Source organism: Dendrobates tinctorius, unplaced genomic scaffold, assembly GCF_039654945.1.
Source record: "Dendrobates tinctorius isolate UK_male_01 unplaced genomic scaffold, ASM3965494v1 ptg000357l, whole genome shotgun sequence".
Lineage (NCBI taxonomy): Eukaryota > Metazoa > Chordata > Amphibia > Anura > Dendrobatidae > Dendrobates > Dendrobates tinctorius.
In genome coordinates this window covers 1077086-1148251 of record NW_027362023.1, presented here as the reverse complement: position 1 = coordinate 1148251, position 71166 = coordinate 1077086, and the positions used below count along the sequence as shown (strand labels likewise).

At 55.7% G+C, this 71166-nt stretch overlaps 1 protein-coding gene across 1 annotated transcript; it reads left to right on the top strand.

The window, feature by feature from the left end:
* The first annotated feature begins 23949 nt into the window (after positions 1 to 23949).
* GNAI2 (G protein subunit alpha i2) lies at positions 23950 to 58604 on the top strand. The gene is made up of 9 exons (XM_073562557.1): positions 23950 to 24280; positions 48772 to 48814; positions 49864 to 50005; positions 50964 to 51124; positions 53704 to 53832; positions 55182 to 55311; positions 55791 to 55944; positions 56768 to 56965; positions 57117 to 58604. The coding sequence occupies exons 1-8, from the start codon at positions 24163 to 24165 to the stop codon at positions 56956 to 56958; spliced, it is 1068 nt and encodes a 355-aa protein (XP_073418658.1). The 5' UTR covers positions 23950 to 24162; the 3' UTR covers positions 56959 to 56965; positions 57117 to 58604.
* The last annotated feature ends 12562 nt before the right edge of the window (positions 58605 to 71166 follow it).

Genomic DNA, 71166 nt, shown 5'->3' with positions numbered 1-71166 from the left:
GAAGTCGTGGCTGGAGTCTCTCGTGCTGGAACAAGCCGGGAGAAAGAGTCGCAGAGCCAGCAAGGAAGCGGCCTCCCGGCACGGCAGAGGACTCCGACAACCCATGCTGGAGTGTCAGCGGAGGACGAGGAGGAGTGCGGTCTGTTGAGGGAGATCAGAGAGCTGGAGTCTCCTGTGGACCTGACCAGATTCTCCTTCGGGGAGGACGAGCCAGCGGAGGAGACCAAAAAGAGGAGGAAGAAAAAAAAGATGACACAGGAGGTGGTGAGTTACAAATATGTACCAATGTCTGATGTTACACCTACAACCTCCTGTGTAAACCCCACCAAACCTAAAAGCACGGGCTCTGCAGTGGGTCTGGGGCATAGGCAAGGTGGGGAGAGGAGGAGGACGTCCGGCAATGCTGCCGTCTGTGCGGGGAACAGTGCAGGGGGTGAGGCTGTGGAGGTACTCACGGCGCCGGACATAGGGGACCCCGTGGAGTTTCCCTCCCTGCCTGCTGCGGCTAAGCCGGTTATCACCGGAGCCGAGGAGAGTGGGGGGGATGTCCACGCCGTTGCGAAAGGGGGACGGTGTGGGCAGACTCCATCCCTGCTCACTGCAGCTGCGCCGGCCGACGCTGGGGCTGTGGGGGGCAGGGCCGAGGAGCATGGTGCGGCGAAAGGGGGGCGCACTGTTGTGACAGGGGCGCAGTGCGCCTCAACAGAGGAGAGGAGGCGCGCAGCTGAGACAGAGCCACGGGAAAAAAGAAATACACAGCAAAAGCAGGGAACATCATCAGCAAGGAACACTGTGCGCTCTGCTGTGACGGGGGGACAGCATGCCCCAAAATGTGATACCAGCACCCCGAAGTCTGTGGCTACAGGGCAGGCAGCCCAGGACAATAAGGGGCACAGTGCTCCAAAAGAACTGCACAATGTCAGCACTGAGCTAATGAAAACGGGTGTGGTGCTGCACCGCTCCCCCGACCCAGCAGGTGTGAGTGCAGAGACTGCAGACACAAGGGAGGAGGGAATGGAGGTGACTGTGGAAGGTGCAGAGAACAGTGGTAATGGGGTGAATGATGGGAGTTGTGGTGCCGCAAACGTTGGGAGTATTGGTGGAGTGAATGATGGGAGTACTGCTGGAGTGAATGGTGGGAATAGTGGTGGAGTGAATGGTGGGAGTTGTGGTGCCGCAAATGATGGGAGTATTGGTGGAGTGAATGAGGAGAGCAGCACTGGTGTTGGTGGAGGGGAAGTAGGTAGTGGTCCCACTGCCCCCCCAGCGGTGGCAAGGGCTTCAGCCCCTAGCTATTCGGGGGCTGTCACTGCTGGGGGTAGTAGTGCGCCCTTGTCTGGTGGCCCCGAGGACGGTGACTTGCAGCAGCGCTTCCTGGACGCCCTGAAGAAAGGGGAGAGTTCCATCAATGTAGAGGGGAGGGAGGTTGATCTGTCTTTCTGGATAGAGAGACACGGTCTTTCCGCCTTCCGAGATAGAGGGGCAGAGACTGTCTGGTCTCTGCCGACACCGGGGCAGAGGAGTAACCGTAGGAACGTGGCCCGTCTCCAGTGGGTAAGCAAGGATGCCTGTCCTGATCGGTCAAAGGTTGCTGAGCTCCTGCTGGGGATGGGCTTCGCGGCATATGACATCTTTGCCTTGATCCATCCCTATGGGACCTCCTACTTCGATGTCAGCTTCGTGAGACCGGAGGGCCTTGAGCTTTTTTGGTCTCGCCATGAGCTGGCTCGGGGTCGCCCCGAATGGCAAGGTTTCGTCCCTGTCGCAATATCCCGCCAGAACTCGGTCAGGAAGGTGACCGTTTTGACCAGTAACGAGTCACTTTCCTGCATGGACATCTCCACCTGGATTGGTCGATATGGCGACATCGTCGGCATTCCTGAGAAGACCCGCGACGACCATGGTATCTGGTCAGGGGCCTGGACCTTCATGGTGAAATTGAAGGTTTCAGGAAACACTGTTACCCATATACCTTCCTCTACATTTTTAGGGAGGGACAGGATCCTGATTTTCTACCAGGGGCAGCCTAAGGTCTGTCACAGGTGCGGCAGCCCCACACACTTCAGTGCGCAGTGTACCACCCAGAAGTGCGCACTGTGTGGGGACCTTGGCCATCTCGCTGCTACCTGTGGCAGGATTAGGTGTAACTTGTGTGGTGACCTCGGTCATCCATTCAGTCGCTGTCCGCGTTCCTTTGCCAATGCAGTCCTGAAAGCGGCGAGTGCGGGACAGGCGAAAGCCGGGACTAATCTTGCCGGTGAAAGGACCAGTAGGGGCGGAGGAGGCAGGGAACCGGTGAGGAGCAAGCTGCCGCCATCCAACATCAGGCGGCAGGAGCAACGCCATGGGAACAGGGGGCAGGGAGTAATGACCCTAAACCCTGACCCAGGTACTTCACTTGCAGCTGAGGATCCTAAAGACAGCGAATTGAGTGAGGAAGTCAGGAGACTTGAAAGGGAGGAGCAGGCAGACGCCATGTCCTCCCAGGAACCCTCATCCGGTGACAGTCTGGATGAGGGAGAGGGGGAATGGTCACAACAAAGGAAAAAGGGTAACCGGAAAACAACCAAGGGTAGGAGTGGGTCCGGGTCTCGAGCCTCCGCTCTGGAGTGCGACCCCTCTGATTCTCTGGCCCTGATCCAGGTGCCATTGGAAGGTCCAGCCGCCCCCCCTCTGGTGGATCTCTCCAACCGGTTCGGGGCCCTCCAGGACTCCCCTGCAGAGGGGGAGGACAGGGGCCCGGAGCCGGAGGTAGCGGACAGGGATGTTGGGGCTCAGGGGGTCGCTGAGTCTTCTTCTCAGGGAGCAATTAAAGGGCCCTCTGTGGGGGGACTACCTCGGGACCACCAGACAAGGGCCAGAGTGTATGTAAGGAGAGAATGGATGAGTCTGTGTGTCTTAAGCGCACTAAAAGCTCATCATTGTCTGAGGAAGAGGGTGAAGCTGTTGGGGGTGGGAAGAAAAAGGCTATCTAATCCAATCAATCATGATGGCGGCACCCACACCGTTGACGCTGGCAACCATTAATGTTGCCAGCATAAAGTCAGAAGCGGCAAGGTACACGGCCTTTCATTTTCTCGGCCAACTTGATGCCGACATTTTGTTTTTGCAGGAGACCAGGTTGACTGACCTATCAACCATGCATAAAGCAAGGAGGGAGTGGAGGCATGGGCCCTCCTACTGGTCTCTTGCGGCCGAGCCGTATAGCGGTGTGGCGGTCCTTTTTAAGACAGCAGCGGTTGAATGCAGACGATTAATTGAATTAGAAATGGGGAGATGCTTGATCCTAGATGTCTCCATGGGGGGACAGGAGCTTCGGCTCATTAACATCTACGGTCCCCAATCCAAGTGGGACCGCAAATGTCTCTTCTTGAAGATCAAACCTTTCTTATTTTCAAGTCGGCAGGTGGTCTTTGGAGGGGATTTCAACAACGTCACGAGACCCTGTGATAGAGGAGGTTCTGGGGACCGGCTGACTTATGATTGCGTCACGCTAAACAGGATAGTAAGTGAGGCACGCCTAGTGGATGTCCACATCCGGCACAACACAGGCAGCACGGGATTCACCTTTTTTAGAGGTAGTCAGTGCAGGTCTAGGATAGATAGGTTTTATTTGAAGGAGGAAGCCGTCTCCTCGCCGTTGTCGGTTGTGGAGGTGGAGTTCTCCGACCACTGTTTGATTATGTTTTCTCTGAATGTTACAGAGACTCCTAGGATGGGAAGAGGTTATTGGAAGCTGAATTCATCACTCCTTGAGGAAGAAGCTGTAAGACGGTCTTTTGAGGATTTTCTTCAGAGCCAGGTACCACTGCTGGGCCTAAGTAACACTAAGTCAGAGTGGTGGGAGATGTTCAAACATCGGGTGGCGAAATTCTTCCGGCAACTCTCGAACCTCAGAAGCCTGAACAGGGATCGCCTGTATCAGAGCCTGAGGAGGAGACTCGAGCATCTTGTCTCGACTGGAGGTAGCCGCGAGGAGATCTCCGGTGTGAAGTCCTTGCTGAAGAGGTGTCAGTACGATAGGCACGCATCTTTGGTTTTTGAGAGGGACTACGGGAAGTACTACTCGCCCGACCCTTACAGAAGCTGCAAGATGTCAGTGAATAGTAAGATAGTGACGGGGCTGATGGACAGTACGGGATCCTTGAAAAGGTCCAGATCAGGGATCTTGGAGGTCGTCAGTTCATACTACTCACACCTCTTGGGAAGGAGGGAACTGGATCGTGACAGGATGTCGGCTTTCCTGGCTGAAGCTGTTCCGGAGCCAGGGGCTGACCTCTCGCTGGACGTTTTGGCAGAAGCGATCAAAGAAGAGGAAGTGAGACTGGCGATCGATGGGCTCAGGCCCAAAAAATCACCAGGTCCGGATGGCTTAACATCCGAGTTCTTTAGGACCTTTAGGGACTCCTTGGTTCCCCTCTTGACTCAGGTGTTTAATGAGTGTCTCTCCTCGGGCACCCTGCCGAGATCATTAAGGAGGTCAGCTTTGATCATTTTGTCAAAGGGTAAGGATCCGTCACGCATTGAGAATTGGCGTCCCATAGCACTTCTCAATGTGGACAGGAAGGTTTTGGCTAAGATACTTTTCAACAGGCTGGTGAAGTTTGCGCCGCAGCTGCTTTCAGAGGCTCAGAACTGTTGCGTTCCTGGCCGTAGCACTTTCAGTGCTGTTCTGGGTGTCCGAGAGGCCGTGGAGCAAGGCAGGGCGGGCCTTTGGAAGGGGTTCCTGCTGACCCTGGATCAGGCAAAGGCTTTTGACCGGGTTGACCACGAGTACCTCTGGTCCACTCTTTTGAGGTACGGTCTGCCTGGGGGGTTTGTGGACTGGCTTAAGACCTTATACGCTGGGGCTGAGACTTTCCCTCTGGTAAATGGGTGGATTGGACAACCTTTCGGGGTAGGATCTGGTGTCCGTCAGGGCTGCCCTCTTAGCCCATTGCTGTACGCGTTTGCGATCGATCCCTTCCTCAGAAGGATCGAGTGTGGACCGTTGGCGGGGGTGGGGATGGGCGGGGTGGCGCCAGAGGCTATCCTGAGGGTAGTGGCCTATGCGGACGATGTCACCGTTTTTGTTTCTTCGCAAGAGGAGGCGATGGTGGTGATGTCAGAAGTGGAGAGCTACTCGGAGGCTTCCGGGTCCAAGGTCAACCAGGACAAGTGTGAGAGTCTCTGGCTGGGAGGCGGGGATCCCGGGTTTGATCTTCCGGACACCCTCCCCGAACCCCAAGAACACGCCAAAGTCCTAGGCATCGAATTTGGTCAGGGTGATTACCCCACGAAAAACTGGGAAGGCAGAATCAAAGGTGTCGCTCAAAAAGTGGACCAATGGAAGGGTTGGTCTTTGACCCTGAGGGAAAGGGTTGGCCTGTGCAAAGCTTTCCTGCTCCCCTTACTAATCTACCTGGGCAGCGTCTGTGTCTTGCCAGAGCCTCTCTGGACTCGGGTCTACAGTCTGTTCTTTCAGATGTTATGGGGGAATAGACTGAACCTAGTCAAGCGGGAGGTCACTTACCGCACGAGGAGACTAGGGGGGTTGAATATGGTGAACCCCGTGGTGTTCCTAGTGAACACCTTTTTGAAGGTCAACGTGGCAAACCTCTGGAAAGAGAGGGCTCCTCCGTGGGTATTCTCCTGCAAGGGATGGTTTCAGCCTTTCTTCCAGGAATGGGAGACAGGGGGAAGATTGAAGGATCTTCGCACACCGCATGGGCATCTCCCGGCTTATGTTACCCCGGTTCTGAAGATGATGCGCCGGTGGGGTCTGGGAATGTGGGAGGTGAGGTCCCTCCCGAGGAAACTCCTCGACATGCGGGTCTTGCTTTCGCATTTTCAGAGTCCATTGGTCCTCAAGGACTGCCCAAGTCGGGATCTAGAGGTTGGGTTGAGTTTGTTAAATTCTAATAGGATCCCCAAGAAGTACTGGGACTTGACTTGGCGCTGCTTCCAAGGTAAGTTGTATGTGAGGGACAATCTGAAGTACAGGAGCTCCGAGGACAGGAATTGCCCCCGTGAGGCTTGTGCTAACATGCTGGAAAGCATGGAGCACTTCCTGCTTCATTGTCCCTTTAATACAGAGGTGTACAACAGGGTGGGAGCTTCCATTGGTTGGCCGCGGCTGGCTACTCTGTCCTATGCCGAGTGGGCCTATGGAGCGTTCGGAGACCTCGGGAGAAGGGACAGAGTCACTTTATTTATAGTCAGCGCAGTGGTCAGGTACTTCACGTGGAACGCACGAGTTTTAGTTTCGACGCAGAGTAAAATCCTCCGTGTAGACGAAGTTTATAGCAGCATCCTAGGTGCCCTGGTGAAGGTCCATTCTCTGGAGTATGAAAGACTGGGTGCCCGGAGGGCGGCCCATCTCTGGAGGGGTTTCTCCTTCGGGGTGCCTTAGTCCGTTAGTACTCCTATATCCTGGTGGTGGGCTGATGCCTTTTCACTCTAGAGTTTTGTTTTGAATTTCAGTCTCCTGATTAGAAGGTTTGCAAGCATCGAACTTGAGCCTTAAGTGGTGAGTACGTAGGTTATGTTCTGTAACGTTGGTTTATGTATATATTGTATATAGCGTAATGTATGTATTGTATATATTGTATATAATAGAGGGTCTTAGTTAGGTTGGGTGGGGGGATTGGGGGGATGGGGGTTTTCAACAGCGGTGATAAGAGACTGATCTGGCCTGGTCCAGGCCCCGCCTGGGGAAAAACTTTGGGGCCTGATCCTAGCTCGGAGAAATCCTGAACTTTGTGGCCAGAGCTGGATCAGGGGTGGTGGGATAGATAGAGTAGATGTGTGTTTTATATATAGTGTTAAAAAAAAAAAAAAAAAAAGGAAAAAAATAAAAAAAAATAAATAAAAGGAAAAATATATAAATATTGTTAATTTTCTATACTATGTTTGTAATTAGGTTTGTCGTAAGTGTGAATGTGGCGGTGTAAGGGGGAGGCTGTGAGGTAAGGCAGTGGGACCAGAGGGTATTAGGTGTGTCTTGTACAATATTCGGACTGGTGTCATATGTTTATATTGTATATAGTGTATATAGTATTGTATATAGGACGGTGTAAATGTAGTTCATGGGGTGTATATAATAGTGTGAATGGAGCTGGGTCGGGGGTTTTACATGATTTTATTTATTTATTATTTTAAGGGGGTGCTGGTGTAATTATTGTAATTTTGTTCCTTTTTTGTTTTTTTTAGTTTTTAATTTCTTGTTTCTTTAATTTAATTTTCTTTTCCCGTTTTGTAGGTCGAGAATTTCCCTTATTGTTTCCATTTCTTGTTTATTTCTTTGTGTTTGTGTCTGATTTTGTCATATTGTTTCTGATTGGAGTTTTTGTTCTATGTTTGTTCTGTTGTGTTCTATTTTGTAACGTCGTGAAGGATTTTATAATAATAAAAAAGACCTACAATCTATTACTCCCCGTTATCAGCCATTACTGGGGAGGAGACTGTAGGACAGGAGACTACAATCTATTACTCCCTGTTATCAGCCATTACTGGGGAGGAGACTGTAGGACAGGAGACTACAATCTATTACTCCCCGTTATCAGCCATTACTGGGGAGAGGAGACTGTAGGACAGGAGACTACAATCTATTACTCCCTGTTATCAGCCATTACGGGGGGAGGAGACTGTAGGACAGGAGACTACAATCAGTCACACCCTGCTGAGAGCAGCACCTGTCTTGTGAGCTCCAGGACTTCCAGGAGGAGGCCCAGAGTCTGCCTCTCTTCTCCCCAGGGAGAGGCAGGCTTCCTGGGAGCCAGGCATGGCTTCCCAGGCTTCTGTTCCCCGGTCTGTGCCGGCGGGGGACAGAGAGCAGCAGCAACCGGCCCAGGAGGGCGTGAGGAGATCTGGTCGGATGAGAAAGACCGTACCCACCTACTCCAACCCCGAGACGGCTCATCGTCCGCCCAGAGAGGGAGACAGAGGCACCCCAGGCCCCAGGAAGAAGAGCCCAGCAACATCATGGGGCGAGATGACCTCCAGCGAGTCCACGAGCTCCTTCTCCTCCCGAGTGGTCGCCATGTTGCAAGAGTACGAGGACGCCGGCAAAGCACTGACCGGGCTGAAGGAGCAGCTGCGGGAGGCACGGATCCTGAACACCCGTGCCTCTAACAAGGAATGACCCGCGACCTCCCAGAGGTTTAAAGCCCTCAGAGATGAGGTGGTCCGGTTAGTGCTCCTCCGGGAGGGGATTGAGAAAAGCGCAGGTCCCTTCCTGGAGAGGTTTAAGAACCAGCGGCGGTTCTCTGAAATGAAGGGGTTAAATACCTCGGGAGAACTGCCAGCCGGCGTCCTAAGCGAGGAGGAGGAGGACGATGAAGTCGTGGCTGGAGTCTCTCGTGCTGGAACAAGCCGGGAGAAAGAGTCGCAGAGCCAGCAGGGAAGAGGCCTCCCGGCACGGCAGAGGACTCCGACAACCCATGCTGGAGTGTCAGCGGAGGAAGAGGAGGAGTGCGGTCTGTTGAGGGAGATCAGAGAGCTGGAGTCTCCTGTGGACCTGACCAGATTCTCCTTCGGGGAGGACGAGCCAGCGGAGGAGACCAAAAAGAGGAGGAAGAAAAAAAAGATGACACAGGAGGTGGTGAGTTACAAATATGTACCAATGTCTGATGTTACACCTACCACCTCCTGTGTAAACCCCACCAAACCTAAAAGCACGGGCTCTGCAGTGGGTCCGGGGCATAGGCAAGGTGGGGAGAGGAGGAGGACGTCCGGCAATGCTGCCGTCTGTGCGGGGAACAGTGCAGGGGGGTGAGGCTGTGGAGGTACTCACGGCGCCGGACATAGGGGACCCCGTGGAGTTTCCCTCCCTGCCTGCTGCGGCTAAGCCAGTTATCACCGGGGCCGAGGAGAGCGGGGGGGATGTCCACGCCGTTGCGAAAGGGGGACGGTGTGGGCAGACTACATCCCTGCTCACTGCAGCTGAGCCGGCCGACGCCGGGGCTGTGGGGGGCAGGGCCGAGGAGCATGCGGCGAAAGGGGGGCGCACTGTTTTGACAGGGGCGCAGTGCGCCTCAACAGAGGAGAGGAGGCGCGCAGCTGAGACAGAGCCACAGGAAAAAAAAAATGCACAGCAAAAGCAGGGAACATCATCAGCAAGGAACACTGTGCGCTCTGCTGTGACAGGGGGACAGCATGCCCCTAAGCGTGATACCAGCACCCCGAAGTCTGTGGCTACAGGGCAGGCAGCCCAGAACAATAAGGGGCACAGTGCTCCAAAAGAACTGCACAATGTCAGCACTGAGCTAATGAAAACGGGTGTGGTGCTGCACCGCTCCCCCGACCCAGCAGGTGTGAGTGCAGAGACTGCAGACACAAGGGAGGAGGGAATGGAGGTGACTGTGGAAGGTGCAGAGAACAGGGGTAATGGGGTGAATGATGGGAGTAGTAGTGGAGTGAATAATGGGAGTTGTGGTGCCGCAAACGTTGGGAGTACTGCTGGAGTGAATGGTGGGAATAGTGGTGGAGTGAATGATAGGAGATGTGGTGCCGCAAATGATGGGAGTACTGCTGGAGTGAATGGTGGGAATAGTGGTGGAGTGAATGATGGGAGTTGTGGTGCCGCAAATGATGGGAGTATTGGTGGAGTGAATGAGGAGAGCAGCACTGGTGTTGGTGGAGGGGAAGTAGGTAGTGGTCCCACTGCCCCCCCAGCGGTGGCGAGGGCTTCAGCCCCTAGCTATTCGGGGGCTGTCACTGCTGGGGGTAGTAGTGCGCCCTTGTCTGGTGGCCCCGAGGACGGTGACTTGCAGCAGCGCTTCCTGGACGCCCTGAAGAAAGGGGAGAGTTCCATCAATGTAGAGGGGAGGGAGGTTGATCTGTCTTTCTGGATAGAGAGACACGGTCTTTCCGCCTTCCGAGATAGAGGGGCAGAGACTGTCTGGTCTCTGCCGACACCGGGGCAGAGGAGTAACCGTAGGAACGTGGCCCGTCTCCAGTGGGTAAGCAAGGATGCCTGTCCTGATCGGTCAAAGGTTGCTGAGCTCCTGCTGGGGATGGGCTTCGCGGCATACGACATCTTTGCCTTGATCCATCCCTATGGGACCTCCTACTTCGATGTCAGCTTCGTGAGACCGGAGGGCCTTGAGCTTTTTTGGTCTCGCCATGAGCTGGCTCGGGGTCGCCCCGAATGGCAAGGTTTCGTCCCTGTCGCAATATCCCGCCAGAACTCGGTCAGGAAGGTGACCGTTTTGACCAGTAACGAGTCACTTTCCTGCATGGACATCTCCACCTGGATTGGTCGATATGGCGACATCGTCGGCATTCCTGAGAAGACCCGCGACGACCATGGTATCTGGTCAGGGGCCTGGACCTTCATGGTGAAATTGAAGGTTTCAGGAAACACTGTTACCCATATACCTTCCTCTACATTTTTGGGGAGGGACAGGATCCTGATTTTCTACCAGGGGCAGCCTAAGGTCTGTCACAGGTGCGGCAGCCCCACACACTTCAGTGCGCAGTGTACCACCCAGAAGTGCGCACTGTGTGGGGACCTTGGCCATCTCGCTGCTACCTGTGGCAGGATTAGGTGTAACTTGTGTGGTGACCTCGGTCATCCATTCAGTCGCTGTCCGCGTTCCTTTGCCAATGCAGTCCTGAAAGCGGCGAGTGCGGGAAAGGCGAAAGCCGGGACTAATCTTGCCGGTGAAAGGACCAGTAGGGGCGGAGGAGGCAGGGAACCGGTGAGGAGCAAGCTGCCGCCATCCAACATCAGGCGGCAGGAGCAACGCCATGGGAACAGGGGGCAGGGAGTAATGACCCTAAACCCTGACCCAGGTACTTCACTTGCAGCTGAGGATCCTAAAGACAGCGAATTGAGTGAGGAAGTCAGGAGACTTGAAAGGGAGGAGCAGGCGGACGCCATGTCCTCCCAGGAACCCTCATCCAGTGACAATCTGGATGAGGGAGAGGGGGAATGGTCACAACAAAGGAAAAAGGGTAACCGGAAAACAACCAAGGGTAGGAGTGGGTCCGGGTCTCAAGCCTCCGCTCTGGAGTGCGACCCCTCTGATTCTCTGGCCCTGATCCAGGTGCCATTGGAAGGTCCAGCCGCCCCCCCTCTGGTGGATCTCTCCAACCGGTTCGGGGCCCTCCAGGACTCCCCTGCAGAGGGGGGAGGACAGGAGCCCGGAGCCGGAGGTAGCGGACAAGGATGCTGGGGCTCAGGGGGTCGCTGAGTCTTCTTCTCAGGGAGCAATTAAAGGGCTCTCTGGGGGGGGACTACCTCGGGACCACCAGACAAGGGCCAGAGTGTATGTAAGGAGAGAATGGATGAGTCTGTGTGTCTTAAGCGCACTAAAAGCTCATCATTGTCTGAGGAAGAGGGTGAAGCTGTTGGGGGTGGGAAGAAAAAGGCTATCTAATCCAATCAATCATGATGGCGGCACCCACACCCTTGACGCTGGCAACCATTAATGTTGCCAGCATAAAGTCAGAAGCGGCAAGGTATGTTTTCTCTGAACGTTACAGAGACTCCTAGGATGGGAAGAGGTTATTGGAAGCTGAATTCATCACTCCTTGAGGAAGAAGCTGTAAGACGGTCTTTTGAGGATTTTCTTCAGAGCCAGGTACCGCTGCTGGGCCTAAGTAACACTAAGTCAGAGTGGTGGGAGATGTTCAAACATCGGGTGGCGAAATTCTTCCGGCAACTCTCGAACCTCAGAAGCCTGAACAGGGATCGCGTGTATTAGAGCCTGAGGATGAGACTCGAGCATCTTGTCTCGACTGGAGGTAGCCGCAAGGAGATCTCCGGTGTGAAGTCCTTGCTGAAGAGGTGTCAGTACGATAGGCACGCATCTTTGGTTTTTGAGAGGGACTACGGGAAGTACTACTCGCCCGACCCTTACAGAAGCTGCAAGATGTCAGTGAATAGTAAGATAGTGACGGGGCTGATGGACAGTACGGGATCCTTGAAGAGGTCCAGATCAGGGATCTTGGAGGTCGTCAGTTCATACTACTCACACCTCTTGGGAAGGAGGGAACTGGATCGTGACAGGATGTCGGCTTTCCTGGCTGAAGCTGTTCCGGAGCCAGGGGCTGACCTCTCGCTGGACGTTTTGGCAGAAGCGATCAAAGAAGAGGAAGTGAGACTGGCGATCGATGGGCTCAGGCCCAAAAAATCACCAGGTCCGGATGGCTTAACATCCGAGTTCTTTAGGACCTTTAGGGACTCCTTGGTCCCCCTCTTGACTCAGGTGTTTAATGAGTGTCTCTCCTGGGGCACCCTGCCAAGATCATTAAGGAGGTCAGCTTTGATCATTTTGTCAAAGGGTAAGGATCCGTCACGCATTGAGAATTGGCGTCCCATAGCACTTCTCAATGTGGACAGGAAGGTTTTGGCTAAGATACTTTTCAACAGGCTGGTGAAGTTTGTGCCGCGGCTCCTTTCAGAGGCTCAGAACTGTTGCGTTCCTGGCCGTAGCACTTTCAGTGCTGTTCTGGGTGTCCGAGAGGCCGTGGAGCAAGGCAGGGCGGGCCTTTGGAAGGGGTTCCTGCTGACCCTGGTTCAGGCAAAGGCTTTTGACCGGGTTGACCACGAGTACCTCTGGTCCACTCTTTTGAGGTACGGTCTGCCTGGGGGGTTTGTGGACTGGCTTAAGACCTTATACGCTGGGGCTGAGACTTTCCCTCTGGTAAATGGGTGGATTGGACAACCTTTCGGGGTAGGATCTGGTGTCCGTCAGGGCTGCCCTCTTAGCCCATTGCTGTACACGTTTGCGATCGATCCCTTCCTCAGAAGGATCGAGTGTGGACCGTTGGCGGGGGTGAGGATGGGCGGGGTGGAGCCAGAGGCTATCCTGAGGGTAATGGCCTACGCGGACGATGTCACAGTTTTTGTTTCTTCGCGAGAGGAGGCGATGGTGGTGATGTCAGAAGTGGAGAGCTACTCGGAGGCTTCCGGGTCCAAGGTCAACCAGGACAAGTGTGAGAGTCTCTGGCTGGGAGGCGGGGATCCCGGGTTTGATCTTCCGGACACCCTCCCCGAACCCCAAGAACACGCCAAAGTCCTAGGCATCGAATTTGGTCAGGGTGATTACCCCACGAAAAACTGGGAAGGCAGAATCAAAGGTGTCGCTCAAAAAGTGTACCAATGGAAGGGTTGGTCTTTGACCCTGAGGGAAAGGGTTGACCTGTGCAAAGCTTTCCTGCTCCCCTTACTAATCTACCTGGGCAGCGTTTGTGTCTTGCCAGAGCCTCTCTGGACTCGGGTCTACAGTCTGTTCTTTCAGATGTTATGGGGGAATAGACTGAACCTAGTCAAGCGGGAGGTCACTTACCGCACGAGGAGACTAGGGGGGTTGAATATGGTGAACCCCGTGGTGTTCCTTGTGAACACCTTTTTGAAGGTCAACGTGGCAAACCTCTGGAAAGAGAGGGCTCCTCCGTGGGTATTCTCCTGCAAGGGATGGTTTCAGCCTTTCTTCCAGGAATGGGAGACAGGGGGAAGATTGAAGGATCTTCGCACACCGCATGGGCATCTCCCGGCTTATGTTACCCCGGTTCTGAAGATGATGCGCCGGTGGGGTCTGGGAATGTGGGAGGTGAGGTCCCTCCCGAGGAAACACCTCGACATGCGGGTCTTGCTTTCGCATTTTCAGAGTCCATTGGTCCTCAAGGACTGCCCAAGTCGGGATCTAGAGGTTGGGTTGAGTTTGTTAAATTCTAATAGGATCCCCAAGAAGTACTGGGACTTGACTTGGCGCTGCTTCCAAGGTAAGTTGTATGTGAGGGACAATCTGAAGTACAGGAGCTCCGAGGACAGGAATTGCCCCCGTGAGGCTTGTGCCAACATGCTGGAAAGCATGGAGCACTTCCTGCTTCATTGTCCCTTTAATACAGAGGTGTACAACAGGGTGGGAGCTTCCATTGGTTGGCCGCGGCTGGCTACTCTGTCCTATGCCGAGTGGGCCTATGGAGCGTTCGGAGACCTCAGGAGAAGGGACAGAGTCACTTTATTTATAGTCAGCGCAGTGGTCAGGTACTTCACGTGGAACGCACGAGTTTTAGTTTCGACGCAGAGTAAAATCCTCCGTGTAGACGAAGTTTATAGCAGCATCCTAGGTGCCCTGGTGAAGGTCCGTTCTCTGGAGTATGAAAGACTGGGTGCCCGGAGGGTGGCCCATCTCTGGAGGGGTTTCTCCTTCGGGGTGCCTTAGTCCGTTAGTACTCCTATATCCTGGTGGTGGGCTGATGCCTTTTCACTCTAGAGTTTTGTTTTGAATTTCAGTCTCCTGAATAGAAGGTTTGCAAGCATCGAACTTGAGCCTTAAGTGGTGAGTACGTAGGTTATGTTCTGTAACGTTAGTTTATGTATATATTGTATATAGCGTAATGTATGTATTGTATATATTGTGTATAATAGAGGGTCTTAGTTAGGTTGGGTGGGGGGATTGGGGGGATGTGGGGTTTTCAACAGCGGTGATAAGAGACTGATCTGGCCTGGTCCAGGCCCCGCCTGGGGAAAAATTTTGGGCCTGATCCTAGCTCGGAGAAATCCTGAACTTTGTGGCCAGAGCTGGATCAGGGGTGGTGGGATAGATAGAGTAGATGTGTGTTTTATATATAGTGTTAAAAAAAAAAAAAAAAATCCCAAAAAAAGGAAAAAATAAAAAAAAAAATAAATAAAAGGAAAAAATATATAAATATTGTTAATTTTCTATACTATGTTTGTAATCAGGTTTGTCGTAAGTGTGAATGTGGCGGTGTAAGGGGGAGGCTGTGAGGTAAGGCAGTGGGACCAGAGGGTATTAGGTGTGTCTTGTACAATATTCGGACTGGTGTCATATGTTTATATTGTATATAGTGTATATAGTATTGTATATAGGACGGTGTAAATGTAGTTCAGGGTTGTATATAATAGTGTGAATGGAGCTGGGTCGGGGGTTTTACATGATTTTATTTATTTATTATTTTAAGGGGGTGCTGGTGTAATTATTGTAATTTTGTTCCTTTTTCGTTTTTTTTTTTTTTTAGTTTTTAATTTCTTGTTTCTTTAATTTAATTTTCTTTTCCCGTTTTGTAGGTCGATAATTTCCCTTATTGTTTCCATTTCTGGTTTATTTCTTTGTGTTTGTGTCTGATTTTGTCATATTGTTTCTGATTGGAGTTTTTGTTCTATGTTTGTTCTGTTGTGTTTTATTTGTAACGTCGTGAAGGATTTTATAATAATAAAAAAGACCTACAATCTATTACTCCCCGTTATCAGCCATTACTGGGGGAGGAGACTGTAGGACAGGAGACTACAATCTATTACTCCCCGTTATCAGTCATTACTGGGGGAGGAGACTGTAGGACAGGAGACTACAATCTATTACTCCCCGTTATCAGTCATTACTGGGGGAGGAGACTGTAGGACAGGAGACTACAATCTATTACTTCCCGTTATCAGCCATTACTGGGGAGGAGACTGTAGGGCAGGAGACTACAATCTATTACTCCCCGTTATCAGTCATTACTGGGGGAGGAGACTGTAGGACAGGAGACTACAATCTATTACTCCCCGTTATCAGTCATTACTGGGGGAGGAGACTGTAGGACAGGAGACTACAATCTATTACTTCCCGTTATCAGCCATTACTGGGGAGGAGACTGTAGGGCAGGAGACTACAATCTATTACTCCCCGTTATCAGCCATTACTGGGGGAGGAGACTGTAGGACAGGAGACTACAATCTATTACTCCCCGTTATCAGTCATTACTGGGGGAGGAGACTGTAGGACAGGAGACTACAATCTATTACTTCCCGTTATCAGCCATTACTGGGGAGGAGACTGTAGGGCAGGAGACTACAATCTATTACTCCCCGTTATCAGTCATTACTGGGGGAGGAGACTGTAGGACAGGAGACTACAATCTATTACTCCCCGTTATCAGTCATTACTGGGGGAGGAGACTGTAGGACAGGAGACTACAATCTATTACTCCCCGTTATCAGCCATTACTGGGGGAGGAGACTGTAGGACAGGAGACTACAATCTATTACTCCCCGTTATCAGCCATTACTGGGGGAGGAGACTGTAGGACAGGAGACTACAATCTATTACTTCCCGTTATCAGCCATTACTGGGGGAGGAGACTGTAGGACAGGAGACTACAATCTATTACTCACTGTTATCAGCCATTACTGGGGGAGGAGACTGTAGGACAGGAGACTACAATCTATTACTCACTGTTATCAGCCATTACTGGGGAGGAGACTGTAGGACAGGAGACTACAATCTATTACTCACTGTTATCAGCCATTACTGGGGGAGGAGACTGTAGGACAGGAGACTACAATCTATTACTCACTGTTATCAGCCATTACTGGAGGAGGAGACTGTAGGACAGGAGACTACAATCTATTACTTCCCGTTATCAGCCATTACTGGAGGAGGAGACTGTAGGACAAGAGACTACAATCTATTACTCCCCGTTATCAGCCATTACTGGAGGAGGAGACTGTAGGACAGGAGACTACAATCTATTACTCCCTGTTATCAGCCATTACTGGGGGAGGAGACTGTAGGACAGGAGACTACAATCTATTACTCACTGTTATCAGCCATTACTGGGGGAGGAGACTGTAGGACAGGAGACTACAATCTATTACTCACTGTTATCAGCCATTACTGGGGAGGAGACTGTAGGACAGGAGACTACAATCTATTACTCCCTGTTATCAGCCATTACTGGGGGAGGAGACTGTAGGACAGGAGACTACAATCTATTACTCACTGTATGGGCCACGTGTTATTTTGTGTCCGGCATCTTCACCGTCAGTCGGACTCTTGGTGAACGCTCTGGTTGCCGGTTCGTCGGAGTGCCTCCTCCAGCTTCCATCATCCATGTGGAGCGCGATCTATGGTTTGGGGTCCTCGTGTTTAGTTTACAGTGAGCCGCCGTTACTGCAGGGAGTTCTCCATCTTTGGGTCGGTTCTGGATGCTTCTTGTTTCTGGGTTTCCCCAGTTTCCAGGACATAATAAGGAGTTCCTGCGTCTTCTAATACGTGGCTGTGTCATCCGTGGGGGCGATTCTGCCGTCCTCCTGTAAAGTGACGCTGAGGATATTTATTTGGGGCTGAGGTTCAACCTGTAAAATGCAGCAGAAATAATAAAAATATCGCTTCAAAGGCGAGGGCGGCGGCGGCCGGGTAACGAGACCGTAAGTCATTGATGTCAGGGATTAGCATTGGAGGCGGCGGGGAAGTCTCAGATCACACGGCGGCGTCTGAACTGCTGTCTGGTGTGAGGATTGTCCTGTGGATCGTGGGAGATATTGGCCATTTTCTGCCCAGTACAGAAGGGTTATCCCACCTGTTGGGGAAATGTTTAGGGGCTTTGACATAGAATTTAGGCACCAGTGGCCCCGCAGCCAACATCAGGGTGTCCGCCACCAGTGGGCCCATGCACCCAAGGACGATGCCCGTCAGAGCGTACGTTCACGCTGTCAAGCACATATATCTGAATCTAATTTTATGAGGGGGATTTAGACATGAGCGCCGACATTACCCAACCGGGAGACCTGTGGCCGGTCCATTTATTGCATTCTGTGATCGGACCTAGATCCACGGACATCTGCATGAGCCCTTCGTCTTATCAGTGGCACATTAGTGGGGTCTTCTGAACTCGCAGGACAGAGGAGCATTGCACCCCCTCTCCCTCTAGATTCATGTACTAGGCCTCTCGGCTAAGATCACGTGCAATATCTGCTCTCGATCGGGAACATTTGTTTGGGCGGCCGGTGTAGAGCGCATGTGCTGGATACAGACAGAGGTGCAAGTTGTGACTTGTCGCTCCCAGTAAGTTACTCGGACCCTCTATGGGTGGCCATGGGTCAGCTCTCTGAATGCTCCGGTTACAGCCGTGTCTATGTTACACCTGGTCCATGTCCTGGTGCTGCGCCCAGGTCTGCCGCTGTTACATCTGGCCCCCGTCCTGGTGCTGCGTCCAGGCCTGCCGCTGCTCTTCAATTTTTTTTTGCAATTGACTGAATTAAAAATCTGTCCCGGGTCCGATGAGAGTCGTGGTCTCCTCTGTAACAGGAGTAAACGGGAACAGCGTCTACAGCGCACACGGCACCAAAGTGTCCGCCCTTCAGCTGTTTGTGCCTGGAAAAACGCTGTAAAATTTGCTTAATACAAGAAGCAGAAGAAATATTCACAAGTTTTGTCATAATTTCTGAAGGATTTTTAAAACTTTTGTTTTTTAAACCAATTTTACAGCCAGAAAAATCCACAAAAATCCCTGAAGTTTTTCTGTTTGTAAAAACTTTCCATATTTGACCAACACATGACAAAGAGGAAAAGTAACGCGCACTAACGCCTGAAATCTTGTGTAAGGCGTCGTCTCCTTCATCACAAGTGGAAACGAATGAAGAGACAATGTGAACCGTGCGGCTTATGGACGGAACGCGGAGACCAAGAGGGGCCGAATCCTGCACAATGAGGGGCACACTGCGGAGCCCCCCAGACGCAAAGACCTGAAGACCATGAAGTCGCTCAAAACTCAAAGGTCCTACATCATCGTACAAGAAGAAGCCTTTTCCCTGCACCGACACATCCACGCGGGAGGCGGCGTCTTCACCGGACGGACTCATCGTGGAAGAGTCTCCATAAATAAGCGGGCGCCATAAAAACATATAAAGCTGAGATCACCGAGTGCACATCAATGAAGACATGATCAGAAAAAAGGAAGTGTGTGCACAGACTGCGGGATCACCAAAACAGATCAGATCTTATTAGGGACCAACAAACAATTAAAAACGTCCAAACTGATGGACGGCAAGAATGGATCCACAATATAAAGCGCAATACTCACAGTCCTAATAGCCAGATATCATGACCATATATACAGCAACGATGCACTGCGTAATCATTAATACACCCAGATCAGGACAGGGACAGTCCAAAATGGAGGCACAGAGGCCCGATCAATGAGGACCATGAATGTGCTGAGGAATGGAAAGAGCAGCAATGTGAATGAGGAGAAAACAGCAGAGAAGGGTCGGAATAGTCAGCAAACGCCGGACAATAGTCTCTCCCCAAATGCAAGGAAACCAGCGGAATAGGAGGCACAGAGCCACGAGTATCCACGCCTGATGTGTCCTCCTCAAGGTAAGGCCGCTCTGGGGAACGTGCTCACCTATAAAGGGAATAACCAAAATAATGATCAGTTCATTCACAGCGGCGATCAGTGATGAGCAGGGAACATTCAGTCCGGTGATCGGCGTCCGATCGGTAATGTCCGGGGACAGTACATGGCTCACACAAGGAGCGCTCTGCCCAGGGGAACGTCGCTGCCGCGGAGGTGCACAACGATCAGTCCAATTGCCGGTCAATGGGAACAATCCGCGGCTTTTTTTTTTAAGCTTCTTGGGTCGCAAAAATGATGTGTGGCCTGTAGAGCCGCATCCGTGTGACCGTAACCTGGAGCGGAGTTCGAGGAAGAGAAGGGAAAAATGTCACAAGCAGAAGCGAGACAAACGAGAGAACATTGTACTCCGGCAGCACCGCCACCAGACTGCTGCAGAAGGGGCACAAGAACTGTCACTGGCCACGCCGCCTCTAGCACAAGAGTGAGGAAAGTGCCACCAATGCTGAGGAGCGCCCCCGAGGGTCACACACCACTGCGGGCAACGTGACAAGAGCGCCTCCCCGAGGCTGTGCTGATCATGTGACCCCAGCAGCCACTCCCCACAGGACTGTCCTAGTCACATGACCGCCCACAGTGATTACCACCGCCCGAGCTGGTCTTATGTAACCACCGGCAACGCTCCGGTAACGCCACACTCAACCGTCATTGCTCCGTAAACACTCTGTACCGCCATGCTCTTTCTTCCACCGCTGCTCCGGTAAAATATGGTGACGCTCGATACTGACCAGCTTTCCTTCCGCTGCAGTGACGCTCGGTACCGCCCGTTCCTCCTCCCTCCGGTGACACTTCTGTGCCGACCCGCTCTTCCTTTCTCAGTCGCTCCAGTAACTCACGGCACCGCCCGCTCCTCCTCCTACTCACCCCGTTCTGGGCAACACTTGGTAATGCCCGCTCCTCCTCCCCCTGTTCCAGTGACCCTCAGTATCACCCGCTCCTCCTCCCCTCGTTCCGGTGACCCTCGATATCGCTCCTTCTCCCCCTGTTCCAGTGACCCTCAGTATCACCCACTCCTCCTCCCCCTGTTCCGGTGACCCTCGGTATCGCCCGTTCCTCCTCCCCCTGTTCCGGTGACCCTCGGTATCGCCCGCTCCTCCTCCCCCTGTTCCGGTGACCTTCAGTATCTCCTGCTCCTCCTCCTGTTCCCGTGATCCTCGGTATCACCCGCTACTCATCCACCTGTTCCGGTGACCCTCGGTATCGCCCGCTCCTCCTCCCCGTTTCGGTGACCCTCAGTATTGCCCGCTCCTCCTTCCCCTGTTCCGGTGACCCTCGGTATTGTCCGCTCCTCCTTCCGCTGTTGCGGTGACTCTCGGTATCGCACGCTCCTCCTTTCCCTGTTGCGGTGACCCTCGGTATCGCCCGCTCCTCCTTCCCGTTCCGGTGACCCTCGGTATCGCCCGCTCCTCCTCCCTTGTTCCGGTGACCCTCGGTATCGCTCCTCCTCCTCTTCCGATGACCCTCGGTATCGCCCGCTCCTCCTCCCCCTGTACCGGTGACCCTCGGTATCGCCCGCTCCTCCTTCCCCTGTTCCGGTGACCCTCGGTATCGCCCGCTCCTCCTCTCCCTGTACCGGTGACCCTCGGTATTGCCCGCTCCTCCTTCCCCTGTTCCGGTGACCCTCGGTATCGTCCCTCCTCCCCCTGTACCGGTGACCCTCGGTATCGCCCGCTCCTCCTTCCCCTGTTCCGGTGACCCTCGGTATCGCCTGCTCCTCCTCCCCGTTCCGGTGACCCTCGGTATCTCTCCTCCTCCCCGTTCCGGTGACCCTCGGTATCGCTCGTCCTCCCGTTCCGGTGACCCTCGGTATCGCCCGCTCCTCCTCCCCATGTTCCGGTGACCCTCGGTATCGCCCGCTCCTCCTCCCCCTGTTCCGGTGACCCTCGGTATCGCTCCTCCTCCCCCTGTTCCGGTGACCCTCGGTATCGCCCGTTCCTCCTCCCCCTGTTCCGGTGACCCTCGGTATCGCCCGCTCCTCCTTCCCCTGTTCCGGTGACTCTCGGTATCGCCCGCTCCTCCTCCCCCTGTTCCGGTGACTCTCGGTATCGCTCATCCTCCCCCTGTTCCGGTGACTCTCGGTATCGCTCCTCCTCCCCCTGTTCCGGTGACTCTCGGTATCGCTCCTCCTCCCTCTGTTCCGGTGACTCTCGGTATCGCTCCTCCTCCCCCTGTTCCGGTGACTCTCGGTATCGCTCCTCCTCCCTCTGTTCCGGTGACTCTCGGTATCGCTCCTCCTCCCCCTGTTCCGGTGACTCTCGGTATCGCTCCTCCTCCCCCTGTTCCGGTGACTCTCGGTATCGCTCCTCCTCCCTCTGTTCCGGTGACTCTCGGTATCGCTCCTCCTCCCTCTGTTCCGGTGACTCTCGGTATCGCTCCTCCTCCCTCTGTTCCGGTGACTCTCGGTATCGCTCCTCCTCCCTCTGTTCCGGTGACTCTCGGTATCGCTCCTCCTCCCTCTGTTCCGGTGACTCTCGGTATCGCTCCTCCTCCCTCTGTTCCGGTGACTCTCGGTATCGCTCCTCCGCCCTCTGTTCCGGTGACTCTCGGTATCGCTCCTCCTCCCCCTGTTCCGGTGACTCTCGGTATCGCTCCTCCTCCCTCTGTTCCGGTGACTCTCGGTATCGCTCCTCCTCCCTCTGTTCCGGTGACTCTCGGTATCGCTCCTCCTCCCTCTGTTCCGGTGACTCTCGGTATCGCTCCTCCTCCCTCTGTTCCGGTGACTCTCGGTATCGCTCCTCCTCCCTCTGTTCCGGTGACTCTCGGTATCGCTCCTCCTCCCTCTGTTCCGGTGACTCTCGGTATCGCTCCTCCTCCCTCTGTTCCGGTGACTCTCGGTATCGCTCCTCCTCCCCCTGTTCCGGTGACTCTCGGTATCGCTCCTCCTCCCTCTGTTCCGGTGACTCTCGGTATCGCTCCTCCTCCCCCTGTTCCGGTGACTCTCGGTATCGCTCCTCCTCCCCCTGTTCCGGTGACTCTCGGTATCGCTCCTCCTCCCCCTGTTCCGGTGACTCTCGGTATCGCTCCTCCTCCCTCTGTTCCGGTGACTCTCGGTATCGCTCCTCCTCCCTCTGTTCCGGTGACTCTCGGTATCGCTCCTCCTCCCTCTGTTCCGGTGACTCTCGGTATCGCTCCTCCTCCCTCTGTTCCGGTGACTCTCGGTATCGCTCCTCCTCCCTCTGTTCCGGTGACTCTCGGTATCGCTCCTCCTCCCCCTGTTCCGGTGACTCTCGGTATCGCTCCTCCTCCCCCTGTTCCGGTGACTCTCGGTATCGCTCCTCCTCCCCCTGTTCCGGTGACTCTCGGTATCGCTCCTCCTCCCCCTGTTCCGGTGACTCTCGGTATCGCTCCTCCTCCCTCTGTTCCGGTGACTCTCGGTATCGCTCCTCCTCCCTCTGTTCCGGTGACTCTCGGTATCGCTCCTCCTCCCTCTGTTCCGGTGACTCTCGGTATCGCTCCTCCTCCCTCTGTTCCGGTGACTCTCGGTATCGCTCCTCCTCCCTCTGTTCCGGTGACTCTCGGTATCGCTCCTCCTCCCTCTGTTCCGGTGACTCTCGGTATCGCTCCTCCTCCCTCTGTTCCGGTGACTCTCGGTATCGCTCCTCCTCCCTCTGTTCCGGTGACTCTCGGTATCGCTCCTCCTCCCTCTGTTCCGGTGACTCTCGGTATCGCTCCTCCTCCCTCTGTTCCGGTGACTCTCGGTATCGCTCCTCCTCCCTCTGTTCCGGTGACTCTCGGTATCGCTCCTCCTCCCTCTGTTCCGGTGACTCTCGGTATCGCTCCTCCTCCCTCTGTTCCGGTGACTCTCGATATCGCTCCTCCTCCCCCTGTTCCGGTGACTCTCGGTATCGCTCCTCCTCCCTCTGTTCCGGTGACTCTCGGTATCGCTCCTCCTCCCCCTGTTCCGGTGACTCTCGGTATCGCTCCTCCTCCCTCTGTTCCGGTGACTCTCGGTATCGCTCCTCCTCCCTCTGTTCCGGTGACTCTCGGTATCGCTCCTCCTCCCCCTGTTCCGGTGACTCTCGGTATCGCTCCTCCTCCCCCTGTTCCGGTGACTCTCGGTATCGCTCCTCCTCCCCCTGTTCCGGTGACTCTCGGTATCGCTCCTCCTCCCCCTGTTCCGGTGACTCTCGGTATCGCTCCTCCTCCCCCTGTTCCGGTGACTCTCGGTATCGCTCCTCCTCCCTCTGTTCCGGTGACTCTCGGTATCGCTCCTCCTCCCTCTGTTCCGGTGACTCTCGGTATCGCTCCTCCTCCCTCTGTTCCGGTGACTCTCGGTATCGCTCCTCCTCCCCCTGTTCCGGTGACTCTCGGTATCGCTCCTCCTCCCCCTGTTCCGGTGACTCTCGGTATCGCTCCTCCTCCCTCTGTTCCGGTGACTCTCGGTATCGCTCCTCCTCCCCCTGTTCCGGTGACTCTCGGTATCGCTCCTCCTCCCTCTGTTCCGGTGACTCTCGGTATCGCTCCTCCTCCCTCTGTTCCGGTGACTCTCGGTATCGCTCCTCCTCCCTCTGTTCCGGTGACTCTCGGTATCGCTCCTCCTCCCCCTGTTCCGGTGACTCTCGGTATCGCTCCTCCTCCCTCTGTTCCGGTGACTCTCGGTATCGCTCCTCCTCCCCCTGTTCCGGTGACTCTCGGTATCGCTCCTCCTCCCCCTGTTCCGGTGACTCTCGGTATCGCTCCTCCTCCCTCTGTTCTGGTGACTCTCGGTATCGCTCCTCCTCCCGCCGCCGCTCCGGTCCTTCCCTCACATAACGGCTCTGCTGTGGGCGGAGCTTCGCACGGGGTGTGGTTGGGGGCGGGGCTCTCGGGCGTGGTGTGGGCGGAGCTCCAGGCGGGCGCGCTCTCCCGCTGGGCGTCCCCCACTTGTGTGTCTGGCTCGGGTGTCGGGCGGTCGCGGATTCTTGTCTCTCTGTCGCAGGGGATATCGCGGCTATCGCGGGGGTGGAGGCGCACGGGAGTCGCGGCGGGGCCCGGGGCTCTCGGTCTAACGCTCTCTCGGGACGGTTGGCGTTGTCGCGACATATCGCCGCCATGGGCTGCACGGTGAGCGCCGAGGACAAAGCGGCGGCCGAGAGATCCAAGAACATCGACAAAAACCTGCGGGAGGACGGAGAGAAGGCGGCGCGGGAGGTAAAGCTGCTGCTGCTGGGTGAGTGCGGTCTATACGGGGGTCTCTATATACAGGGTGTGTGTATACGGGGTCTCTATATACAGGGTGTGTGTGTATACGGGGGTCTCTATATACAGGGTGTGTGTATACGGGGGTCTCTATATACAGGGTGTGTGTATACGGGGTCTCTATATACAGGGTGTGTGTATACGGGGGTCTCTATATACAGGGTGTGTGTGTATACGGGGGTCTCTATATACAGGGTGTGTGTGTATACGGGGGTCTCTATATACAGGGTGTGTGTGTATACGGGGGTCTCTATATACAGGGTGTGTGTATACGGGGGTCTCTATATACAGGGTGTGTGTATACGGGGGTCTCTATATACAGGGTGTGTGTATACGGGGTCTCTATATACAGGGTGTGTGTATACGGGGTCTCTATATACAGGGTGTGTGTATACGGGGTCTCTATATACAGGGTGTGTGTATACGGGGGTCTCTATATACAGGGTGTGTGTGTATACGGAGGTATCTAGATACAGGGTGTGTGTGTGTATACGGGGGTCTCTATATACAGGGTGTGTGTATATACGGAGGTATCTAGATACAGGGTGTGTGTGTATACGGGGGTCTCTATATACAGGGTGTGTGTATACGGGGTCTCTATATACAGGGTGTGTGTATACGGGGGTCTCTATATACAGGGTGTGTGTATACGGGGTCTCTATATACAGGGTGTGTGTATACGGGGGTCTCTATATACAGGGTGTGTGTGTATACGGGGGTCTCTATATACAGGGTGTGTGTGTGTATACGGGGGTCTCTATATACAGGGTGTGTGTATATACGGAGGTATCTAGATACAGGGTGTGTGTGTATACGGGGGTCTCTATATACAGGGTGTGTGTATACGGGGTCTCTATATACAGGGTGTGTGTATACGGGGGTCTCTATATACAGGGTGTGTGTATACGGGGTCTCTATATACAGGGTGTGTGTATACGGGGGTCTCTATATACAGGGTGTGTGTGTATACGGGGGTCTCTATATACAGGGTGTGTGTGTATACGGGGGTCTCTAGATACAGGGTGTGTGTGTATACGGGGGTCTCTATATACAGGGTGTGTATACGGGGGTCTCTATATACAGGGTGTGTGTATACGGGGGTCTCTATATACAGGGTGTGTGTGTATACGGGGGTCTCTATATACAGGGTGTGTGTGTATACGGGGGTCTCTAGATACAGGGTGTGTGTATACGGGGGTCTCTAGATACAGGGTGTGTGTATACGGGGTCTCTATATACAGGGTGTGTGTATACGGGGTCTCTATATACAGGGTGTGTGTATACGGGGGTCTCTATATACAGGGTGTGTGTGTATACGGGGGTCTCTAGATACAGGGTGTGTGTATACGGGGGTCTCTATATACAGGGTGTGTGTGTGTATACGGGGTCTCTATATACAGGGTGTGTGTATATACGGAGGTATCTAGATACAGGGTGTGTGTGTATACGGGGGTCTCTATATACAGGGTGTGTGTGTGTATACGGGGTCTCTATATACAGGGTGTGTGTGTATACGGGGTCTCTATATACAGGGTGTGTGTATACGGGGTCTCTATATACAGGGTGTGTGTGTATACGGAGGTATCTAGATACAGGGTGTGTGTATACGGGGGTCTCTATATACAGGGTGTGTGTATATTCCCCCCTGTACACATGTGCCCTTATTTATACATCTGACTCATTTATCTGCTCCCCACTTTACCTCCATAACATTTTTATCATCTATGTGCCATACGCCCCCTCTGCGTCCCCTGGACCGCCCGGCCGTCTGCCCCCCTCTGCGTCCCCTGGACCGCCCGGCCGTCTGCCCCCCTCTGCGTCCCCTGGACCGCCTGGCCGTCTGCCCCCCTCTGCGTCCCCCTGGACCTCCCGGCCGTCTGCCCCCCTCTGCGTCCCCCTGGACCTCCCGGCCGTCTGCCCCCCTCTGCGTCCCCCTGGACCTCCCGGCCGTCTGCCCCCCTCTGCGTCCCCCTGGACCTCCCGGCCGTCTGCCCCCCTCTGCGTCCCCTGGACCGCCCGGCCGTCTGCCCCCCTCTGCGTCCCCTGGACCGCCCGGCCGTCTGCCCCCCTCTGCGTCCCCTGGACCGCCCGGCCGTCTGCCCCCCTCTGCGTCCCCTGGACCGCCCGGCCGTCTGCCCCCCTCTGCGTCCCCCTGGACCGCCCGGCCGTCTGCCCCCCTCTGCGTCCCCTGGACCGCCCGGCCGTCTGCCCCCCTCTGCGTCCCCTGGACCGCCCGGCCGTCTGCCCCCCTCTGCGTCCCCTGGACCGCCCGGCCGTCTGCGTCCCCTGGACCGCCCGGCCGTCTGCCCCCCTCTGCGTCCCCTGGACCGCCCGGCCGTCTGCCCCCCCATGCCTTATGTATGTTTGTCCATTTCTCATATCTGACTGTGGTGGGCTGCTGGTGACCGCCGTGGTCTCCTCCGTGACTGTGGGGCTGGCGGTGATCGCCGTGGTCTCCTCCGTGACTGTGGGGCTGGCGGTGATCGCCGTGGTCTCCTCCGTGACTGTGGGGCTGGCGGTGATCGCCGTGGTCTCCTCCGTGACTGTGGGGCTGGCGGTGATCGCCGTGGTCTCTTCCGTGACTGTGGGGCTGGCGGTGATCGCCGTGGTCTCCTCCGTGACTGTGGGGCTGGCGGTGATCGCCGTGGTCTCCTCCGTGACTGTGGGGCTGGCGGTGATCGCTGTGGTGTCCTCCGTGACTGTGGGGCTGCTGGTGATCGCCGTGGTCTCCTCCGTGTCTGTGGGGCTGGCGGTGATCGCCGTGGTCTCTTCCGTGACTGTGGGGCTGGCGGTGATCGCCGTGGTCTCCTCCGTGACTGTGGGGCTGGCGGTGATCGCCGTGGTCTCTTCCGTGACTGTGGGGCTGGCGGTGATCGCCGTGGTCTCTTCCGTGACTGTGGGGCTGCTGGTGATCGCCGTGGTGTCCTCCGTGACTGTGGGGCTGGCGGTGATCGCCGTGGTCTCCTCCGTGACTGTGGGGCTGGCGGTGATCGCCGTGGTCTCCTCCGTGACTGTGGGGCTGGCGGTGATCGCTGTGGTCTCCTCCGTGACTGTGGGGCTGGCGGTGATCGCCGTGGTCTCCTCCGTGACTGTGGGGCTGGCGGTGATCGCCGTGGTCTCCTCCGTGACTGTGGGGCTGGCGGTGATCGCCGTGGTCTCCTCCGTGACTGTGGGGCTGGCGGTGATCGCCGTGGTCTCCTCCGTGACTGTGGGGCTGGCGGTGATCGCCGTGGTCTCCTCCGTGACTGTGGGGCTGACGGTGATCGCCGTGGTCTCCTCTGTGACTGTGGGGCTGGCGGTGATCGCCGTGGTGTCCTCCGTGACTGTGGGGCTGCTGGTGATCGCCGTGGTGTCCTCCGTGACTGTGGGGCTGCTGGTGATCGCCGTGGTGTCCTCCGTGACTGTGGGGCTGGCGGTGATCGCCGTGGTCTCCTCCGTGACTGTGGGGCTGGCGGTGATCGCCGTGGTCTCCTCCGTGACTGTGGGGCTGGCGGTGATCGCCGTGGTCTCCTCCGTGACTGTGGGGCTGGCGGTGATCGCCGTGGTCTCCTCCGTGACTGTGGGGCTGGCGGTGATCGCCGTGGTCTCCTCCGTGACTGTGGGGCTGGCGGTGATCGCAGTGGTCTCCTCCGTGACTGTGGGGCTGGCGGTGATCGCAGTGGTCTCCTCCGTGACTGTGGGGCTGGCGGTGATCGCCGTGGTCTCCTCCGTGACTGTGGGGCTGGCGGTGATCGCCGTGGTCTCCTCCGTGACTGTGGGGCTGGCGGTGATCGCCGTGGTCTCCTCCGTGACTGTGGGGCTGGCGGTGATCGCCGTGGTCTCCTCCGTGACTGTGGGGCTGGCGGTGATCGCCGTGGTCTCCTCCGTGACTGTGGGGCTGGCGGTGATCGCCGTGGTCTCCTCCGTGACTGTGGGGCTGGCGGTGATCGCCGTGGTCTCCTCCGTGACTGTGGGGCTGGCGGTGATCGCCGTGGTCTCCTCCGTGACTGTGGGGCTGGCGGTGATCGCCGTGGTCTCCTCCGTGACTGTGGGGCTGGCGGTGATCGCCGTGGTCTCCTCCGTGACTGTGGGGCTGGCGGTGATCGCCGTGGTCTCCTCCGTGACTGTGGGGCTGGCGGTGATTGCCGTGGTCTCCTCCGTGACTGTGGGGCTGGCGGTGATCGCCGTGGTCTCCTCCGTGACTGTGGGGCTGGCGGTGATCGCCGTGGTCTCCTCCGTGACTGTGGGGCTGGCGGTGATCGCCGTGGTCTCCTCCGTGACTGTGGGGCTGGCGGTGATCGCCGTGGTCTCCTCCGTGACTGTGGGGCTGGCGGTGATCGCCGTGGTCTCCTCCGTGACTGTGGGGCTGGCGGTGATCGCCGTGGTCTCCTCCGTGACTGTGGGGCTGGCGGTGATCGCAGTGGTCTCCTCCGTGACTGTGGGGCTGGCGGTGATCGCCGTGGTCTCCTCCGTGACTGTGGGGCTGGCGGTGATCGCCGTGGTCTCCTCCGTGACTGTGGGGCTGGCGGTGATCGCCGTGGTCTCCTCCGTGACTGTGGGGCTGGCGGTGATCGCCGTGGTCTCCTCCGTGACTGTGGGGCTGGCGGTGATCGCCGTGGTCTCCTCCGTGACTGTGGGGCTGGCGGTGATCGCCGTGGTCTCCTCCGTGACTGTGGGGCTGGCGGTGATCGCCGTGGTCTCCTCCGTGACTGTGGGGCTGGCGGTGATCGCCGTGGTCTCCTCCGTGACTGTGGGGCTGGCGGTGATCGCCGTGGTCTCCTCCGTGACTGTGGGGCTGGCGGTGATCGCCGTGGTCTCCTCCGTGACTGTGGGGCTGGCGGTGATCGCAGTGGTCTCCTCCGTGACTGTGGGGCTGGCGGTGATCGCCGTGGTCTCCTCCGTGACTGTGGGGCTGGCGGTGATCGCCGTGGTCTCCTCCGTGACTGTGGGGCTGGCGGTGATCGCCGTGGTCTCCTCCGTGACTGTGGGGCTGGCGGTGATCGCCGTGGTCTCCTCCGTGACTGTGGGGCTGGCGGTGATCGCCGTGGTCTCCTCCGTGACTGTGGGGCTGGCGGTGATCGCAGTGGTCTCCTCCGTGACTGTGGGGCTGCTGGTGATCGCCGTGGTCTCCTCCGTGACTGTGGGGCTGGCGGTGATCGCCGTGGTCTCCTCCGTGACTGTGGGGCTGGCGGTGATCGCCGTGGTCTCCTCCGTGACTGTGGGGCTGGCGGTGATCGCAGTGGTCTCCTCCGTGACTGTGGGGCTGGCGGTGATCGCAGTGGTCTCCTCCGTGACTGTGGGGCTGGCGGTGATCGCCGTGGTCTCCTCCGTGACTGTGGGGCTGGCGGTGATCGCAGTGGTCTCCTCCGTGACTGTGGGGCTGGCGGTGATCGCCGTGGTCTCCTCCGTGACTGTGGGGCTGGCGGTGATCGCAGTGGTCTCCTCCGTGACTGGCGGTCCTCGGCTGCTCCGCCGCTTCCTGTGACTTGCTCTGTGAGAAGATGGCAGGAAGCCTTGGGCGGCAGCGGGGCCGCATCCTGCCGTCTGTGATGTTACGTGGCTGCCATGATTACAGGTGCCGCTGCCGCCTCCCCCGGACTCTTCCTCGTTTCTTGCCATGATTTCCGCACTTCTGCTTTTTCGGCCCAGCTGTGGGGGAGGGGAGCAGTCGCCGTCGCGGTCCTGATGTTTTTCCGGCCTTTTTCTCAGTGGTGACTCCGCGTGCCCCGAGATTAGCGCTGCGGCCGCCGTCCTGTCCAGTAAATGCCCCTTTATATGTCAGATGCCTGCGATGCTGGCGGCCCCCGAGCTGCACCGCTCCCCACGGTCTGCTGGGCTGAGTAGTTCTCCTCTGTCGGAGCCGGCGTCACAGGGTGATGTTTCCGTTAGTGGCTGGCTCTCTGCAGCGCTGCCACCACCGGGCTTTGCCGCGCTCCACGACATGGCTTGGTCCGAATAGTCATTGTGCCCGGAGTAACTCTTCTGCTGCCGGGCCGCCTTCCTCCTCGCTCCCTGTGACCGCAGGGTGGTCCGCGCTCGTTTATTGATGTATCCGTCACTCGGGACGTCTCAGCAGCAGAATGTGGTGTTTATCCGGCCGCAGACGTTGCCATGATGGAGGAGGAGTGGTCAGTGACCGCCGTCTCTTCACCTCCTCACCATTGTTTACCTGCGCAGACTCCTGGCCGTCTCCTGCTCACACAGCTGAGGGTTTGTTACAGTTGTATCCAGTCCAAACAATCCGCTGCACTGCTACATTGTAACGACCTCCGAGCAGGAGAGGATTGGGCTGTTCATAGCCTGGAGCGAGCCTGGGAATGGTGAGGAAGGGACAGACTGATCTCCTCTGGGGTCTCGTCATTCGGGCGCTCTATTTTTATTTGCCGTTTCTTCCCACGCCGGGAAGGGGCCACACGTCTATTAACCCTTTGGGTGATGATGTCCGTCGTGGCTCTGCCAGGATTTAATCATCAGACAGAACATCTGTGACGAGCGCGGCGATCACCTGATCGGGGTCCGTCTCCTGAGGTCACAGGTCCCGTTACTTCTGCGGCCGGAGCAGGGGTGCGCTTTATTTTCTGTAGCCCCTATGAGGACGTCTCGGTCTGGGCCGCGGCACGGGTTTGCCCTTGGGTTCACCGAGGTCTGCGGAGTGGTGGTGGGGGATTTGTTCTTGGCGTCACCGGGTTTGCGGGGATGAGGTCATGGCTTTGCTCCCATGTCCAAAGAGGTGGGGGGAAGGGGGGTGGCTTTGCTCCAGAGGTTGTCAGGCCTTCGGAGATGGGGTTGTGGCTTTACCTCTGGGGTCTCTGGGCCTGCAGGTGGGGTTAGCTTTATTCCTGGGTCCACCGGGCCTACGGGGAGGGCGTCTGGGGTCCCCGGGCTTGCTGGAGGGGGCTCTGTGCTTCTGGGGCTGCCGGGCTTGTTGCGGGGGCTCTGTGCTTCTGGGGCTGCCGGGCTTGCTGGGGGGGGGGGCTCTGTGCTTCTGGGGCTGCCGGGCTTGTTGCGGGGGCTCTGTTCTTCTGGGGCTGCCGGGCTTGTTGCGGGGGCTCTGTGCTTCTGGGGCTGCCGGGCTTGCTGGGGGGGGGGGGGGGCTCTGTGCTTCCGGGGCTGCCGGTCTTGCTGGGGGGGGGGGGGGGCTCTGTGCTTCCGGGGTCCCCAGTCTTGCTGGGGGCGGGGGGGGCTCTGTGCTTCTGGGGCTGCCGGGCTTGCTGGGGGGGGCACTGTGCTTCCGGGGCTGCCGGTCTTGCTGGGGGGGGGGCTCTGTGCTTCCGGGGTCCCCAGTCTTGCTGGGGGCGGGGGGGGCTCTGTGCTTCTGGGGCTGTGCTGGGGGTGGCCTCTTTGCTTCCGTGGTTGCCGGGCTTGCTGGGGGTGGGGCTCTGTGCTTCCGGGGTTCCCAGTCTTGCTGGGGGCGGGGGGGGGCTCTGTGCTTCTGGGGCTGTGCTGGGGGTGGCCTCTTTGCTTCCGGGGCTGCCGGTCTTGCTGGGGGGGGGGGGGCTCTGTGCTTCCGGGGTTCCCAGTCTTGCTGGGGGCGGGGGGGGCTCTGTGCTTCTGGGGCTGCCGGGCTTGCTGGGGGGGGCTCTGTGCTTCCGGGGCTGCCGGTCTTGCTGGGGGGGGGGGGGCTCTGTGCTTCCGGGGTCCCCAGTCTTGCTGGGGGCGGGGGGGGCTCTGTGCTTCTGGGGCTGTGCTGGGGGGGGGGGCTCTTTGCTTCCGTGGTTGCCGGGCTTGCTGGGGGTGGGGCTCTGTGCTTCCGGGGTCCCCGGGCCTGGGGGGTTCCTGGTATCACGGCTCCTGACGCGCGCTGTTTACTGATCTCTTAGCAGTCGCTTCGGCTTCTTCGTGCTGCACTTGGCAGCCAGATTCTGCCTGAGGGCAAAGTCCTTTGGGGTCCAGGCTGCAACATCTGGGGTCGGACTTTATAAGGTTGTGCTTGCGGGGGTCTCCGGTGGACCCTCCCTCCTGTGGAGGCCTTGGTGGCCAATCCCGGCTCCTCGCACACAGTCTCTATGTAATCGTCTCCGCTTGTCCCTCCTCATCCATGGGAAACGTGCGGTTTGATGATCCCCATCACCGCTGCAGCCCCATGTGCGGGGGTCACCTGCAGAGCCGTGCCCCGTGAGACCCCCAGTGTGAGGGCGGTGTGACATTGTCGGTGCATGTGGAGTCCACAGAGGATTGTGCCGACTGGACAGAACTGTAACGAACCTTCAGCTGTGACGAGTCTCAGCTCAGACTCTGAATTTCAACAATATCTGATTCACTGACAGCAAGCAGAGATCCCGACAATGCCGAGGAGAGAAACCACAAGGTCTCTTCAGGTTGTGCCACCGGGGCCCCCCGCTTCCCCTCTTGTCTGGTGGTGAGGGGGTTAATGAGTCCCGTTTCTCTTTGCGGTGCTGATCCATCCAGCACACCCGGTACCGCACAGGCCGGGCACTGCCAGCACCGACCACCCCGGCTGTGGCCTCAGGTCTCCCCGCGCCTGTGACAGTAGTAGTTATCATGGGGACATGGAGATTCCTGACACTGGCGACATTGTAAGGAAGCTGATCATGGGGCGTCCGTCTGTGGCCGGTGATGGGCCGATCCCTGAGGGTGGACATGTTGTTTTGTGCATGTGGCAGGGTCTCGGCCCCCACGGCACATTATGCTGCAGATTTGGGGCTGCGCCCCTCCCGCTGTAGCACATGATCAGTTAGAGGAAGCCGCACTCTGCGGTTCGGGATGGGACTGTTCCACCCTCGGCATGTAACGTTCGGTGGGTCGGGAAGGGTTAACGCGGGTGGCCGGGTGTAATTACAGGGCGCCCGGGGTCTGCTCGCACCGTGCTCTGGTAGATGGGGGGGGGGCGCGCTGCGGATGATGGGGGGGGGGCGCGCTGCGGATGATGGGGGGGACGCTGCGGATGATGGGGGGGACGCTGCGGATGATGGTGGGGACGCTGCGGATGATGGTGGGGACGCTGCGGATGATGGTGGGGACGCTGCGGATGATGGTGGGGACGCTGCGGATGATGGTGGGGACGCTGCGGATGATGGTGGGGGCGCTGCGGATGATGGAGGGGGGGACGCTGCGGATGATGGTGGGGACGCTGCGGATGATGGTGGGGACGCTGCGGATGATGGTGGGGACGCTGCGGATGATGGTGGGGACGCTGCGGATGATGGAGGGGGGGACGCTGCGGATGATGGAGGGGGGGACGCTGCGGATGATGGAGGGGGGGACGCTGCGGATGATGGAGGGGGGGACGCTGCGGATGATGGAGGGGGGGACGCTGCGGATGATGGAGGGGGGGACGCTGCGGATGATGGAGGGGGGGACGCTGCGGATGATGGAGGGGGGGACGCTGCGGCTGATGGAGGGGGGGACGCTGCGGATGATGGAGGGGGGGACGCTGCGGATGATGGGGGGGGCGCGCTGCGGATGATGGGGGGGACGCTGCGGATGATGGGGGCTCGTATATGGGGGAGGGGAGCAGCGGAAAACTCAAAATACTCCGTACTAAACCGAAAAGGAAAAGAGCCGACATGTGGCACCCGACCTCCGCGGGGTGGGCCACAGGGTGGGCCGGCAGTCGGTTAATGATGCCGGAGGTGCAGGTACGCTCCCTGCCATCGCTCTCTGTTATCAGCCATTTCTCTGACAGTCGCCGCTCTGCCGGGTTCTTTGGTTACAGCCCCAGGTGAGGGCGTCCTCTGCGGCGGGTCGTTTTCATGGCGCCTGTGTTTTGCACAATGAGATGGCTGATAACAGGGGACCATAGAGCGCAGTGCCCGGCCATAGTCTCTGCTGCCGTCATGTATCTGGCTCTCGTTGCGGCTCGTTCTCCGCTATCGCCGCCCTTCCCCCTTCCTGTCCAGCGCACTTGAGCAGGGTAGCAGCCGGCGAGGCCGCGGTGGCAGTGACGCCGCTCCCCTTCCTGCACCCGCCGGACACTTCCCTTTATGAGATTCACAGCAGAAAGGCAGGAAATGGAGCCGAGGAGGGGGCCGCTGGGCAATCACTGCCGACAATGGGAGCGGGCGACCACCAAGTGCTGGAGGGCCCAGGACTCGTCCTCCGCTCCTGGGAAAGCTGGGTGACCAGAACGCCTGTCACCCAACTTTTCCAAGAATGGATATCAATCTCCTCTCGGGGGCGTCTTCATTGTTTACTGCGTCTGTCGCACATCACCCTGCAGCCGCCCCATGGTTGCGTGCTGGGCGTACGTGCACATGGCAGGCCCTGTAAACAGCAGCTTCCTGTCACTGTGCGTGATCTGTCCACAGAGAGGATCTGCCGCAGTGTGCCAGGAGCTGTCACTGCCCTTATCTGCCACAGAGACCCTCATTATTAAAGGCGGCTGGATCCGATCATGCGCCTCCTCTGCAGCCGTCTCCCTGCACCTGCTCAATCAATGGCCGCTCTGTCTCCGAACGGAGGGAAAATCACAGAAAAGGAAGAAATGCCACCGAGGGCGCCTCGTATCATTACTGATCCTGAGTTACCTCCTGTATTATACTCCAGAGCTGCACTCACTATTCTGCTGGTGCAGTCACTGTGTACATACATTACATTACTGATCCTGAGTTACATCCTGTATTATACTCCAGAGCTGCACTCGCTATTCTGCTGGTGCAGTCACCTTGTACATACATTACATTACTGATCCTGAGTTACATCCTGTAATATACCCCAGAGCTGCACTCGCTATTCTGCTGGTGCAGTCACTGTGTACATACAGTACATTACTGATCCTGAGTTACATCCTTTATTATACCCCAGAGCTGCACTCATTATTCTGCTGGTGCAGTCACTGTGTACATACATTACATTACTGATCCTGAGTTACATCCTGTATTATACTCCAGAGCTGCACTCACTATTCTGCTGTTGCAGTCACTGTGTACATACATTACTGATCCTGAGTTACATCCTGTATTATACTCCAGAGCTGCACTCACTATTCTGTTGGTGCAGTCACCGTGTACATACATTACATTACTGATCCTGAGTTACATCCTGTATTATGCTCCAGAGCTGCACTCACTATTCTGCTGGTGCAGTCACTGTGTACATACATTACATTACTGATCCGGAGTTACCTCCTGTATTATACCCCAGAGCTGCACTCACTATTCTGCTGGTGCAGTCACTGTGTACATACATTACATTACTGATCCTGAGTTACCTCCTGTATTATACTCCAGAGCTGCACTCACTATTCTGCTGGTGCAGTCACTGTGTACATACATTACATTACTGATCCTGAGTTACCTCCTGTATTATACCCCAGAGCTGCACTCACTATTCTCCTGGTGCACTCACTGTGAGAAGCCCCCGGAGGTGGGTGTGGGGGGCATGGTGGCCTGGTGGGCTTCCATTGGCAGTTTCTCCAGCCTGAGATGGTGGCTGATCACTGGGACATGATGGCCGGCTGTAGGAGCGCTGCTCTGTAGCGCCCGTGTTGTGGCAGGGGTTGGTGCAGGACAAGTTTGCTTTGGGGGGGCTTTATAGTGGGGTGGTGGGTGCAGGGGTCACGGGCTCTGGGCCATGTAACCAGCAGCGCACCCTGGATAGATCCCGTGGGGGGCAGCGTGGACCCCCGCGCGGCAGCTGCTGGGTTTATTTGGTAGGATGTCGGGTTTCTTTCCCTCGTCTCTGGCCGCTGTCACTGCAGGAGCCTCGGAGCGCAGCTTCTCAACATTGCAGTCACAAATGTGGGGTCGAGCGCAGACCCCGAGCCAGCACCGTCCTTCATGTGGGCCTCACCCGACGTATCCTCCGGCCTCCGATGTGAGACAGTGTGAATATTGGGACTTGGAATGACTCCATGCCGGTGGCTGTAATCTGCTTTTGCCGTGGTCACCGGGTCCTGTGCCAGGTTTGGGGGGCCGGAGTAGGGGGCACGGGCTGCCGCTCTCTGCATTCGTGAAGCAGGCGGTGGAGATGCGATCACACTGCTTCTGTGATGTTACCCTGATTGGTCTGGATGTAGGGTCCCGGACCCCCAAATATCCTGTCCCATCTTCTGCTGGCGCGTGTGGTGAGAGGTGCTGCCACTCCGCTGGTGAGTGAGGATCCGACCTTTCCTTATGATTGATCTCCGGACTACCCTCTGTCCTGCACATACTCCACGCGTCCCCCAAGAGACTTTTTTTTTTCCCCTAGGCCTGAGTTTATGGGACACGAGACCTTGCTGCGGCAGGGCCCGGGATCACAGAGGCCCACCCTGACACTTCAGTTTTGGGGTCCTCTGTGACACTCAGACTCCATGATAAGAGCTTGCGGTGGCTGACGCTCTGCGCTGGGTGCGGCTCAGGAAGGACCCCCGCTTCCTGCCCTCGTCTTCTACTACTCAGCTGCAAGAGGAACTGAGCGTGTGCAGTGTCCCGGAGAAGCTGCGCGCGCCCTGCGCCCCGACGTAAAGCTCGGGGTCCGGGGCAGCGTTAATTTCAGGTGGCATCAGTGCAGCCGGCTGCATCCACATCCTCCCCTCCCCCATCACTTAGTAATAAGCCCCCACTGCAGGGGCAGGAAGGGACGGACGGGCGCAGGAAGTTCAGCTGATGACATCAGAGGAACAAAGCTCTTGTTTTAAATAGACACAATCCGAAAATCGTCCAATCACAAGTGTCCAAATAGAACGAAGAGTTAACATGGTGGTCAGTCCTCATCCATGACGGCTGTTATAATTATAGTGGTCAGTCCCCGTCTATGGTGGCCGTGTTATAGTCATGGTGGTCAGTCCATGTACATGGTGGCCGTTTTATAGTCATGGTGGTCAGTCCTTGTCCATGGTGGCCACGTTATAGTCACGGTGGTCAGTCCTTGTCCATGGTGGCCACGTTATAGTCATGGTGGTCAGTCCTTGCCCATGGTGGCCGTTTTATAGTCATGGTGGCCAGTCCATGTACATGGTGGCCGTTTTATAGTCATGGTGGTCAGTCCATGTACATGGTGGCCGTATTTTAGTCATGGTGGTCAGTCCATGTACATGGTGGCCGTGTTATAGTCATGGTGGTCAGTCCTTGTCCATGGTGGCCACGTTATAGTCATGGTGGTCAGTCCTTGCACATGGTGGCCGTTTTATAGTCATGGTGGGCAGTCCATGCACATGGTGGCCGTATTTTAGTCATGGTGGGCAGTCCATGTACATGGTGGCCGTATTTTAGTCATGGTGGTCAGTCCATGTACATGGTGGCCGTGTTTGTCATGGTGGTCAGTCCATGTACATGGTGGCTGTATTTTAGTCATGGTGGTCAGTCCATGTACATGGTGGCCGTAGTTTAGTCATGGTGGTCAGTCCATGTACATGGTGGCCGTATTTTAGTCATGGTGGTCAGTCCATGTACATGGTGGCCGTGTTTGTCATGGTGGTCAGTCCATGTACATGGTGGCCGTATTTTTAGTCGTGATGGTCAGTCCATGTACATGGTGGCCGTATTTTAGTAATGGTGATCAGTCCAAGTACATGGTGGCCACGTTATAGTCATGGTGGTCAGTCCATGTACATGGTGGCAGTGTTATAATCATGGTGGTCAGTCCATGTACATGGTGGCCGTGTTTGTCATGGTGGTCAGTCCATGTACATGGTGGCTGTATTTTAGTCATGGTGGTCAGTCCATGTACATGGTGGCCATATTTTAGTCATGGTGGTCAGTCCATGTACATGGTGGCCGTATTTTAGTCATGGTGATCAGTCCATGTACATGGTACCGTAGTTTAGTCATGGTGGTCAGTCCATGTGCATGGTGGCCGTAGTTTAGTCATGGTGGTCAGTCCATGTGCATGGTGGCCGTAGTTTAGTCATGGTGGTCAGTCCATGTTGGCCGTATTTTAGTCATGGTGGTCAGTCCATGTACATGGTGGCCGTTTTATAGTCATGGTGGTCAGTCCATGTACATGGTGGCCGTAGTTTAGTCATGGTGGTTAGTCCATGTACATAGTGGCCGTAGTTTAGTCATGGTGGTCAGTCCATGTACATGGTGGCCATAGTTTAGTCATGGTGGTCAGTCCTTGTCCATGGTGGCCGTTTTATAGTCATGGTGGTCAGTCCTCGTCCATGGTGACCGTATTTTAGTCATGGTGGTCAGTCCATGTACATGGTGGCCGTGTTTGTCATGGTGGTCAGTCCTTGTACATGGTGGCCGTGTTATAGTCATGGTGGTCAGTCCATGTACATGGTGGCCGTATTTTAGTCGTGATGGTCAGTCCATGTACATGGTGGCCGTATTTTAGTAATGGTGATCAGTCCAAGTACATGGTGGCCACGTTATAGTCATGGTGGTCAGTCCATGTACATGGTGGCAGTGTTATAATCATGGTGGTCAGTCCATGTACATGGTGGCCGTGTTTGTCATGGTGGTCAGTCCATGTACATGGTGGCCGTAGTTTAGTCATGGTGGTCAGTCCATGTACATGGTGGCCGTAGTTTAGTCATGGTGGTCAGTCCTTGTCCATGGTGGCCGTTTTATAGTCATGGTGGTCAGTCCTCGTCCATGGTGACCGTATTTTAGTCATGGTGGTCAGTCCATGTACATGGTAGCCGTGTTTGTCATGGTGGTCAGTCCTTGTACATGGTGGCCGTGTTATAGTCATGGTGGTCAGTCCATGTACATGGTGGCCGTATTTTAGTCGTGATGGTCAGTCCATGTACATGGTGGCCGTATTTTAGTAATGGTGATCAGTCCAAGTACATGGTGGCCACGTTACAGTGCCTAAAAGTAGTATTCAACCCCCTGCAGATTTAGCAGGTTTACACATTCGGAATTAACTTGGCATTGTGACATTTGGACTGTAGATCAGCCTGGAAGTGTGAAATGCACTGCAGCAAAAAAGAATGTTATTTCTTTGTTTAATTTTTTTTTAAAATTGTGAAAAGTTTATTCAGAGGGTCATTTATTATTCAACCCCTCAAACCACCAGAATTCTGTTTGGTTCCCCTAAAGTATTAAGAAGTATTTCAGGCACAAAGAACAATGAGCTTCACATGTTTAGATTAATTATCTCTTTTTCCAGCCTTTTCTGACTATTTAAGACCCTCCCCAAACTTGTGAACAGCACTCATACATGGTCAACATGGGAAAGACAAAGGAGCATTCCAAGGCCATCAGAGACAAGATCGTGGAGGGTCACAAGGCTGGCAAGGGGTACAAAACCCTTTCCAAGGAGTTGGGCCTACCTGTCTCCACTGTTGGGAGCATCATCCGGAAGTGGAAGGCTTATGGAACTACTGTTAGCCTTCCACGGCCTGGACAGCCTTTGAAAGTTTCCTCCCGTGCCGAGGCCAGGCTTGTCCGAAGAGTCAAGGCTAACCCAAGGACAACAAGGAAGGAGCTGCGGGAAGATCTCATGGCAGTGGGGACATTGGTTTCAGTCAATACCATAAGTAAAGTACTCCACCGCAATGGTCTCCGTTCCAGACGAGCCCGTAAGGTACCTTTACTTTCAAAGCGTCATGTCAAGGCTCGTCTACAGTTTGCTCATGATCACTAGGAGGGGACTCTGAGACAGACTGGTTCAAGGTTCTCTGGTCTGATGAGACCAAGATCGAGATCTTTGGTGCCAACCACACACGTGACGTTTGGAGACTGGATGGCACTGCATACGACCCCAAGAATACCATCCCTACAGTCAAGCATGGTGGTGGCAGCATCATGCTGTGGGGCTGTTTCTCAGCCAAGGGGCCTGGCCATCTGGTCCGTATCCATGGGAAGATGGATAGCACGGCCTACCTGGAGATTTTGGCCAAGAACCTCCGCTCCTCCATCAAGGATCTTAAGATGGGTCGTCATTTCATCTTCCAACAAGACAACGACCCAAAGCACACAGCCAACAAAACCAAGGCCTGGTTCAAGAGGCAAAAAATCAAGGTGTTGGAGTGGCCTAGTCAGTCTCCTGACCTTAACCCAATTGAAAACTTGTGGAAGGAGCTCAAGATTAAAGTCCACATGAGACACCCAAAGAACCTAGATAACTTGGAGAAGATCTGCATGGAGGAGTGGGCCAAGATAACTCCAGAGACCTGTGCCGGCCTGATCAGGTCTTATAAAAGACGATTATTAGCTGTAATTGCAAACAAGGGTTATTCCACAAAATATTAAACCTAGGGGTTGAATAATAATTGACCCACACTTTTATGTTTAAAATTTATTAAAATTTAACTGAGCAACATAACTTTTTGGTTTGTAAGATTTATGCATCTGTTAATAAATCCTGCTCTTGTGTGAAGTTTGAAGGCTCTAACTTATTTGCATCTTATCAAACCTGCTAAATCTGCAGGGGGTTGAATACTACTTGTAGGCACTGTATAGTCATGGTGGTCAGTCCATGTACATGGTGGCCGTGTTATAATCATGGTGGTCAGTCCATGTACATGGTGGCCGTGTTTGTCATGGTGGTCAGTCCTCGTCCATGGTGGCCGTTTTATAGTCATGGTGGTCAGTCCATGTACATGGTGGCCGTATTTTAGTCATGGTGATCAGTCCATGTACATGGTGGCCGTGGTATAGTCATGGTGGTCAGTCCTTGTTCATGGTGGCCGTATTTTAGTCGTGGTGGTCAGTCCATGTACATGGTGGCCGTGTTATAGTCATGGTGGTCAGGCCATGTACATGGTGGCCGTGGTATAGTCATGGTGGTCAGTCCTTGTACATGGTGGCCGTGTTATAGTCATGGTGGTCAGTCCTTGTACATGGTGGCCGTGTTATAGTCATGGTGGTCAGTCCATGTACATGGTGGCTGTGTTATAGTCATGGTGGTCAGTCCTTGTACATGGTGGTCAGTCCTTGTACATGGTGGCTGTGTTATAGTCATGGTGGTCAGTCCTTGTACATGGTGGCTGTGTTATAGTCATGGTGGTCAGTCCTTGTACATGGTGGCTGTGTTATAGTCATGGTGGTCAGTCCTTGTACATGGTGGCTGTGTTATAGTCATGGTGGTCAGTCCTTGTACATGGTGGCTGTGTTATAGTCATGGTGGTCAGTCCTTGTACATGGTGGCCGTGTTATAGTCATGGTGGTCAGTCCATGTACATGGTGGCTGTGTTATAGTCATGGTGGTCAGGCCTTGTACATGGTGGCCGTGTTATAGTCATGGTGGTCAGTCCTTGTACATGGTGGCTGTGTTATAGTCATGGTGGTCAGTCCTTGTACATGGTGGCTGTGTTATAGTCATGGTGGTCAGTCCTTGTACATGGTGGCTGTGTTATAGTCATGGTGGTCAGTCCTTGTACATGGTGGCTGTGTTATAGTCATGGTGGTCAGTCCATGGACATGGCGGCAGCGTATAAGGTCACTAGTAGTCGGCCTACATGTTAGGAGCTGCTTGGATTCTTTTTCTTTTCAACTAACAGAACGCTGCAAGTGTGAACAGGAGCCGCTGCAGTATTCTGTAACCAGAGAGCAGCCATGCAGTAAGATGTGCAACCACTGGACATGTGAAAGCTGCATTACTGCTGTCCAGGTTGCACATGCGTGAGTCCACCAGCCCCAACCAGGTGATCCTTCTCCGATGGGACCCTGGCCATTTCTATCAGATATGCCTCTCCCAAGTCAAACAGTCCGGGTCCCCATCTGACAAGGATTGCCCGGGACGGGCTGGTGGGCTCGCGCACATGGTGGCGGCTGCCCTCCTTGGTTTCCATGCTCAGTCCGGCCTGCGTACGGGTATATTATGTCGGAGTACTCTCATCGTGCTCGTGTCTTGGTCACGTCCTACACAGCGGTTGTGATAGTAGTCCTGAGTCTCGTTTCTATAGACAGCAGTAAATGGTAACAATTGGGAGTGCGGCGGAGGCGATGGATGACTGCACAGATCTGCCGGATGCGCCCACATCGGGCACGACCAACTGAATACGGGGATTGAGGGGCGGCTGACATGGCTCCGTTTGGGTGGTTTATGTGAAATACATCCATCCTGCGTCGTGTTCTAGACCAGGGCTCCCCAACTCCAGACCTCAAGGCCCACCAACAGGTCATGTTTTCAGGATTTCCTTAGTATTGCCAAGGTGATAATTGCTTCACCTGTGCAATACAAAGGAAATCCTGAAAACATGACCTGTTGGTGGGCCTTGAGGTCTGGAGTTGGGGAGCCCCTGGTCTAGACGGGTGCACAAACTTATTACTGATCGTCTTCAGTGTCGTCCTTTCAGAAGGTGAAGGATCCTGAATTTATAAAGATACAGCGCGATTTTTTCTCCATCGAATTATTGGTGACTGAGAAACGTAAATTTTCCATCACTACCGTTCCAAAGTTTGGGGTCACCTAGACAATTTTGGGTTTTCCATGAAAACTCATACTTTTATTAATCAGATGATTTGCCAAATGAATGTAAAATCTCGTCCGGACACTGACAAGGTTCGAAAAAAAGATTTTTTATTTCAAATAATAATTTTCTCCTTCAGACTTTGCTTTCGTCACAGAATGCTCCTTCGCAGCAGTTCCAGCATTGCAGACCTTTGGCATTCTAGCAGTTAATTTGCTGAGGTAATCTGGAGAAATTTCACCCTGTGCTTCCAGAAGCCCCTCCCACATGTCGGTTTGGCTTGATGGGCACTTTTTGGTACCATACGGTCAAGCTGCACCCACAACAGCTCAATGGGGGTGAGATCTGGTGACGGCGCTGGCCACTCCATTACAGATAGAATACCAGCTGCCGGCTTCTCCCCTAAATAGTTCTGGCATAATTTGGAGTTGTGCTTTGGGTCATTGTCCTGTTGTAGGATGAAATTGGCTCCAATCAAGCGCTGTCCACAGGGTATGGCATGGCAAAATGGAGTGATAGCCTTCCTTATTCAAAATCCCTCTTACCTTGTACAAATCTCCCACTTTACCAGCACCACAGCAACCCCAGACCATCACACTCCCTCCACCATGCTTGACAGATGGCGTCAGGCACTCTTCCAGCATCTTTTCAGTTGTTCTGCATCTCACAAATGTTCTTCTGTGAGATCCAAACACCTCAAACTTGGATTCGTCTGTCCATAACACTTTTTTCCAATCTTCCTCTGTCCAATGTCTGTGTTCTTTTGCCCATATTAATCTTTTCCTTTTATTAGCCAGTCTCAGATATGGCTTTTTCTTTGCCACTCTGCCCTGAAGGCCAGCATCCTGGAGTCGCCTCTTCCCTGTAGACGTGGACAATGGTGTTTTGCGTGTACTATTTAATGAAGCTGCCAGTTGAGGACCTGTGAGGCGTCGATTTCTCAAACTACAGACTCTAATGTACTTGTCTTGTTGCTCAGTTGTGCAGCGGGGCCTCCCACATCTCTTTCTACTTTGGTTAGAGCCTGTTTGTGCTCTCTTCTGAAGGGAGTAGTACACACCGTTGTAGGAAATCTTCAGTTTCTTGGCAATCTCTCACATGGAATAGCCTTCATTTCTAAGATCAAGAAAAGGCTCGCGTTTCACATGAAAGTTCTTTTTTTCTGCCCATTTTGAGAGTTTAATGGAACCAACAAATGTAATGCTCCAGACTCTCAGCTAGCTCCATGGAAGGTCCGGTTTATAGCTTCTCTAATCAGCCAAACTGTTTTCAGCTGTGCTAACATACTTGCACAAGGGTTTTCAAAGGTATTCTAACCATCCATTAGCCTTCTTACACAGTTAGCAAACACAAAGTACCATAAGAACACTGGAGTGATGGTTGTTGGAAATGGGCCTCTATACACCTATGAAGACATTACATTACAAACCAGTCGTTTGCAGCTAGAATAGTCATTTACCACATTATCAATGTATAGAGTGTATTTCTGAATCATTTAATTTTAGCTTCATTGGAAAAACCTCAGCATTAGCACAGCATTGCGGAATCCCATAGGATTGCATGGGATGCTTATTTTTCGCGTTTTCGCAGCAAAATCGCGCGGTTAAAACCGCCGCGGAAACGCGAAAAAACCGCTACGTGTGAACTCAGCCTGAAATAACAGGATATAACTCCAAGTAAATGAAACTTCTGTGAAATGAAACTGTCCACTTAGGAAGCCACACTGATTGACAATCAATTTCACATGCTGCTGTGCAAATGGAATAGACAACAGATGGAAATTATTGGCAATTATCAAGACACCCCCAATAAAGGAGTGGTTCTGCAGGTGGGGACCACAGACCACATCTCAGTACCAATGCTTTCTGGCTGATGTTTTGGTCACTTTTGAATGTTGGTTGTGCTTTCACACACGTGGTAGCAAGAGACGGACTCTACAACCCACACAAGTGGCTCAGGTAGTGCAGCTCATCCAGGATGGCACATCAATGCGAGCTGTAGCAAGAAGGGTAGCTGTGTCTGTCAGCGTAGTGTCCAGAGGCTGGAGGCGCTACCACAAGACAGGCCAGTACGCCATGAGACGTTGAGGGGGCCGTAGGAGGGCAACAACCCAGCAGCAGGACCGCTACCTCCGCCTCTGTGCAAGGAGGAACAGGAGGAGCACTGCCAGAGCCCTGCAAAATGACCTCCAGCAGGCCACAAGTGTGCATGTGTCTGCACAAATGGTTAGAAACCGACTACATGAGGATGGTCTGAGGGCCCGACGTCCACAGATGGGGGTTGTGCTCGCCGGTTTACTCCCAGGGTTATAACGCCACTAGTTGATCATTTTCAGGTCATATGAGGACAAACCAGAGAGGTCTCCCTGACTGCTGCTCGCGGTCACATGGAGCGGTATTCTGTCAGATCAGCGTCCCATGTACAAGTCTCTAGTGTCACAATGTGGTGCAGAAGTGAGATGGTCGTCGCTCACAGAGCAATGGTTTTACCTTCATGGCATACAGACGTGGCATCACCCGCAGCAATCCTGCTCAACGAAAAGTCAGGAAACATGGATCATGGCCCTAAAGCTGGCACTAAGTGGCTGGCAGACGGGATCCACTTTTTGGGTGTCGGGAGAGATTTTCTGGGGATTAGGTGCTCAGACAATCAGATTATCACCTCTTATCTGATAATCGCTTTGCTCACAGGGCTAATGTGCCCGTGATGCGCATTGCAGAGGAACGCAGAGTCTGGGGTGACGTGGCCCAGTGCGGGATGGCGAGGCCCGGTGCGTCCTGCAGGATGACGTGGCCCGGTGCGGGATGGCGAGGCCCGGTGCGTCCTGCAGGATGACGAGGCCCGGTGCGTCCTGCGGGGTGACGTGGCCCGGTGCGGGATGGCGAGGCCCGGTGCGTCCTGCAGGATGACGAGGCCCGGTGCGTCCTGCGGGGTGACGTGGCCCGGTGCGGGATGGCGAGGCCCGGTGCGTCCTGCAGGATGACGAGGCCCGGTGCGTCCTGCAGGATGACGAGGCCCGGTGCGTCCTGCGGGGTGACGTGGCCCGGTGCGGGATGGCGAGGCCCGGTGCGTCCTGCGGGGTGACGTGGCCCGGTGCGGGATGGCGAGGCCCGGTGCGTCCTGCGGGGTGACGTGGCCCGGTGCGGGATGGCGAGGCCCGGTGCGTCCTGCGGGGTGACGTGGCCCGGTGCGGGGTGACGTGGCCCGGTGCGGGATGGCGAGGCCCGGTGCGTCCTGCGGGGTGACGTGGCCCGGTGCGGGATGGCGAGGCCCGGTGCGTCCTGCGGGATGACGTGGCCCGGTGCGGGATGGCGAGGCCCGGTGCGTCCTGCGGGATGACGTGGCCCGGTGCGGGATGGCGAGGCCCGGTGCGTCCTGCGGGGTGACGTGGCCCGGTGCGGGATGGCGAGGCCCGGTGCGTCCTGCGGGGTGACGTGGCCCGGTGCGGGGTGACGTGGCCCGGTGCGGGATGGCGAGGCCCGGTGCGTCCTGCGGGGTGACGTGGCCCGGTGCGGGATGGCGAGGCCCGGTGCGTCCTGCGGGATGACGTGGCCCGGTGCGGGATGGCGAGGCCCGGTGCGTCCTGCGGGGTGACGTGGCCCGGTGCGGGATGGCGAGCCCCGGTGCGTCCTGCGGGGTGACGTGGCCCGGTGCGGGATGGCGAGCCCCGGTGCGTCCTGCGGGGTGACGTGGCCCGGTGCGGGATGGCGAGGCCCGGTGCGTCCTGCGGGGTGACGTGGCCCGGTGCGGGATGGCGAGGCCCGGTGCGTCCTGCAGGGTGACGTGGCCCGGTGCGGGATGGCGAGGCCCGGTGCGTCCTGCGGGGTGCCATGGTGTGGAGTTGGGGGACAGTTGGTGCCGCCGCCAGGGCTGCAGCGGAGAAACAAAGTTTTCCTTGTCAACTGCCCGGGACACATGTTGGTATCAGGCTGGACCAGCTGTCACTGAGCGTGTGGGATCGGAGATGGAGATAACGCCTCTGGCGGTGTCCGCCATTATCTGTGCTGATCCTTCATTGATTGCTGGATTTTCCGTCTCTAACACCATGTGGGTTTAACTCCTCAGTTGCCAGCAGACCCCATCGGTCGCCCCCATCTCGTACCCCACGGTGGGCCGCACTCGCATTCCTCTGGACGGTCAGCTGAGTGATTAATCCTATGATAATGAGGAGACCTTCACTCTGCGTCTCGTCTCCTCTCCTGCTCCGCTGCTTTGATATTTTCACACATGGCCGGCCCCTGCAGCTGGCTGCGGCCCGCTGTACCCACACATGCCCGGCCCCTGGAGCTGGCTGCGGCCGCTGTACCCACACATGCCCAGCCCCTGCAGCTGGTTGCAGCCGATGTACCCACACATGGCCGGCCCCTGGAGCTGGCTGCGGCCACTGTACCCACACATGGCCGGCCCCTGGAGCTGGCTGCGGCCACTGTACCCACACATGGCCGGCCCCTGGAGCTGGCTGCGGCCCGCTGTACCCACACATGGCCGGCCCCTGGAGCTGGCTGCGGCCCGCTGTACCCACACATGGCCGGCCCCTGGAGCTGGCTGCGGCCCGCTGTACCCACACATGGCCGGCCCCTGGAGCTGGCTGCGGCCACTGTACCCACACATGCCCGGCCCCTGGAGCTGGCTGCGGCCACTGTACCCACACATGGCCGGCCCCTGCAGCTGGCTGTGGCCGCTGTACCCACACATGGCCGGCCCCTGGAGCTGGCTGCTGCTCACTGTACCCACACATGGCCGGCCCCTGCAGCTGGCTGCGGCTACTGTACCCACACATGCCCAGCCCCTGCAGCTGGCTGCGGCCGCTGTACCCACACATGGCCGGCCCCTGGAGCTGGCTGCGGCCCGCTGTACCCACACATGGCCGGCCCCTGGAGCTGGCTGCGGCCCGCTGTACCCACACATGGCCGGCCCCTGGAGCTGGCTGCGGCCCGCTGTACCCACACATGGCCGGCCCCTGGAGCTGGCTGCGGCCCGCTGTACCCACACATGGCCGGCCCCTGGAGCTGGCTGCGGCCACTGTACCCACACATGCCCGGCCCCTGGAGCTGGCTGCGGCCACTGTACCCACACATGGCCGGCCCCTGCAGCTGGCTGTGGCCGCTGTACCCACACATGGCCGGCCCCTGGAGCTGGCTGCTGCTCACTGTACCCACACATGCCCGGCCCCTGGAGCTGGCTGCGGCTACTGTACCCACACATGCCCAGCCCCTGGAGCTGGCTGCGGCCGCTGTACCCACACATGGCCGGCCCCTGCAGCTGGCTGCGGCCGCTGTACCCACACATGGCCGGCCCCTGCAGCTGGCTGCGGCCGCTGTACCCACACATGGCCGGCCCCTGCAGCTGGCTGCGGCCGCTGTACCCACACATGGCCGGCCCCTGGAGCTGGCTGCGGCCGCTGTACCCACACATGCCCGGCCCCTGGAGCAGGCTGCGGCCGCTGTACCCACACATGGCCGGCCCCTGCAGCTGGCTGCGGCCGCTGTACCCACACATGGCCGGCCCCTGCAGCTGGCTGTGGCCGCTGTACCCACACATGGCCGGCCCCTGCAGCTGGCTGCGGCCGCTGTACCCACACATGGCCGGCCCCTGGAGCAGGCTGCGGCCGCTGTACCCACACATGGCCGGCCCCTGCAGCTGGCTGCGGCCGCTGTACCCACACATGGCCGGCCTCTGGAGCTGGCTGCGGCCGCTGTACCCACACATGGCCGGCCCCTGCAGCTGGCTGCGGCCGCTGTACCCACACATGGCCGGCCCCTGCAGCTGGCTGCGGCCGCTGTACCCACACATGGCCGGCCCCTGCAGCTGGCTGCGGCCGCTGTACCCACACATGGCCGGCCCCTGGAGCTGGCTGCGGCCGCTGTACCCACACATGGCCGGCCCCTGGAGCTGGCTGCGGCCGCTGTACCCACACATGGCCGGCCCCTGGAGCTGGCTGCGGCCGCTGTACCCACACATGCCCGGCCCCTGGAGGTGTCTCTGGCTGTGGCCCCTGGAGCTGGCTGCAGCTGAGCGTAAAGGAAAACTACAATATGGCTGACTGTGCCATGGCCAAGAAAGCTGAAAACTGCGCAGCGTAATGTGTAAGGATAGTCTGCAGTATTCATGTACCAAGGAGGCGACACCACGGGCGTGGACATGGTCGCCCACCACATGTCTGTACGATGAGCAGCATGCGGTGTAGCCGTCACCTGAAGCCCCTTGTAACCGTGTCCCGTTTCTTGTTTTTTTAGGTGCGGGAGAATCTGGGAAAAGCACAATTGTCAAACAGATGAAGTAAGACTCCAATCCGCCCTGCCATAGTTTTATCTCGTGGTGTCCATATGTCTGATGTCTCTTTGGTTCCTGATGATTTTGTGGGGTTTATCAGATGGTCTAATGTCCGAGCCAAAGGTCAGGATGTCCCCTGCCATGATGGCGGACAGTCCTCATCTGCAACTTTCCAGATAATCTGTGCCCAGGCACCTATAGTACCACATAATCTGTGCCCAGGCGCCTCGAGTACCACATAATCTGTGCCCAGGCGCCTCGAGTACCACATAATCTGTGCCCAGGCGCCTCGAGTACCACATAATCTGTGCCCAGGCGCCTCGAGTACCACAATCTGTGCCCAGGCGCCTCGAGTACCACATAATCTGTGCCCAGGCGCCTCGAGTACCACATAATCTGTGCCCGGGCGCCTCGAGTACCACATAATCTGTGCCCGGGCGCCTCGAGTACCACATAATCTGTGCCCGGGCGCCTCGACTACCACATAATCTGTGCCCGGGCGCCTAGAGTACCACATAATCTGTGCCCGGGCGCCTAGAGTACCACATAATCTGTGCCCGGGCGCCTAGAGTACCACATAATCTGTGCCCGGGTGCCTCGAGTACCACATAATCTGTGCCCGGGTGCCTCGAGTACCACATAATCTGTGCCCGGGCGCCTCGAGTACCACATAATCTGTGCCCGGGCGCCTCGAGTACCACATAATCTGTGCCCGGGCGCCTCGAGTACCACATAATCTGTGCCCGGGCGCCTCGAGTACCACATAATCTGTGCCCAGGCGCCTCGAGTACCACATAATCTGTGCCCAGGCGCCTCGAGTACCACATAATCTGTGCCCAGGCGCCTCGAGTAACACATAATCTGTGCCCGGGCGCCTAGAGTACCATTTAATCTGTGCCCAGGCACCTATAGTACCACATAATCTGTCCCCGGGCGCCTAGAGTACCCTGTATTAGGGGGCTGGTTGTGAATTTCCCAGGTTCGGACCTCCTCGTCTGGCTCGCAGGGTGTCTTCCCTTGTATTCCCGGATGTTTACTTTGTGTAATCTTTCCAGGATTATCCATGAGGACGGATACTCGGAGGAGGAATGCCGGCAGTACCGAGCTGTGGTTTACAGCAACACCATCCAGTCCATAATGGCCATAATAAAGGCCATGGGGAATCTGAAGATAGACTTTGGAGACACGGCCAGAGCAGTCAGTATCCCCTCCTCCTGTGCGTGCCCCCCCTCCTCCTGTGTGCCTGCCCCCCCCTCTTCCCCGGTGTGCGTGCACCTCCCCTCCTCCTGTGTGCGTGCCCCCCCTCCTCCTGTGTGCCTGCCCCCCCCCTCCTGGTGTGCCTGCCCCCCCCCCCTTCCCCGGTGTGCGTGCACCCCCCCTCCTCCTGTGTGCGTGCCCCCCCTCCTCCTGTGTGCCTGCCCCCCCCCTCCTCCTGTGCCTGCCCCCCCCCCCTCTTCCCCGGTGTGCGTGCACCCCCCCTCCCCGGTGTGCGTGCCCCCCTCCTCCTGTGTGCGTGCCCCCCCCCACCCCCCGTGTGTCGAATGAATGCCAGAGAAGTTCTCATGATGGCCACAACCCCGCGCCGTGAAGCGTAATGAGGACGCGGCTCTGCCAGGGTGCCGGCTCCCAGGATCCACTCCTAATTAGATTACCCCGTCCCCGTTGGCTGCGCCTCCTCCAGCTAATTATCTCCAGGATACGTAAACCACAGCCGGGGAAATGATGTAACACTGCCGGGACCCCAACTGCACGATGCGTCATGGGCCCATACAACCAAAGGGGCAGAGTGTAGGACCGTGCGAGCCCGGCTAGTCACATGACCGCATTCTCAGCCTGGCCTCGGGGGTCTCGCAGCCCGGACATGGTGGTTACATGGGATTCCTCTGTGACTAAAGCCGCCATTCACATTAGGTGTATGTTGGCCGGTCGGCCACCTCTACAGTCTATATGATGTCAGGTAAGAAGGATCGGGCATGCCTAACCCTTTATCCTACTTATAAGCCACCATTGGGATCTGATAGCAGTTTATTCCCCTCTCCCCATAAACGCTTGGCGAAACTGAGCCCAGATTACCCCCCCTGTTCCTGGCGTCCTGCCGCCCATCTCCAGCATTTGCCCCTTCTTGTGTTGACTCTTGTCCCCTCTCCATTCACAGGATGACGCCCGGCAGCTGTTTGCATTGTCGTGCACAGCGGAGGAGCAGGGGATCATGCCGGACGACCTGGCGGGAGTGATCCGCAGACTGTGGGCAGATCAGGGTGTGCAGGCCTGCTTCAACCGCTCCCGCGAATACCAGCTCAACGACTCCGCTGCCTAGTGAGTGCCGTGCAGAGTGCGCGCATGTGACGGGGCGGGGGGTGCACCGATGCTGCCCAAACAGTCATACCTCAATCGTGACAGCAAGCAGAGATCTTGGAAATGGCAAAAACTAAAAACGCCAACACTCCGAGTCATCATGACGGTTATGGTGCCCTCAGGGAAGGGGCATCAAATTCCCCCAGAGGAGCGAGTGCGCCTCTTCATGGCTGCTGTGCGCCAAGGACAGATCTGAGCGCCAGTCAGCAGCGGCCGTACACTTGTGACGTATTCTCAGAAACTGGTCGGCCGCGCTCCCTCGCCATAACACTGCACCCATTTTTAAGAAAGTCACCAGAGATACCGTGAGAACACCGAAGTCGCCACGTTCTTGTGCAACTGTGTGATTCGTAAAACCATTGCGACATTTCAGAGATTGTGCCGCCATCTGGTGCCAAACTGATGATAAAGTCGCCAGATTCTCAGTGGTCCCCGCGGAGCTGCCGGCGCTGACAATTTATGGCATTCTGAATATTAAGGGCTTGTGTTGCATGAACTTGCCGTGGTTCTTTCGTCGCGGTCCTGGGGGGGAGGGTCCGGCTCTGGCGGTCCTGGGGGGGAGGGTCCGGCTCTGGCGGTCCTGGGGGGAGGGGCCGGCTCTGGCGGTCCTGGGGGGGAGGGGCCGGCTCTGGCGGTCCTGGGGAGGGGCCAGCTCTGGCGGTCCTGGGGAGGGGGCCGGCTCTGGCGGTCCTGGGGAGGGGGCCGGCTCTGGCGGTCCTGGGGAGGGGGCCGGCTCTGGCGGTCCTGGGGAGGGGGCCGGCTCTGGCGGTCCTGGGGAGGGGGCCGGCTCTGGCGGTCCTGGGGAGGGGGCCGGCTCTGGCGGTCCTGGGGAGGGGGCCGGCTCTGGCGGTCCTGGGGAGGGGGCCGGCTCTGGCGGTCCTGGGGAGGGGGCCGGCTCTGGCGGTCCGGGGAGGGGGCGGCTCTGGCGGTCCGGGGAGGGGGCGGCTCTGGCGGTCCAGGGAGGGGGCGGTCCTGGGGGGGGCTCTGGCGGTCCTGGGAGGGGCCGGCTCTGGCGGTCCTGGGGAAGGGCCGGCTCTGGCGGTCCTGGGGAAGGGCCGGCTCTGGCGGTCCTGGGGGGGCGGCCTCTGGCGATTTCTATGGCTTCTGACTGTTTCTGGTGGAGGCCCCATGCGGAGTGTGATCCTGGCAGGAGATGGGGGCACTTATCTACCAGTGGGGTTGATTGTGGGTGCAGATGCTGGGGGTTGTAGTTCAGTCAGGCTCTTTGGTGAAGATTTACCGTTGCCGCGTGATTTGCAGTTTTGGTCGGACTCAGTATTTACACTGTAGGTGAACGCGGGGTGGGGGCGGGCCTGTGGGGAGGGGCGGAGTCTGACGTATCAGAAAACTGATTTGCATGTAACTTGTTCCAAGAGGCAAATGATCCCAGGAAGTTTCTGGGTGTTGGCGGCGGCAGGATTAACCCTTTCCTGCTGAGGATGAGTGGTCAGGGATGAAGATCTGCGGCCCTGGGCTAGTTAACTCCCAGGAGCAGAAAAGGCAGAATGGTCTCGTCCCTCCAAGTAGGAAAGCTGGGTGCCATTCAGGATCCACTGTAAACATGGCGGCATCATCGCCCGTCCTCCTCCGCTGCACACTGCGGCTGCGCTTACACGTTGTACCCCAGGCTCTGCAGCTGTGTGAGCAGGACGAGGTCAGAGGGCAAACAGAAATGGTAACGACGTCCACTAGAAATTCTGCAGAACTTCCCGTTCTAGAATTCTGTACTTGCAGAACGCTGCGCCGGCCCTTGAAATCTGATTTTTCTTTTCCCGCTCTGATGTAATGTGGTTTTCCCTCCAACAGATAAGAGGTTAATGGCAAATTATGGAAATGCAAAGCAGGATTTGCATGAGGTGCTGGGCCTGGAAGTCCCATGTAAGGGGATCCTGACGTGTTTTCTGGCCGGAGTGCTTCAAAACAAACTGGGCGAAAAAAAGAAATGCAAATTTTGTGCCCCCCCCCGCTCTGTTTTGTTGGGGGAGGGGCGACGTTCTCATTACCTTACCTGCTTTGTGCTGGTGGTACTCCGGACCCCGGGATGTGATCTGCGGAGTCGTAGGATGACAAGATGGCGGCTAACAATGGGAGGCATCGTGCCACACCTGCCATGTTTGCTCTGCAGCGAGCCCCCAGGGTCTTGTTTGCAGCTCGACCCCTCCGGGGTTAACACGCTAAGTGTCTCCTCCATAATGAGCTTGGCTCCGGGTGCTGCGGCAGCTGCGTGAGTGGCTCATTAGGGCCAATAACGAGGTCAAATCAATATTAATTAGCAGGGCGGTAAGTGAGGGCCCCCGCGGGAGTCATTGCTCGAAAGTGCAGTCATCCCCACCGGGGCAGCGACAAGTCGAGGCCTCGCAGAGCGGAGCGCCGCGTGTCAGAGACGTTCTGTAATTAATTAGCGGCTTGTTTACTGCTGAGATAATGAGGAGAGAAGGTAAAAGTTACTGAAGCGATGAAATCCCCCCCCCCCGTCTGTGCCGCCGGATTATCAGATGCCAGATTACAGGGATGTGAGCGGTGTCTCATTCTCTCCACAGCTACCTGAATGATCTGGAGCGGATCGCCCGGTCGGACTACGTGCCCACCCAGCAGGACGTGCTGAGGACCAGAGTGAAGACCACCGGGATTGTGGAGACGCACTTCACCTTCAAAGATCTGCACTTCAAGTGCGTATCTGACGGGTGACCCCATGATGCCGCCCGTCCTGCCTCGAACCCCGGCGTCTCCTCCTTCCAGATATCGTTACTGCTGCCATTCATCTGTCTCTGAACCGAGAAGGCAGGAAGTGTGGAGTGGGGAGCACGAACGGCGTCGCTCATCTGTGACCGTGACATCCCCTCAATACAGTGTACGGAGGAGCGCTGCCCCCTGGTGGTTCGGACCCTCCATACAGTGTGCGGAGGAGCGCCGCCCCCTGGTGATCCCCTCCATAAGTGTACGGAGGAGCGCCGCCCCCTGGTGATCCCCTCCATAAGTGTACAGAGGAGCGCTGCCCCCTGGTGGTTCGGACCCTCCATACAGTGTGCGGAGGAGCGCCGCCCCCTGGTGATCCCCTCCATAAGTGTACGGAGGAGCGCCGCCCCCTGGTGATCCCCTCCATAAGTGTACGGAGGAGCGCCGCCCCCTGGTGATCCCCTCCATAAGTGTACGGAGGAGCGCTGCCCCCTGGTGGTCTGGACCCTCCATACAGTGTGCGGAGGAGCGCCGCCCCCTGGTGATCCCCTCAATACAGTGTGCGGAGGAGCGCCGCCCCCTGGTGATCCCCTCCATAAGTGTACGGAGGAGCGCCGCCCCCTGGTGATCCCCTCCATAAGTGTACGGAGGAGCGCCGCCCCCTGGTGATCCCCTCCATAAGTGTACGGAGGAGCGCTGCCCCCTGGTGGTTCGGACCCTCCATACAGTGTGCGGAGGAGCGCCGCCCCCTGGTGATCCCCTCAATACAGTGTGCGGAGGAGCGCCGCCCCCTGGTGATCCCCTCCATAAGTGTACGGAGGAGCGCCGCCCCCTGGTGATCCCCTCCATAAGTGTACGGAGGAGCGCTGCCCCCTGGTGGTCCGGACCCTCCATACAGTGTGCGGAGGAGCGCCGCCCCCTGGTGATCCCCTCCATAAGGGTACGGAGGAGCGCCGCCCCCTGGTGATCCCCTCCATAAGTGTACGGAGGAGCGCTGCCCCCTGGTGGTCCGGACCCTCCATACAGTGTACGGAGGAGGGCCGCCCCCCTGGTGGTCCGGACCCTCCATACAGTGTGAGGAGGAGCGCCACCCCCTGGTGGTCCCCTTCATACAGTGTACGGAGGAGCGCTGCCCCCTGGTGGTCCCCTCCACACAGTGTAACTGCCTCTACAGCTGGAGCAGACTGCGGTGCGCTTGGCTCGGCTCTGATTAGGAGGTTTGCTGCTCTTCGCTGTGTCGGCAATTTCTCCGCACGCTGACATCTGACCTGGAAGTTGCACAAGTCGATAACGAGTTCAGGAAACCGATTCTCAGATGTTTCTTCACTTCCTTTTATTGCAGAATGTTTGATGTCGGGGGACAGAGATCGGAGAGGAAGAAGTGGATTCACTGCTTCGAGGGGGTGACGGCCATCATCTTCTGTGTGGCTCTCAGCGCTTACGATCTTGTCCTGGCAGAAGACGAGGAGATGGTGAGTGACGCTGTGATTGCAGATCCAGGCCCTGCGTCATATCGTCTGACGCCCAGATCCAAGTCCTGGCTGTACGGTGACAATGGTGATGTCTCGGCAGCCATTACTGTTGTGTCCTTGGCTGGAAACGATCATCCATCTCCTACTCCTGTGTCAGCCTTGATGTTGCTGGGAGTAAAAGACTTCATACCCTGCTGTGTATCTGTGATGTCACATGGATGCACATTATCACGGCCTGGTGTGAGGTCATGGTTGTCATCATATCATACATCTTTGCACTCAGCTGTGAGGTTGCGCCGGTTTGCGCTGGGCTGTGAGGTTGCGCCGGGCTGTGAGGTTGTGCCGGTTTGCGCTGGGCTGTGAGGTTGTGCCGGTTTGCGCTGGGCTGTGGGGTTGCGCCGGTTTGCGCTGGGCTGTGAGGTTGCGCCGGTTTGCGCTGGGCTGTGCCTCCATGTTGTTTTTTTTTTTCTTTTCCACAGAACCGAATGCATGAGAGCATGAAGCTCTTTGACAGCATCTGCAACAATAAATGGTTCACAGAGACGTCCATCATCCTCTTCCTCAATAAGAAGGATCTGTTTGAGGAGAAGATCATCCACAGTCCGCTCACCATCTGCTTCCCAGAATACACGGGTGAGATGACGCCGACCAGAGCACCGGCTCTTGTCATGTGTGTCCTCCATTGTCAGCAGCGGTCGGTGCCACGTCCTGGATGCATTGATCTGCCACTAACCTTTGCGCTGTGACTTCGCACTTTTTTTCTTCTTTCCTCCATTCTTTCCTTTTGAGACTCCTCCCTCTTCTGAGGAATAGGTTATAGCGGGGGGAGCCCTCGTCAGCGCTGGGTACTTTCACCACAGTCTCTGCTCTGGAGCAGGTTGGTACGTCCTGGAGCACCCATGTGAGGGCTATGAAGGGGTTCTGAGCTTGGACGCCCCCTCTGCGATGACCTGAGGCATTGCTGTCCAGTAAAAGTCATAAAATGTGGCCCCTGCTCCAGGGCCCAAACGCCGCTGCTCGCCCACGGGCTTGTCCCGCGGCCAGGCTCTTGTCCCGCGGCCAGGCTCTTGTCCCGCGGCCAGGCTCTTGTCCCGCGGCCAGGCTCTTGTCCCGCGGCCAGGCTCTTGTCCCGCGGCCAGGCGCTTCTCCCGCGGCCAGGCGCTTGTCCCGCGGCCAGGCGCTTGTCCCGCGGCCAGGCGCTTGTCCCGCGGCCAGGCGCTTGTCCCGCGGCCAGGCGCTTGTCCCGCGGCCAGGCGCTTGTCCCGCGGCCAGGCGCTAGTCCCGCGGCCCGGCTCTAGTCCCGCGGCCCGGCTCTAGTCCCGCGGCCCGGCTCTAGTCCCGCGGCCCGGCTCTAGTCCCGCGGCCCGGGGCTTGTTCATATTGGGGCGTTTGTGGGATTAGTCTTTGGCCGCCCCTTGTATCGTAACTTCCCAATAATGTCTGCTTCCTCCCGCAGGTGCGAACCTGTATGATGAGGCCGCCAGCTACATCCAGAGCAAGTTTGAGGATCTGAACAAGAGGCGCGACACCAAGGAGATCTACACGCACTTCACCTGCGCCACCGACACCAAAAACGTCCAGTTTGTGTTTGATGCGGTGACTGATGTGATCATCAAGAATAACCTGAAGGATTGTGGTCTTTTCTAAGCCCAGGGTGAGGGTCCCATGGGTGGCGGGGGGCATACCCTGTACATACCCCCCAGTCAGCAGGTGCCATGGCTGCATGTAATGCTGGGTAGAGGCTGATGGGGGCAGTAGTTCCTCCTGTGTTGGTGGCTGACGGCTGCTTCTTCTTCTTCTGGCAGGGCCGCTGGTGACGTTGGCAGGACACGGGGAGCACAGATTTGCCGCCTCTTCTGGATTCTACAGTTTTTATCCCGAGTGTCTTGTAATTAACCTTTCCTCTGCTGGATGGGGTCTGCGGCGGGAGCAGCACTCTGCAAGGCTGAGCTTTGCCACGTTGGATTATTAACCCCTTCTGCCTACACTCCCCTCTGCCTCCTATACGAGTGGCCATTTTTATTTCTGCAGATGATAAACGCACAGCCTGTGTCCCGGCGCGGCTGCAGATTGGCGCCGATGGTTGGATTTCCCGCAGCCTTATTCCTGGATTGCCGTGGACTTCATTGCGTGCGTCGTCCGCCGCAGCAGCAGAGCGTCCTCTGAGCATGCAACAATTACACAGCGATTATTAACTCCTTGATTACAAGAAACACATGGCGGCCATCAGTGCAGAACCATGGCATGTCCGCAGCTTTAACCCATCTTTGACCAGGGATGAGTTAACCCTGCGCAGCTCTCTGGTTTGCGACTGTTTCCTGCATTGTTTTTTTCTGTACCATAATAATTTCCTTGCCTGACGGGGGCCGAGAGCGACAGCCACCCGCCGGCCAATCTGCCCCCCCCCCACGTCATCAATGGCGGATCACCCTGTCCCACAAAACTCGCATTACTGTAAGAGAAAGGGTGTGGTAGAGAAAAGTAAGTGAACCCGGGCTCTCGGCGAGGGGCCGGCAGCACTGCTCCTCCGCCTGCCGGGGGTGACGGTTTTTGGACCCCCGGAGATCATTACCTGTAGCTTTTGTGCCTTCAGCTCTTCTGTGTGGTTTTTATTTTTTTAATGTTTTATGTTGTATCTAAATATTCCAGCTGTAGCTCAGCAGATAACAGCAGATTATAACAGCTGCCTCCAGTAACCTCCTCCATCTCGAGGTTCCCCTCCTCCCACCTCACTTCACGCTCTTTGCTGTAATGAAGTCCCACAATCCACTGCTCTCCACATTTCCAGACCTGAACCCCCTTCATGAGCCCCAATCTCTGGGCCGATGGCGTCTGATCCAGCTCTTCATTGGTCAGGGGTCATGGTTGATGTGACCGTCCACTCTGGCAGTGAAGAAGTTAATCAGACGTAAGGGCCTCCATGAGCTTAATTTATTTTCCTGAGGTTATGTGGACCCCCGGCTCGTGATCCGGAGGGGGAGAAAGTGACTAATGAGATGGCAACGGAGACTTGGACCAAATGTAGGACAGCAGCCGGCGCCCCCTAGCGTCAGGCTGGCACCCTCTAGCGTGTGGCTGGCGCCCCCTGTCGGCTGGACAGTGGCAGCCTCTGAGGTGTGAGGCCGCAGGGCCTCCGCTCAGCTCGGGCTTCTCCGTGTTTGGCCGCCCGTCCCTTACCTCGGGGGTGATGTACATTGCTTTTTTGCGCTGCTGCTTCCCCACTAAACTTTTAATAGTTTTTTTTTTCTCTGAAATTTGTTCACAAAGTTTTAAATAATAAAATGTAGAAATTGTTCCCGGACTCTTGGCTTACGGCCGCCGCGACATGGTGAGGTTACAACAGGTTCCCTTCCTGTGAGGCCACAATAAACCCATCCTGTGCCAGATTACTGGATGCCGGTACAAAGGAATCCAGACGGGGGGTCTCTAGCGTCCTCGTGTGTTGGGGGCATGATCGCCTCTGCTATATACAGATATACAATGTTCTGGAGACTCCTAGCCCAGAATGCAGCAGGGTCCTGGAGCCCCTCGCTGTGATGACCCTTTAAAGGGAATCTGTCCCCCCTTTTTTGAGATATCATATAATGATATTCAGTTGTGTGTCACATAAGGATTCTCTTAGTACTTTTGCTTCCCCCTGACCCCGCACCTTTCATGCATAAATACCTTCTTTATATCGGCTCAGATGTATGTAAACTGCCGCTGTCCGGTCCAGTGGGCGGGGCTTATTCACCTGCTCCCCCCCTCCCTGTCTTGCTCTACACAAGAAGAAATGCGCTAAGCAAGACGGGGGGGAGCAGGTTAATAAGCCCCGCCCACTGGACCGGACCGTGGGAGTTTACATACATCTGAACCGATATAAAGAAGGTATTTATGCATGAAAGGTGCGGGGTCAGGGGGAAGCAAAAGCACTAAGAGAATCCTTATGTGACACACAACTGAATGATATCATATGATATCTCAAAAAAGGGGGGACAGATTCCCTTTAAGGTCTCGTTCAGACCTGTGTGCTTTTTCTTCTACACGGCATACTATAACGAGCATGTGTGCAATCCATGAAAAACACCCGTATGAGACTCGTGGATGTATGGAAAGTACATGCGTATTTGGGGCCCCTGAGAACGTAACGGTTTAGAAGCAGCAATCTTTCCCCTATTTCTGCTGCTGTCGCCCTCCTCCATATACAGTGCAGTGTTGTAACGTCTCCGCTATACTCTTCTCACAGGACCGGATAAGGCTGGTACCATCTCTCCTGCTGAGAAGGAGGACCTTGATTATCCTATTACCGGCTGGAGTCTGAGCTGCCGCCTCCATTATAACTAGCAGGAGCTGTGCAGTCATCAGCGGCACCTGTGATAGGCGGTTCTGCCCCTCTCTCTCGTAGACTGTAATGCTACTAGGAGTACAGTCCGTGCAGTGTCATTGGTCAGGAAGTTCCTGTGACCCCAGCAGTGCAGGAGGAGGTGAGCTGTGACATCCCCTATTATGAATGGTGGATCTCATGTGGCTATGTGTCTGTTCACACAGATTAATCGATGGCTGTCGTTTAGTGCCAATCAGGTTATTGAACCAAAGCTGATGGGTAACCTGTAACCCGCTCTGCACAGATCGCGCGGTGGGCTCAGGCAGCCGTGGTCCTGACTACACCTGTGGCAGGTAATGCTAGCTGCCCTAGATCAATACGGGATAAATGGCGGCAATGAATCAACCCTGTACACCACCACAATGATCGCGCTGGTGCCAACATGTAATTCCAGTACAGTTCTCAAGAGAAAAACCTAAACTATAACCTGGCTCCATCGCTCCTCCAGCTCGGATCCGAGGGTCATAGGTTAAATCTGTATCCAGCATCTCTGCCTTCTCGTAGGCTGGGGCCAGACAGGGGCATTACACGTGAATGGCAGTGACCCCCGGGGGTCTGGCCAGTGTCCTCTACACAAGTGTGACCCCGGCTCTGCCTTATGATGATCACTTGGTTATTAACCCTTTGTGCACTTTCACAGCTGGCTATAAAAATGTATGATATGCTGACATCTAGTGGTCAGTGAACAAACTGCAGCATGAAGCCTGTCTATAGGAAAAGACCTGGTGGAAGGTGACAACACGGAGCAGACACCACGTGTATAATACCGCCGGAGTGCAATAATACGGATACACTGCGCCCAGACAGTGTGATGCATCGGATTTGGCATAGAGCTCGCATCTGGAGGAGGTTAGGACCGTCCAGTCTAAGTTTACGCCATCTATTGGATTACTTTGTGCTACAACCGTGAGTCACAAAGCAGGCTGAGAAGCCACGCCCCTTCACTGTAAGCCACACCCATTTATAAAGGTAACCCTATGTGTAAAACAATATGATGCACAGCTGGAAAGAGATTTAGCACCCGGCTCCTTGCAGGGGTCAGTGCAGCCATAAATAACATGGAAAAAAATAAGCAACAGAATGTGAACAGACACTGTATACGCCCCTCATCTACCACCGCTGCCTGTATACATGTGAGAGGTTATCAGCCCCACCCCCAACGATGACATAATGATGAGGCCACACCCCTTATACTCCAGCCCCACCCCTGACACTGCTGACAACCTGTATACATGAGAGGTTATCAGCCCCGCCCCCGGCAATGACATCACTGATATAATGATGAGACCACACCCCTTATATACAGTACAGTGGTAACCACTGAGCCACCATTTCACCCTATATGGCACATTTCACACATTGGAGCCCACTCCCCTCTGGCTGGACAATACCAGGACACCATGGTTATTGGTTTCCATTTCTCACTGACCCCGTTTGGCCAGCATGGACAGTACCTCCTGGAGGTTTACATGTGATTCATGCCCACTGTCCCCCCCACCCCTTGTTCCCCCTTTTTTAGTGGGTTACAGAGCGAGCCCGGTGCCCTATTGTGGGCTGAGGTCATCGCCCTTCATTACATCTCCCCTTATTACATCACCCCTTATTACAACTCCCTTTATTACATCACCCCTTATTACAACTCCCCTTATTACATCACCCTTTATTACATCACCCTTTATTACATCACCCCTTATTACAACTTTTATCACATCTCCCCTTATTACATCACCCCTTATTACATCACCCCTTATCACATCACCCCTTATTACAACTCCCTTTATCACATCACCCTTTATCACATCACCCTTTATCACATCACCCCTTATCACAACTCCCTTTATCACATCACCCCTTATTACAACTCCCTTTATCACATCACCCTTTATCACATCACCCTTTATCACATCACCCTTTATCACATCACCCCTTATCACATCACCCCTTATCACATCACCCCTTATCACAACTCCCTTTATCACAACTCCCTTTATCACATCACCCCTTATCACATCTCCCTTTATCACATCTCCCTTTATCACAACTCCCTTTATCACATCACCCCTTATCACATCACCCCTTATCACATCACCCCTTATCACATCACCCCTTATCACATCACCCCTTATCACATCACCCCTTATCACAACTCCCTTTATCACATCACCCCTTATCACATCACCCCTTATCACATCACCCCTTATCACATCACCCCTTATCACATCACCCCTTATCACATCACCCCTTATCACATCACCCCTTATCACAACTCCCTTTATCACATCACCCTTTATCACATCACCCTTTATCACATCACCCCTTATCACATCACCCCTTATCACATCTCCCCTTATCACATCTCCCCTTATCACATCTCCCCTTATCACATCACCCCTTATCACATCACCCCTTATCACATCTCCCCTTATCACATCACCCCTTATCACATCACCCCTTATCACATCACCCCTTATCACATCACCCCTTATCACATCTCCCCTTATCACAACTCCCCTTATCACATCGCCCTTTATCACATCGCCCTTTATCACATCGCCCTTTATCACATCGCCCCTTATCACATCGCCCCTTATCACATCGCCCCTTATCACATCGCCCCTTATCACATCGCCCCTTATCACATCGCCCCTTATCACATCGCCCCTTATCACATCGCCCCTTATCACATCGCCCCTTATCACATCGCCCCTTATCACATCGCCCCTTATCACATCTCCCCTTATCACATCTCCCCTTATCACATCACCCCTTATCACATCACCCCTTATCACATCACCCCTTATCACATCACCCCTTATCACATCACCCCTTATCACATCTCCCCTTATCACATCTCCCCTTATCACATCACCCCTGATCACATCACCCCTGATCACATCTCCCCTGATCACAACTCCCCTTATGACATCACCCCTTATCACATCTCCCCTTATCACAACTCCCCTTATCACATCACCCCTTATCACAACTCCCCTTATCACAACTCCCCTTATCACATCTCCCTTTATCACATCACCCCTTATCACAACACCCCTTATCACATCACCCCTTATCACATCACCCCTTATCACATCTCCCCTTATCACATCTCCCCTTATCACATCTCCCCTTATCACATCTCCCCTTATCACATCTCCCCTTATCACATCTCCCCTTATCACATCTCCCCTTATCACAACTCCCCTTATCACATCTCCCTTTATCACATCACCCCTTATCACATCTCCCCTTATCACATCTCCCCTTATCACAACTCCCCTTATCACATCACCCCTTATCACATCTCCCCTTATCACATCTCCCCTTACCACTTCACCCCTTATCACATCTCCCCTTATCACATCACCCTTATCACAACTCCGCTTATCACATCACCCCTTATCACATCACCCCTTATCACATCTCCCCTTATCACATCTCCCCTTATCACATCTCCCCTTATCACATCTCCCCTTATCACAACTCCCCTTATCACATCTCCCCTTATCACAACTCCCCTTATCACATCTCCCTTTATCACATCACCCCTTATCACATCTCCCCTTATCACAACTCCCCTTATCACATCACCCCTTATCACATCTCCCCTTACCACTTCACCCCTTATCACATCTCCCCTTATCACATCACCCTTATCACAACTCCCCTTATCACATCACCCCTTATCACATCACCCCTTATCACATCTCCCCTTATCACATCTCCCCTTATCACATCTCCCCTTATCACATCTCCCCTTATCACATCTCCCCTTATCACATCTCCCCTTATCACATCTCCCCTTATCACATCTCCCCTTATCACATCTCCCCTTATCACATCTCCCCTTATCACATCTCCCCTTATCACATCTCCCTTTATCACATCTCCCCTTATCACATCCGCCCCCTTATCACATCCGCCCCCTTATCACATCCGCCCCCTTATCACATCCGCCCCCTTATCACATCCGCCCCCTTATCACATCCGCCCCCTTATCACATCCGCCCCCTTATCACATCCGCCCCCTTATCACATCCGCCCCCTTATCACATCCGCCCCCTTATCACATCCGCCCCCTTATCACATCCGCCCCCTTATCACATCCGCCCCCTTATCACATCTCCCCTTATCACATCACCCCTTATCACATCACCCCTTATCACATCACCCCTTATCACATCTCCCCTTATCACATCCGCCCCCTTATCACATCCGCCCCCTTATCACATCCGCCCCCTTATCACATCTCCCCTTATCACATCACCCCTTATCACATCTCCCCTTATCACATCCGCCCCCTTATCACATCCGCCCCCTTATCACATCCGCCCCCTTATCACATCCGCCCCCTTATCACATCTCCCCTTATCACATCCGCCCCCTTATCACATCCGCCCCCTTATCACATCTCCCCTTATCACATCTCCCCTTATCACATCTCCCCTTATCACATCTCCCCTTATCACATCTCCCCTTATCACATCTCCCCTTATCACATCTCCCCTTATCACATCCGCCCCCTTATCACATCCGCCCCCTTATCACATCCGCCCCCTTATCACATCCGCCCCCTTATCACATCCGCCCCCTTATCACATCCGCCCCCTTATCACATCACCCCTTATCACGTCTCCCTTTATCACATCCGCCCCCTTATCACATCCGCCCCCTTATCACATCCGCCCCCTTATCACATCCGCCCCCTTATCACATCCGCCCCCTTATCACATCCGCCCCCTTATCACGTCTCCCTTATCACGTCTCCCTTATCACGTCTCCCTTTATCACGTCTCCCTTTATCACGTCTCCCTTTATCACGTCTCCCTTTATCACGTCTCCCTTTATCACGTCTCCCTTTATCACGTCTCCCTTTATCACGTCTCCCTTTATCACGTCTCCCTTTATCACGTCTCCCTTTATCACGTCTCCCTTTATCACATCCGCCCCCTTATCACATCCGCCCCCTTATCACATCCGCCCCCTTATCACATCCGCCCCCTTATCACATCCGCCCCCTTATCACATCCGCCCCCTTATCACATCCGCCCCCTTATCACATCCGCCCCCTTATCACATCCGCCCCCTTATCACATCCGCCCCCTTATCACATCCGCCCCCTTATCACATCCGCCCCCTTATCACATCCGCCCCCTTATCACATCTCCCCTTATCACATCACCCCTTATCACATCACCCCTTATCACATCTCCCCTTATCACATCCGCCCCCTTATCACATCCGCCCCCTTATCACATCCGCCCCCTTATCACATCTCCCCTTATCACATCACCCCTTATCACATCTCCCCTTATCACATCCGCCCCCTTATCACATCCGCCCCCTTATCACATCCGCCCCCTTATCACATCCGCCCCCTTATCACATCTCCCCTTATCACATCCGCCCCCTTATCACATCCGCCCCCTTATCACATCTCCCCTTATCACATCTCCCCTTATCACATCTCCCCTTATCACATCTCCCCTTATCACATCTCCCCTTATCACATCTCCCCTTATCACATCTCCCCTTATCACATCTCCCCTTATCACATCCGCCCCCTTATCACATCCGCCCCCTTATCACATCCGCCCCCTTATCACATCCGCCCCCTTATCACATCCGCCCCCTTATCACATCCGCCCCCTTATCACATCCGCCCCCTTATCACATCTCCCCTTATCACATCACCCCTTATCACATCTCCCCTTATCACATCCGCCCCCTTATCACATCCGCCCCCTTATCACATCCGCCCCCTTATCACATCTCCCCTTATCACATCACCCCTTATCACATCTCCCCTTATCACATCCGCCCCCTTATCACATCCGCCCCCTTATCACATCCGCCCCCTTATCACATCTCCCCTTATCACATCCGCCCCCTTATCACATCCGCCCCCTTATCACATCCGCCCCCTTATCACATCTCCCCTTATCACATCACCCCTTATCACATCTCCCCTTATCACATCCGCCCCCTTATCACATCTCCCTTTATTACTTGCAGTGTCTTGCACAAGCCGCATTGTCTGCTCCTCGGTGACTGGATTTCAATGGATGAGATTTGTATTTCCCAGAAAATTAGAAGAAATGTAAAAAATGCACATAAAAGGGGCAAAATAAGCTTGAAATAACAGAGGTCACCATCACTCGGCCTGTTTGTGCCAAATTTTGGACTTTGCGAGCTGCAGTAACCATATTGTGGGCTGCAAACAGCGGCTGCCCCAGAAAAAGTCTGTCAGCCCCATCCATATCTGCGCGCATGACCCTGCGCAGCAAAAGGGTCCCTGACCCCACAATGGGCCCCGGCTCCGCCTGAGACTCATAAGTGAATCGCAGAAAAGCCACCCATCCACATGTGGCCCCCACCTCTTAACCCTTTGTTCCCCCTTCACTGGGGCAGCGGCACTTAACTGAGGCTCATGGTGGGCACTGGGGGGGCCGCACCTTCTGCTATAACGAGGGGACCAGCTACCCTGACCCTTGGAGGTGAAAGGGGGATAGGGAGCTGCACGCCGTAGCAATCCAATCCAAATGAGGCCGGGTCCAATGTGTGACAGGTGAGTGCCGGTCCCGCTGAGAAGCACAGCCACGTGGAAAAAGAGGTAGGATAAAAAACTTACCCCTGCATCAGGACCAGGACACAGCAAGGGTCGGGGTAAAGAGGAAGGATGGATTCAGCACACCAACTTGTCACTTAAAATCCCAAAAACTTTATTAGAATGTCAAGCCATGTTAAAAATATAAAAAAAAAAAACACCTGACGCTTTTTTGTTTTATTTTGTGATTATCACGTTTCTTTGTTGTTAACAATGTCAGTGCAAGGATGTCCAGACACAGGACACCGAGGACGCCCGGACCCAGGACACAGAGGACACCTGGGCTCAGCACATTCGGGCCCAGGACGCAGATTATGCCTGGACCAAGGACGCCCGGACCCAGGACACAGAGGATGTCCGGAGCCAGAACCACCGAAGACACTCAACCCAGGACACCGGGGAAGCCCGGACCCAGGACACCGGGGACGCCCGGACCCAGGACACCAAGTACGCTTGGACCCAAGACACTCGGATTCGCATACCGAGGACCCCCAGACGCAGGACACAGAGGACCCAGCTCACCGAGGAAGCCGGGACCCAGGACACAGGATGTCCGGAGCCAGAACCACCGAAGGACACTCAACCCAGGACACCGGGGAAGCCCGGACCCAGGACACAGAGGACACCTGGGCTCAGCACATTCGGGCCCAGGACACAGATTATGCCTGGACCAAGGACGCCCGGACCCAGGACACAGGATGTCCGGAGCCAGAACCACCGAAGGACACTCAACCCAGGACAGCGGGGAAGCCCGGACCCAGGACAGCGGGGAAGCCCGGACCCAGGACAGCGGGGAAGCCCGGACCCAGGACAGCGGGGAAGCCCGGACCCAGGACACTGGGGAAGCCCGGACCCAGGACACTGGGGAAGCCCGGACCCAGGACACAGAGGACACCTGGGCTCAGCACATTCGGGCCCAGGACACAGATTATGCCTGGACCAAGGACGCCCGGACCCAGGACACAGGATGTCCGGAGCCAGAACCACCGAAGGACACTCAACCCAGGACACCGGGGAAGCCCGGACCCAGGACACCGGGGAAGCCCGGACCCAGGACACCGGGGAAGCCCGGACCCAGGACACCGGGGAAGCCCAGACCCAGGACACAGAGGACACCTGGGCTCAGCACATTCGGGCCCAGGACACAGATTATGCCTGGACCAAGGACGCCCGGACCCAGGACACAGGATGTCCGGAGCCAGAACCACCGAAGGACACTCAACCCAGGACAGCGGGGAAGCCCGGACCCAGGACAGCGGGGAAGCCCGGACCCAGGACACCGGGGAAGCCCGGACCCAGGACACAGAGGACACCTGGGCTCAGCACATTCGGGCCCAGGACACAGATTATGCCCGGACCCAAGACACTCGGATTCGCATACCGAGGACCCCCAGACGCAGGACACAGAGGTCTCCCAGATCCAGAACACCGAGGAGACCTGGATCAGGAACACTGATGGCATTTGTTCTGTTTTTTTTTACAGTGGGGAAAAAAAGTATTTAGTCAGCCACCAATTGTGCAAGTTCTCCCCCTTATAAAGATGAGAGCGGCCTGTAATTGACATCATAGGTAGACCACAACTATGAGAGTCACAATGAGAAAACAATTCCAGAAAATCACCTTGTCTGACTTGTTAAGATTTATTTTGCAAATTATGGTGGAAAATACGTATTTGGTCACCTAATAACATGCAAGATTCCTGTCTCTCACAGACCTGTAACTTCTTCTGTAAGAGGCTCCTCTGTCCTCCACTCATTACCTGTAGTAATGGCGCCTGTTTATAAAAGACTCCTGTCCACAACCTCAAACAGTCTGACTCCAAACTCCACTAGGGTGAAGACCAAAGAGCTGTCGAAGGACACCAGAAACAAAACTGTAGCCCTGCACCAGGCTGGGAAGACTGAATCTGCAATAGGCAAGCAGCTTGGAGTGAGGAAACCAACTGTGGGAGCAATAATAAGAAGATGGGAGACATACAAGACCACTGATAATCTCCCTCAATCTGGGGATCCATGGAAGATCTCACCCCAATTACAGGCCGCTCTCATCTTTTTAGTGGGAGAACTTACACAATTGGTGACTGACTAAATACTCCCCCCCCCCCCACTGTACAAGAAAAATCACTGACGTTACGACAGACCTATTTCAGAACCCGACCCTCATCAAAAATGTGTTTTTGTGCTAAAATGACTTCTGCTGCTTGTTGTAAACAGGAGCATATGGCCCATGGATGTATAATACAGGGGCAGGCAGATTATATAATGTCTGCTGTAATGAACGGCTGCACAGTTGCACAGGTCCAGCAGGTGGCGCTGTGTCCATAGCAATGACTGACAACCTGCTGCCTCCTGGCAGAAGAGGGAAGGAGCTGCCAAGTGGGAAGTTCCCCAACAGTCAGTAATGATTGGGAACTTGTGTCCCCAGGCTCAGTGGCGGTACACAGATGCCTGATGGTTTCTGAAGCTGGAGGCTGTGGGGATTTGCCCCATGCATCTTAGTCCTGACCATTGCAGCCGCAGCAGTTGTCAGTGGGTCAATAGTTCAGTCCTGGACCATCCCTTTAATGACTTCATGGCCTCAGCACCCGTCCCATAGAAGGCACCGCACTCCTTGTGGAGACCCCACTGGTGCTTGCTGGGAAAAGTATGTAAATGAGCGCTCCTTCCGAGGCGGGGCACATCGGCCCCAGGGTCACTCGCTGGATTCAACCAGTTTCTTTGGGCGATTGGAGAAGCAGCGATTGGGTCCTGACATTTTTTGGCAGCGGTACGCGGCTGAAGTCGTGTGGAATGGCCTCTAGGAATGTGATCGACTCCCGGTCTAATGTGAATGAAGCCCAATTATTCCGCACTGATCTCTGCTCGCTGTCAGCGATCGGAAACATTCCTTGGCTAAGCCTAGAGACTGATCACCTGTCCAGACCCCAGCGTGAGAGCTGAGGGTCTGTTACAATGTGATGCCTCCGGCAGTGTGTCGGTATATATATATACACGGACACCAAGGGTCGGGTTCTGCAGACGTTTTGCTCCCTCGATCACATCTCATATCTACGGCTTCACCAGACGTTACGTCTCTCCAATATCACAGACATAGGAGATGGAGACTTTGGGAATAAGTTTGTCTGCAGCGTCCATGCAGGCCTATGGGTCTCCATGGTAACAGACAAGCTCTCCGTCTGCGGTGAGATCCCAGATGTCGTCGCTGTCACTGCTCGGTCACCCTCTGATGGCAGCAGCTTGTCCCGGGAGGGTTGGAATGATCCGGACTCGTCTTATCTCAGCTTTCACCTCCGGGGTCGGGGATGGAGGTGATGAGAGTCAGACTCTTCAGTATCGGGGTAAGGCCGGGGTCACACTAGTGTGACCTCGGCCTAATGATGAGCTTCTCCCAGAGCTGACAGTGTGGCGGGGAATATCGCTTTCTGGGCTACACTAGTAATTACTGGGTCAGGCCACAGGCCCGATCCCAGCATCATGCCTGACGTGGGGATCATCTGCGGTCACCTTCATTGTGGACATCGTTTTGTATTCAGAAGATGGCGGCGCGGTGACTGCGTTTCCCCCTCGTGTCTCTAGACCATGGGGGAACTGACCGAGTGTGAATACAGAACTGTGCACTATTTCCTGAGCCCCTGTCCCCTGCACAGAGTGGTCCCTCATCCTGGCCTGGTCCGAGCCCGCGGACTGCGTTCTTCGTGGTAGACACCGGCGCCCCAGTGACTTCATTACTTTGCTGATATGAGAGGGTGCAGTGTTGATTAGTCCCCGACCTGTATGACCCCCTCCCTATCCGCAGACCAGGGTGACAATGAGCGCCTCTGTCCCCAGAATGGGGAGGGCTCAGTTTTTGTCCCTTGGACCGGAGCCACCTGAAAGGACAAAAGAAGCTATTGTTGTGTGGCCCCCACCGCTGTCATCTGAGACATGGGAGACGCGGAGGAGCACTTGTGTGCGATACTCCACTGATGGGTGTGATCGTCCCATGTCACCTGCTGGGTCTGTACCACCTGTGCGCAGTAAAATCAGCCTGGCCGGGGTGCATGGGGCGGCGCACACCCCCATTCTTGTCCCCTTTTGGGTGATGTAAAGTTTGGGGGTCAAAGATCAGAAGTGAATGAGTCAGAATGATCTCACCGTCGCCTCCACATAGATAAATGGACGATGCACATTAGAGGATATGGAGAGTCGGGACAATGCAGCGCTTGCCATAATGGCGAGGGCTGTAAATCTGGGAGCAGCGCCCCATCATCAGGCCTCATAGGGGCTTTCTGGTGTACGAGCATTCAATTAAAGAGATTGTCCAGTGAGTGGAACCCCCTAAGACGCTAACAGAGAAGAGGTCCGTAAGGAAAAGAAATCTCATCGCTGACCAAACACTACAGACATGGCCTCGGGTCCCAGCTGCCATCTTTACTGCCCAAGTATATGGATACTACCTGTAACAAGACTTGGCATCCACAAGACGCTGCAGATCTGGGGGCATCACCCCTAATACTAACAATGGAAAACTCTGGTTCTGACCCAAGTGTCCACTCGGGTCTTGATCACTTCCTGTGACTACAGAGTTAGTGCTGCGTCTCCTCCTTCCTGTATAGGGTGTCAGTGTAGGGGGTAGATGAACACAGCGTGTCAAGAAGTCTGTGTGAATAGTGTTATATGATAAGGTCTTATGTTATAGGCTTGATAAAGAGTGTTTTGCATTTTCTCCTTATGGCCGATTTGTGTCTCGGTTCTCCTGGAGGCTCTGCCACAAGGCCGTTTCCGGGCATTGGGGAGGTCTGTCCACTACGGGAACCATTTCTGTGGCTAGAGATATAGTTTGCATCACACAGGGTAGTATACAGGTAACAGTTTGGGATTAGCCCGCTAGGTGGGAGGTGTTAGATCAG

Excerpts from the sequence above, each read along its gene's own strand:
- GNAI2 (XM_073562557.1), top strand. The coding sequence starts at position 24,163 with ATGGGCTGCACGGTGAGCGCCGAGGACAAAGCGGCGGCCGAGAGATCC. Across the intron at positions 24,281-48,771 it reads GGTAAAGCTGCTGCTGCTGG|GTGCGGGAGAATCTGGGAAA; the intron begins GTGAGTGCGGTC and ends TTGTTTTTTTAG. Across the intron at positions 55,312-55,790 it reads TGGCAGAAGACGAGGAGATG|AACCGAATGCATGAGAGCAT; the intron begins GTGAGTGACGCT and ends TCTTTTCCACAG.